We start from the raw sequence: 72,089 nt of genomic DNA, 5'->3' as shown, positions 1-72,089 counted from the left end.
CCTCTCCTTTGCTACCCTCTGCTCTGCCACACATGCTCTCCTTCTCCAGGACTCCTGACAGCGTACCCAAAGTAGCTAGGGCTAAGCCTTATCACCGTGGACTCTAAGGAGCATTGTGGCTCTACTGCTTCCAAGACTTATGGCTTTATCCTTTAAGCAGTCCTTAGTATTCCCATCTTCATTCTCTAACGCCACAAGTCAAATGCATCAATTCTTCTTCCATTTTCCTTATCCAGTGTCCAACTTTTGCATGCATTTGCAGCAATGGGGAATAATATGGCATGGGTCTTCTCCATACGAAAGCGGTCTTCTGCAATTTTACCGAATGCACCACATCTTTTGATCACTCGACTTCTGATTCCATGAGCATTGATGATGGATCCATGCAAGGCAAAATCCTGGACACGTTCAATGTTTTCTCTGTCTATGATGATGTTGCCTCCTGGTCTAGTTGTGAGAGTTTTGATCTTTTGGACATTGAGTTGTAATTCGTACTGAAGGCTGCAACCCTTGATCTTCATTAGCAAGCCAAGTCCTTCTTCCTTTCAGCAAGCAAGGTTATGCCATATGCATATGGAGGGCTATAGTTACTAAACCTTCCTCTGATCCTGATGCCACATTATTCTTCTTAGAATACAGTTTCTCTGATGATTTTCTCAGCACACAGATTTAACCAAGACTGTGAGATGATACAACCCTGTTGCGCACCTTTCCTTATTTAAAACCATGCAGGAATCCCTTGTTCTGTGTGCACAACTGAGACAGTGAAGAGAATATACCAGGTCGGAATGAAACATATTCCAGATATGCAAGATTGGTTTAATATTTACAAAGCATGACCAGCAGACTAACTAAAAAATATTAGATCAAAATGTAAAGCCCATGGATAATTAAAAAGAAGAAGCAAAACTAAACAAAATTCAGAACAAGTTATGAATTGAGGGTACATTTTTCAATTTGATAAAAGAAAATGTACTGAAATTCCTTAGTTAACATCATACTTAATGGTAAGAAAACGAATGTCTTCCTCCAAAGGTGTTGAAGTAAACAAGAATGGCCTCTGTCACCATTCCTAGCCAACATCACATTGGAAGTCATAGCTAATTAAATTGAAAAAGAAAAACATTAAATGATAATAGGTTGGGAAATGAAAAAACAACAACATTATATTTGTTTGCATATGTTTATCTATAAAACCTCAAAGAATCAGCAAAAAAATCCATAGACTAGGTAGTGATTATAGCAAGATTGTATAATACAAGGTTAATATATCACTGTCAATTGGTTTTCCTATATACTAACACTAAACTCGGATTAAACTAGAAATTAACATTATAACACCATTTAAATTAGCAAATGTGAAATATATATAAAATATTTACATTTACACCGGTATATGTATGCACACTCATTTGAGATAACTGACAAAACTCATACAAGATCTATATCAGGAATATCAGAGAACTCCGAAGATTGGAGTAGAATGAGGTCTAAGTCAATTGATACATAGTCTATGTTCATGGACAAGAAGGCTCAATACTATTAGATGTCAGTTCTTCCCAAGGTGATCTACAGATTCAATACAATTTAATCAAATTCCAGAAAGTTATTTTGTGTGTATCAAAAAGCCTATTATAAAGTCTATTCAGAATGATAGAAGAGGCAGAAGAAACCAACACAATAAAAGAGAAGAACAGATTTAGAAAACTTACACTATGTGGTTTCCAACAGTATTGATCAAGGCAGTGATCAATACAACGTGTTATTGATGAAGGAACTGAAAAATAGAGCAGAACAGAGCTCAGAAAGAGGGTCTCTCAATTTTAACCAGGTGATCTCTGACAAAGGAGTCACTGTAATACAGTGGAGAAAAAATAGTCCTTTCAAAAATGGGGGCAACATATTTGTACATATATTCCATCATTCTTTTCTAGACATTTACTTTCCATTGAGTCCTTGGGATCAGCTCCTCTTTTTTCCCCTCCCTCTTCCTACCCCCACCCTCCCGCAACCCTCATGGCCCCCTGATAGATTATAGATTGTTAATTATTTTCAAATCTCACTTTGACTGCTGTCTCCCTTCCCCTCTGGTTTCTGTTGCTCTTCCCCCTGACTGGAGGTGTGTGGTTATGTGCCATTCATTGTGATCAGTGTCCCCCTCCCTCCCCATTTCCCTCTACACTTTTGGTATCTCTATTCCCACTCTTGTTCCTGGGTTCCATGTGTTGTGAGTTTTATCTCTTGCCTATTCCTATGTACATGCTTCTGTCTACTTTTTATTTACAAGAGAAAAGAATCTGGACCCAGAGATACAGAATACACAGAAATTAGTCCTCAGTGGACCCATGGCTAAAGTAGAAGATGCACAGCTAGACAACTTGTAGAAGATGGCACAGAAGAAAATACAGACCGCTTTGCTTCTGATGAAGACTTTTAGATGGAATGCCCACCACTTGATCTGTAAAAGAAGAGGAAAAATGAGTGCAACTTCATTAAACTGGGGAAAGGTCCCCTCTGCAAAAAACACAGGGAATGAAAAGTCACTGGCTGAGAGAAAAGATTTGCAAAACACATATCTAATAAAGGGCTTGCATCCAAAAGTGTCAGTCCTTATGGTTACCTTGGTTTCAATTTACTGAATTCTACAGTAGGTGAGACGATAATGAGACGAAGTTATGTTTATGCTGAAAGAAAGAAATGGCTTTCAAAATTGCGAGTGTGTTTTTATAATGAAGGAAATTCAATGAAATGCAGTAAAGTCACAATCTGAAAACTGCAAAATTCATTTTAAATTGTGAAACCAATGCATCTTTTAAAATTTTCACCTTGGCAAATGAAGTTCGGAGAATGGCAAATTGTGCCTGTGGACAGAGAGGGACAGGAGTTGGGGCCAGGAGGAGGGGGCGGGGTGAATGAAACCAGGAAAATTTAAAATGTGATTCTTCTTAATACTGGTGGGGGTAATTCCTAGTCTGCATATTGTGATACACACCTTAGTCTGCATATTGTTTACAAAACAACAGAGTTGAATTAAAGTAGCACAGCAAAAAGAAAGACAAAGTGTAGTTATGGTGTTTGTTTGCTTTTTAAAGAGATGGGGAACTCTGAAAGTTTCACAGACCTACATAGAATTTCTAAAGAGTTCTTGAATTTTTAAAGCTGTTTACAAAGCAGAGCTAAAAGGTCTAAAGCCCATATCCTCTTAGTATTCCTCTGAGGCTGGGAGTGCATTAAATAATGAGCTAGAAGTTTGCAGAAACCACTTTGTGGCAATTGCAAAGCATAAAGCATATTTAATTAAATGAAGTAATCTCTATTTAGATGAACATAAATCATTTTGGTGCAGACCGTTTTTAATGACTCAGACTGTCATTCAAAAAGAGTATGGGAAGCTGATCAAGTACTTAAAACTCCACTTATGGGGCTTTTATGCTGAGGTACTAATGGAATTTCTCTTGCCAAAGAAATACCATATATTGTTTTTAAAATTTCTGGAACACTCACAATAATTAATAATGCTTATCACAAAATGTGCCAATATCAAAGAAGAAAGAACATTTCAGAGGTGCAAGCATTTTTGAAGTGTACACACACTTTAGAACATTTAAGAAAAGGGGTGCTATCTAACCCCACCTAGGTAAACTTCCATAAGGACATCTATAAGAAGCAAAAGAATCTTTACTAAAACATCTCTTCCCAGGTTCATATAAATAGCACTCTCTTTAGGCATCAAAAAAATGGAAGAACACAGTTGACACTCCAAGATTTCTTTCAGACAATGTTGTGATTTCAGATAACAGGCTGCCCAACTCTAATGGAGCCATTGTGGGTTATGATATCGGCTGCTAACTACAAGGTCAGCAGTTCAAAACCACCAGCAGCTCTTTGGGAGGAAGATGACTGCAAAAAAGTTACAGTCTTGGAGAGCCAGAGGGCCAGGGTCACTGTGAGTCAGAGTCTACTTGACGGCAGTGAGTTTGTTGTTCTAGCTTTTGGTTCACCTCTAAGGAGACATTCTACGCTGCAGCCATGAGGTAGCCAAGCTGGTAGTCGATCAGTCCATAGGTAGCACCAAGAGGCTATACCAACCAGCTGAAGGAAGCTCAAGTAGAGCCTGCTTTTATCAGAGGAGATGGTGTTGCAGGGGCATTTCCATGACTTGCACCCTTTTGGAAGTTGTTCGCCATGTGTCGTCCACAGCATCCGAGCGTGGATCCAAACCTCCAATCTTTCTATGAGAAGCCAAGTGTCTTGTCTGCTTTCCACACTCATTATCTGGGAATCTAACATTACAGCCGGTAATGCATTCAGTTTTGCTGTAGAATTGACAACAGAGTCATTTTAGGAAATACTATTTAATAATTTCAATTTGCTGTGATTTTTCAGCTCTACTTGTGCATACTTGGAAATTCCTGGTATTTCATGTTTCTAATAACCCAACAGTCTTTGTAGGTAATATGGATTTTTATTAATATAATAAATTACCTATTAATTAAGATGCTAAAACATTATGCTTGGCAGAAAGTTAATGTTTATGTTGTGGTTATGTTTTCATTTCTCATTTTATCAGCCTTAATTCCTTATTGTTCGAGTACAAACATTTCTACTGGCTTCTAAAAAGTGTATAGGTTGGAGATGTCTGTCAATATCAGCTTTAGAACATCCCTTTCTTAATTTGTAAAGTTCCTAAAGAGAGGAAAAATGAAAGCTAAAACTCGGGCAAACTTAGGCCTAGAATGCCCGGCTTGGTAAGGATTCCAAAAACCAAACCAAACTCGGTGTCCTCAAGGAGGCTGGAGTGCTTTAGAAGAGTAAAACCTTCCTTTCACCCTTGGGAACAGCTGGTGGTTTTGAACAGTTGACATTAAGGTTGAGCAATGCTTTATCTCACAGGGGGTCCTTATGAGTCCAATCTTATTCAAGAGCACCTAAAAACAATAATTAAAAACATGGAAGTGAATGTTTGCATCATCTGTGGAGTAAGACAGAGTCCAAGGGGTTTCTTGCTCTCCTCAAATCCAGTATCTCCTTCCTTCTCTTTAAAACAAAACAAAAAATGCACAGCTTTGGATCAATTTTGACTTAGCATCCTGGAGGACAGTGCAGAACTCTGAGGCTGAAAATCTTAACTAGCACAGAGATACATCGTCCTCCTTCCAAGTCATCAGCAGGCTTGAATGCCGATCTCACAGTTAAGCCGTCCAGGGCTTAGCTCACAGCCCCACCAGGGACAACTGGGGAGAACATGGCACCAGGGCGCATCTAATACAGTGCTTGAGAGTTGCGGGAGCCAAACTATTGTTGACCCTTGCGTTGTTGTCTTTCTTCCACTTTAACGATCCTCGGTATAGGAAGAGTACATTGTGATTTTAGTTTGCATCTTCCTAATCATTAGGCTCAGTACTTTTTAAAAATCTGTTCATTGGGTATTTACCTATCTTTTTTCTTTTGACCCTTTCTCTGATGTGCTGACTATGTTTTACATAGGGATCTATTGGACTATGTTTTATATAGGGATCTATCTGACTATGTTTTACATAGGGATCTATTTGACTGTGTTTTACATAGGGATCTATTGGACTATGTTTTACATAGGGATCTAGCTGACTATGTTTTACATAGGGATCTAGCTGAGCTTTTTCTCATCTCAGTTTTCAGTCTCTGTCATGTATTTCTCTGGCAAATATCCTCCACCTGTAATGTCATTTTCCATCTTATTAGGTGCCTTCGAGTCAGTGTTGCCTCAAGACCGCGTTTATAAAAAGTAAAAATAAAATAAAGACTGCATCTTCAGTGTACAATATACTTCAACAAGAAGCACTCAACACAGCTCTCAACTGGTTCACGTATCGTCCTCAGAGCCCACTGGGGAAGCCACTGCTGATCCTTTACTTGATCAAGCAAACATCCTTCTCCATGGCTGGCCTCCCCTGATAACACACCCCAAGTGTATGTAGTAAAATCCTCCATTCCTGCTTATAGAATATATTCTGGCTGTATTTCCTCCAAGACACAATTGCGTGTCCCTCCTCCAGTTTAGAGTAGAGTTCATGTTCTTTGCAAATACACTTCACATGGGCCAACTCCTCTTTGGTCATTCTTTCTCACTGTACAGATTTCACATGAATGGGAGCTGATTGAAAATACTGTTGCTTGGATTAGGGACACCGTAATTCTCAAATGACATCTCTGCCTTTGCAATGGATTTGAAAACTACACTATGGTCCTTGACAACTTGAATTACACGGGCATTGATTCCGGAAACAAAAAATGAAATCCTTGAAAATGTCCGTCTTTTCTCAGTTTATTATGTTGGTTTGAATTGGTCCAGTGTTGAGGGGGTTCATTTTCTTTTGGTTGAAGTATATTGTACACTGAAGATGTCGTTTTATTTTATTTTTACTTTTTATTGTGAATTGAGTCAAAGCTTACAGAGAACATCATCACTTTTACATTCAACAACCCATACACATTTCGTTTCATCTCATTCATGGCAATTCCTTCAATGTAATAGCACTCACACAACTCCCTATCTCTTGCCATTCCTCTTTCTTTGCTAACCCTTGTAAATATTTCCATTTTTATCTCAAATGGTCGCTTATTCTAAGCTGTAAGGGCCTCCCTAATGTTATCCCTCTCCTCATAAATCGATTGCTCTTCTGAAATTTAATCACACAGATGAGTTCAGTTCTAGACATGCAGGGCGACCAACAGCCAGAGTCTCAGGGTTCCCACCAGCCTCTATCTAACCAGTAAGTCAAGTCTCTTGAATTATAGTTTTTTTTTAACCACCATTTTCACCTACTCTACTGTGTTAGGATTCTCTAGAGAAACAAAACCAGGACACTTATGATTTTATAGATAGAGATATAGGGAGATAGATATATATAGATAGATACAACATAAGAAATAAACAGCTAATTAGTCCACAGAGCAGTACAAATGGCTCAGTTCAACTCACTGCCTTGAGACAGTTAATACACCGGCAGTCCTTCAACTCACGAGGGCTGCTGGGTGCAAGTCCAGGAAGCAGACAGCTGAGTCTTCTGTGGAGCCATACAGGCAGTCCAGCCACAGACAGCATAACACGCAGGGCGGGTCACCAACAGTCAGCCAGATGACAGGGTCTGACAGTCCCCAGCTCGTGATATATACACCAGCAGTGTGGCAAGGCAGGTCTTGAAGGAGCCTCAAAATATAGTGACACAGTCCACAGATTGTGTGTCCCACAGGCAGTGTAGCTCGCAAGTTGAGGCAGAGAACTAGTTAAGGTAACCACACACTGGTCTGATCATCAGAGAGTAAGAGACAGAAAGGCGAGGCTCCCTGTGTCCTTTCTCTCTTTGCTCTTCAATTAAACTGCAACCTTATTAATCCCTCATGTGCTTATTGATCAGGTTAGCACAAGAATCCTACCTATCACCTCTACTCAGGAATTTCCAATGGGATCCCCTTCTGAGGAGTTGGTACTGGCTAACTTAGACTTTCATCAGTGGTACGTGAGGCCCTCTTTGCTTTCAGCAAGCAAGATTACATTATTTTCATATCACAGGTTATTAATGAGTCTTTCTCCAATCCTAAAACGGTGTTCTTTTACATATTGTTCAGCTTTGTGGATTATTTGTTCAGCTTATAGATTGAAGAAGTCTGATTAAAGGATCCGAACCTAAGGTACATTTTTCCTGATATTAAACCATAAAGTATTGCCTTTTCTGTTCCAAAGACCCCTCTTGGGCTGTATACAGAGTCACAGGAACACAACAAAGAATTCCCGTTTTTTACAATGTTATTGATAATGAATTATTGTCCTCACAGGTTTTCATAATCAATTTTTAAGGTCTTTCATATTCAATAAAACACAGGTAAACGTTTTCTGGTCTTCTCTTCTTTCCATTATGGTCTGTCTCACATCTGCAATCATATCTTCATTCCAAGCCCGCTTCTAACAGGGCTTGAATTTTGGGTATTTGCTTCTCATTGTGCTACTCAAGCGGTTTTATAAATAACATGTAACACAGTTTTATTAACATATGATATTAATTACATTGCTCAATGGAAAATCTACTGGATATCACAGGATATAATTTTACAAGGCCAATGCGTCATCACAAACATTTTTTCAACAATATAACCAGTGACCACACAGGTGAACCTCCTGGATCACACCGGAAATAATTAGAGCAAATGAACTACATTTGTGGAAGAACATGGTGGAGACGCTCGACAGCATCAATTATGGCTTGTTTGAAAACAAGCAGCCATCTAATAAGCATCAACTTAGTCCACGTGGAAGAAGCGCACCAACTGCATGATGTAGAGATTGTAAATAATTAAATGAGAATCTGAAGGAGGGAATGGTATCAGCACTTACATTCTGAGCACCTGGTTTTCGGGAGGCTATGGACAGCATTGCTGCTGCTGCTGCTGCTGCTGCTGCTGCTGCTGCTGCTGCTGCTGCTGCTGCTGCTGCTGCTGCTGCTGCTGCTGCTGCTGCTGGGTGCCCTCCAGTTGGTTCTGAGCCCTCGAGGCCTCATGCAGAGCAGAAGGAAACACTGCTATGGCGCCATCCTCACAACTGTTTTCACGCCAGCTGTCGCCGCCATGGTCTCAGACCAGCTCCTTGAGGAATGTCCTTCCTCTCCTCGGAAGCCCCACATCCCTTTGTAGGGGCTACACCTGGGTTAAATCACAGGTGACCCCTCCCTGACCATCATTTAGGGACGTGAGTAGCTTTGTTTTCAGAAAGAGAGCACAACGTTGTGTACGGAAGACCTGATTGGGTTAAAATGTAGTATTTTATCATTTGATCCCCTTTGACCCATTTAAAAGTTTCGTTGTTTTGTTTTTTTAAGTGAAAGGGCAACACATGTGGATCAAGCCTCAGGGGAAGCCCCTGTGGTCATAGAGCAGGGATGGAAATACCCTTGGTATCATGCAGAATGCATGGGAAAGTAAATGATTACAGATGCAACCAGGTTAAAATGCAATACCTTATCACTGATCTCCCTTTGGCCCATTTTAAATTTGTTCTAATTCTTAATGTTTTCTGTTTTCTATTGAGACTTCTCTCTGTTTTACTTTGTTCTTGTTAGTTTTCATTTTCATTAAAATAATGTTTTTCTCTATATGAAATACAAAACAGGTAACTATGCAGACAGCAACTGGATTAATGGCTTCTTGGGGACACAGCAGGTGAGGTTGCAGGGAGGAATGGGGAGCTGATAAGGATGAGTTTAAGAATGAAGAAAATGTTCTAAAATGGATGTGATAATGATTGTACAACTCTTATGAGTATAATTTGGCTACTGAATTGTATGACGAGTGAACTGTGTGACAAGGGAATTGAATGCCAATAAAAAATGTTTGAAATCCATATCATCAATTTAAACAAGGTCCATATCTGATTGTGGAGCATATCACCAATTTGTTCACATGCAAGTTCAATTTGAAGCTGAAGAAATTTTAAACAATATTCTGAAAGCTAAAATATGACCTTGAGTATATTTCCCCTGACTTTAGAAACAATCCCAAGAACAGATTTTACATCCTGAACCCTCCAGTCAATGAAAGTCCCAAAGCTTTATTCCATCCACATCATGCAGCATGAGACTGCTTCTGGGGGACAGGTCTTCTTAAGTCATATTTTGAATGTTTTCCAGTCTGTGGTACTTCATCAGAAGACCACAGCCCCCTTCCCCGTGTCTTCGTCTGAGAGCTCTGATGAAATCTGTCCATCATGGGTGACCCTGCTGGTACTTGAAACACTGCTGACATTGGTCTCCATCACTCATTGGTCAGTGCACCATCATATATATATATATATATATATATATATATATATATATATATATATTTGGTATACTTTTAGAATTATATGAGTAGTATAGAATATCCTGCTTTAGCTCCTATTTGTAAGATAGATAGAAGATAGATAGATCAATTATAGAATATGGATGATCAATAGATATCTGCATATAAAGATAAAATGTAAAGGGGTATTTTTTGGAGAGAAAGACAATAGGAATTTTCCCCAATATGTTCTTAGTAACATTCCTTAGTTTCAGGAATTATAATAAATTCAGAACAAACAATGCAGAGCAGAAGGCATCCACTTTACTTCAGAAGATCAGAAAGCAGAAGGACCATCTTGGGGCCGAAACATAAGACAGGGAAACTGGTTTGGTGCTGCAGTCTTCAAAGGCTGCATGGGCCAATTTACATCCCGTTCCTCAAGGCATATGCCTATTTAGAAGCTTTATTTGTCAAAATGAAGGAGGTGAATATACTTTCAAATGAGCAACAAACAAAGAGCTAATAAACAGAGCTACTTTAAATAAATTTAAAGTTATATTTTGGCAAAATGAAGATTATCTTAAGGGAAAGCCCTTACATGTATAAACAAGATCATAAAACATGTGCATTCTGCAAATAAACTTTGACTTTAGGATGTATTTATTGCTAATAATGTACTCCCTAGAGAGTTTTCACATGATCTGAAATAACTGGAACCACATGAAAGCATGGAATATGTCACCAACCTCAGTGTGTTTGAAGTTCTGGGTGTTTGAGAAAGGGAAGTACCTTTAGATTTTCATGAGTCTGCTGTTAAAATACTTGCTGTTACTGCAAGGCCCCATCCATTCAGTTCCCACTCATTAGGCCCATGCTGCTGTTCATTGGTCCAGTCCTGAGCATCTTTGTTTTCTTTCTTCTCTCCATGGAGTTGTAATCCAAACTGAAGACTGCAGTCTTTGATTCTCACCAGGAAGTGGCTCAAGCATTCCTTACATTCACCAATCAATGGTGGGTCCTCTGCATACCAAAGCTTGTTAATAAGTCCTCATCCAATCCAGGTGCTGTATTCTCCATATGGTACAGCTTCTTGGATAAAGATGAAGCTTAATCAATGAATCACCATCTCAATGAATAATAAAATAACAAACACTTACGTAGTTCTTGCCCTGGCTGTGTAGTGGGTTGACCCTTGACCTGCTAACCAAAAGGTCAGTGGTTTGAAACTACCAGCCACTCCATGGGAGAGAGATGCGCTTTCTATCCCTCAAAGATGTGCAGCCTCAGAAATCCACATGTGCACTTCTGCTCTGTCCCACAAAGTGACCATCATCAGAACTTTATGATTGCTTTTTGGTCTCTTCCTTCACCCAAACCCTTCCAAGTTTTTAAAAGAGCTTATTTTGACTACTAAACAGTTTCTTAATAATTCTATTTTTAAAAAGCAAAACCGCTACCATCAAGTCACTTTGGACTCTTCTGACACAACAACCCCACAGGGCAGAATAGAACGTCCCCTTCTGGTTTCTGAGACTTTAAACCTTTATAGGAACAGACAGCCGCGTCCATTTCCAATGGAGTAAAAGTTGGTTTCAAGATGCTGACCTTGCAATTTTCATCTCGGAGTGTAACCCAATTTGCTCCCAGAGCTCCAGCCTGTCTATTGTTGCTGTGGTTACGTGCTGCCAAGTCTGTCCTGACTCGTAGCAACCCTAAGCACAAAAGAGTGGGACACTTCCCAGGTTTGCTGCTTCCTCACGATTGTTCTTATGTTTGAGCCCATTGTTGCAGCCACTGCGCCCATCCATCTCATCAAGGGCCTTCCTCTTCCTCACTGCCCCTCTACTTTACCAAGTATGATGTCCCTTCCCAGGGACTGCTCTCTCTTGAAGCAATGTCCAAAGCCCAGGCTTCTGAGGGACCTTCTAACAGTTCTATTAGAAAGGCACTCTGATTCTGATTTTAGAGCTATGGAAATTGATGGCGATAGAAAAAATAACTTGTTTCATCTTATGCAATCAGTTAAGTGATAGAGCTGACACTTAATGTAAGAAAGCTCATATATTTCTGCACTTTTATGTGTATAGAATGATCCAGGAAAAATATATGAGACAGAGGTAACAAATATTGGAGGTTAACTGAGTAATAAGGAAATTAGGAGGAGACTACTTTTCCTTAAAGATGATTTCATTGTTCTTGATTTTATTCCAAGTACATCTGTGATTCATGGAAATGCAATAATGAGCAAATAAAACCTTATAATTTTCCAGTGACAAACTAGATCCCAGTACAAGACAGATAAATTAGATCATCTTAGTTTCCCATGGGAAGTTTTCTGGAAATAACATGATATTGCATGATATTACCACTATATCACTTATATGATATTACCACTATATCACTTATAAAAATGATGAGACTTAGAATCCTCCTTATGAAATAAGAAAATGTCTCAGACAATTGCTAATGTAGATATGCTGGTATTTAAATTCAGTTTAATAGCTGACTAATGCTTACCAAAAAGTCTGGGGTCTTAAAGGCTTGAAGGTAAACAAGTGGCCATTTAGCTCAGAAGCAACAAAGCCCACATGGAAGAAGCACACTAGCCTGTGCAATCACGAGGCATTGAAGGGATCGGGTATCAGGCATCAAAGAACAAAAAATCATATCATTGTGAATGAGGGAGAGTGTGGAGTGGGGACCCAAACCCCATCTGTAGGCAACTGGACATCCTCTTATGGAAGGGTCACAGGGATGGGGCAAGCCAGTCAGGGTGCAGTGTAGCAATGATGAAACATACAAATTTCCTATAGTTCCTAAATGCTTCCTCCCCACCCACTATCATGATCCCAATCTGACCTTACAAATCTGGCTGGACCGGAGGATGCACACTGGTACAGATAGGAACTGGAAACATGGAATCCAGGACAGATGATCCCTACAGGACCGGTGGTGAGAGTGGAGACACTGGGAAGGTGGAGTGAGGGTGGGGTAGATAGGTGAAACCTATTATAAGGATCTACATATAACCTCCTTTCTGGAGGCCGGATAACAGAAAACTGGGTGAAGGGAGACAGATTTGCTTCCTCTTCTGTAAATGCATAATGGAGTCAATTTTCCTTGCCAACACTGTAACTCAAGAAGTCCTTCCAGACCGCCTCGTTCTACAGTCTTCTCATACGTTGAACATAACATTGCCTGGGTCAATAGAACCTTACTCCTCAAAGAGTCATACTTATTTTTTAACATTTTGAAGAAGCCTTTTGCTGATTCTTCAGTGGGATGCATTGTTTTATTTCTAGATTGCTGCTTCCACAATCACTGATTATAGATCCAAGTAAAATGAAATTCCGAACAACTCCAACCTTCTTTCCCTTATCATGGGGAGGACGATCCAGCCAGGTTTAGTGATTGTGCTGTCGTGGTTGTTATGCGATACGCATTGAAGGCTGTAGCTCTGGTCTTCAGAAATCAGTGCATCCAGTCATCCTTGCTATTTAAAATTACTACATTATCTGAAGAAGGTGATAAATATAATATTTCCATAAGTTCAGGTATAATTTAATATTAACTCAGAAGATATAAAAATTAACTTGCCTTGATTATTCATCATATCCTTAAATAAGGTTGCTTCATTATATTTTATTTTCAGTAACTCAGACTTTTTATTAATAACTTTGTATCACTCCTCAGTTTAGGGCAAATATATTGAGGAATAATTTTTAGAGTTCATATTTCACAGAGAGACCCACAACAGTGTTTTTATCAATAATTTTTCTATTAAAAACTGAGTGTTTTGGTTTCATTTTTTACTTTACAACTTTTGCATACAATGAAATTCACTGAAGAGATAAACGATGAAAATATCCCAACTGTACATGGAAGAATGTACACTTCAAAGACAATAGTGAGAACAAATGACATACATGCCTGTCTATGAGCAGGACTATATTGTGTGGTATGATTTAGAGGGTAACCTCATTGGATATTACAAGTCCATTTGTTGGGTCGAAAAAGGGAAATGGTTTAGTGTCTTTGACATTCCAGTAGCTTGAGAAACATGGGTATAACCATCCCATTCCCTGGAAACCTCATAATCATCTGTGGGTTACAATGAAAGTGGGCTTCAGGTCAAAGCCTGGCTAACATAGAAAAACACATTATAAAATAAGTTAGAGGGAATAGCAGGCCAACCTACACTTACTGAGCTCCTGTAAGGACCACTGTGCCAGGCAGGATCTCTCGGGGCCTGTAAGGAGACACTGACTGCTGGTGCACACGAGCTTAATGCGTCAGAGGACAGAGAGCGGCATAAACAGCAGAGGTGCACGCTCCAGAATAACAGCCCATAGACCAAGGCTTCTATATGATTGTCCATGTGTGGACTCTGTTTATTAGTCATGGACGCCCAACCACCTTGAATGTTCTTATATCTCCAACTGATATTTAACATTCCTTGTGGTCGTTCAAGTCATTTTTTTTTGCATGAGACTATAAATCTAAATATTGCATCTGATGAGGCTGGTTCTGATTAGAGACTAGGTGGGTTAAGATTCAGGGATGGGGAGGAAAAGGGAAACTGTGCTGAGCCATCCTGTAGTTTCTTCCCCAAAGGGTAAAGTCCTCATCAAGCACTAGCTTCTGAACTGACTAGCAACTGGTGATGGGAACAAAGCCTTTATTAAGCTCACAGTGGAGCAGGTTCAGTTTGAGGAAACATGTCATACTGAGATGCTGGGGTTGAGGATGGGTGAGCATGATAGACAAGGAGCAGAGAGGAGAAGGCACCAGAAACAAAGCCCATGGTGTTGCCCAGGGCAGCCCTCAAGTGATGGACTGACATGCTTGCTGTCACTGCTGCCAGTTACTCAATACGGTCAGCAGTCCTATTGGCATAATGTTGCAGATTGGCCACAGGAATGCTATTGTCATTCAGCAAGGTGTCATCACAAGCAACGACATGTCATCAGCAGTCTCATCGACCCCCTGGCTGTCTCTGGTGTCCATTAAGTCTGTCTGACCTAATTTATTCGACTGTCCAGGCAGCAAATTGACAGCCATGGCTATGTTGAGTGTGGGTCTTAGTTAGATGATTGGATTCTCTTGTGGAAACAAAGGTTATGCTTTGGGGACATGCTAATTGCTGTATCAGTTGATCCCATTATGATTTTGCTGCAGTAAGACAGAGTAGAACTGCCCACAGGGTTTCCAAGTCTGTCTCTTTAAGGAAGCAGACTACCAAGCAGCTCTTCCTCAGAATTGCTAGAGGATTTAAACCATGAATCTATTAGTTTGTAGTTGACCTCTTAACCACTGAGCTCCATTGATTTGAATGTAGGTGCTCCGTTAAAATGCATCACTTGTAACATAGCACCTATCAGAACAAAAGGAGTTCTTCTAAAATTGAAGCAAGAACACGCACCAATCTTATGCTGAAGCTTGGGTACAATCATTGGTCTCATTAAAAAATCCAGATGCAACAATGTTCTAAAGGAACCAGCAGTTCACAAATGGATTTCAAAGAGACAAGACAAGGTTGAAGATGAAGTCTATAGCTGCACACCTTCCGTGTCAATTTTTGAGAGAGCCGTTCAACTTGTTTAACCCTCTTTAGAAGGATTGCTGATCAATAGTAGAAATAAGAGCCCAATCCAATGTTGTCAGGTGCCATCAAGTTGCTTCCTACCCCCAATAGCTCAATACACAACAGAACAAACCACTGTCAAATCCCGTGCCATTTTCACAATTGTTCTTGTGCTTGAGATGAGTGTCGCAGTCACTGGGTCAATCCATCTTGTCCAGGGGCTTCCTCTTTTTTGCTGCCCTTCTTCATTGCCAAACATGATATTCTTCTCCAGGGATTGGTCTATCCTGAAAACATGTCCAAATGTTTACGACAAAGACTCTCCATCCTTGCCTCTGAGAAGCACTCTGGCCAGACTTCTTCGAATACAGTTTTGTTTGTAGTTTTGGCAGTGCATGTATGGTAGTTACATAATCTCCTGTCACCTTGAGTGAACGGGTGGAGTTTACCTGTCAATCAGGTCACAGCTTGATGACTTCATATGGAGGCATAATGGAGATAAATAGCTCATGGGAGGCCAGACACAGTCTCTCTGCTTTCCCTTTCCTGCTGTTCAGATACTCAGAGATCTGGGGGAGACATGTGGATACCTGTGCCAGTGTTGAGATGCTTCCACTGCCACTGGATCCACAAGACCTCTATCTACTGGCCTGTGATTGCCCTGCATTCAGTGTTATTGCATATGCTGCATTAGTCTAAAGAGACATTTATGGACGAGTTTTGGACACATGGGCTAAGATTGGACTTATGGACTTGATCTAGCATGGCTGGGAGGTTTTCTCTACATGCAATTGCTCTTTTATATAAAGTCTTTCTAATACACACATGCGTGTCTCTGGATTTATTTCTCTAGTCGACCTGGACTAACGCAGCATGCTACTTTGAAAACTCTTCACCAGTACCACAATTCAAATGAATCAGTTCTTTGCTTTTTCTTATTCAGTGTACAACTTTCACATGCGTATGAGGGGATTGAAAATACTACGGCTTGGGTCAGGTGCACCTTAGTCCTCACTGTAACCTCCTTGCTTTTCGGTATTCTAAGAGGTCTTGTTCAGAGGGCTAATACTACACATAGTATGAGCTCTTGACTGCTGCTTCCATGAGCACTGCTTGAGGAGAAATTTCCAGGAAAAAATCCATTCATGATGTTTCCCTCAGAGTAATAAAAAACCACACAACTTAAAACAAGTTCTGCATGAACAAAATGAAGTGTTCTGGAATGCCCATTCTTCTCTAGGCTAACTATAATGTGTTAGGATCCAAGCAGGCGAGTACCTTGGCATGAAAGTCTTTCTGGTATTCTCTGCTTTGACCGAGATCCATCTGACACCAACAGTGACATCCCTTGTTCCATGGCCTCTCCTGAATCCCGCTGGAACCTCTGGCAGCTCCCTGATAAGGCGCTGCTGGAACCATTTCTGGGTGATTTTCAGCAACATTTTACTTTCAGGTGATATTACTGATACTGCTCTATAATTTGAGCATTTTGTCAGATTCAATTTCTTTGAAATGGTAAGAGATATGGATCTCTTCCACTAAGTTGCTCAGGTAGTATTAGGGTTGAATCCTCTCGCCATAGTTGTGCAACCTGTACGCTGAGCAAATAATATGAGAAGCTGGACTACATGAAAAAGAACGTTGCATCGGGATTGGAGGAAGACTTATTAGCAGCCTGCACAATAGGGATGACACAAGTTTGCTTGCTGAAAGTGAGGATAAATTGATGCACTTGCTGATGAAGATCAAGGATTACAGCCTTTAATTGGATTAAAATTCACTGTAAAGAGGACCAAAATCTTCACAACTGGACCAATTGGAAGCCTTATGATAAATGGGGTGAAAATACGGCTATCAAGAGTTTTATCTTTCATGGATCCATAATCCATGCTCATGGAAGCAGCTGCCAAAAGCTCAGACAGTCATTGCATTGGCTAAATCTGTCATGCAAGACGTCTTTTAAGTCTTGAAAAGCAAGGATATTTCTTTGAGGATTAAAGGACACTTGCCCCAAGCTATTTTCAATGGCTTCATAGGCATGTGAAAGTGTGACATGGAGTGGGGAAAACAGAAAGGGAATCGTTGCATTTGATGTATGGTGCTCGGCATGTTTTAAAAGAAGGTTAGTCCCTGTAAGCATGCTTTATGCCTGGTGAAGCAGAGGGCAATGAGAAAGAGCAAGGCCCTTGATGAGCCGAATGTGCACCCTGGCTGCAACAATAGGCTGAAAAGTCATGAGCTTGGGGATATTGCAGACCAGGCACTGGTTTGGTCTGCTGTTCATGGGGATGCTATGAGTCAGAACTGACTCTACAACAACTAAGAACAACACAATCAGGGGAGTTATCAAGCTGTCACGAGTCACAGTCAATAAAGAGTATGGATACAGGAATCTATCCCATAGTCTCCATGTCGCAGTCTCTGGTACATCTGACCATGGGTGGAGGCCTCCACCCCTTCGGACAGAGCTCTCCAAGGTGCTTTTCTTCCGATTTAGTGCCCAAGCCCTTTTCTAGGAAACATGTTCCCTCTGACAATCACATGTTCCTTACTACAGATGTGCCTCTCCCATTGCATCTGGCCTGTCTGAAAACAGAGATGTGCCCACCCGTCTCCATACTTTCTCTTCCACACACATCTAGCGTTCTTCTGAGAAGAAACTGTCCACATTCATTTTACTAAAAAGAAACCACCATCTATATCTTGAAAGGGACTTTCCCCAGGACACGGCTATTTTAACACCTAATCAAGGGGCAATTAAATTTGGGAAATAATTTGATGCTGAGAATGCATTGCCAACAGTGGGAGGAAGAATTATTTGGGGATAAAGTTTCTTGGTTCCCTTACACCCACACCTGGAAACACCCGCTCCTGCTGCTGCTGTTTAAGTCTGAGTCACAGTTTTGAAAGTCTTGGGTTTAGAAAGTCCTCCCCTGATAATTCTAATTGCATCCATTTGGTGCTTTTTTCCCCTGAAGTGGAATCTGGTGGAAATCTTTGATAATCACGTTAACACAAGCATGTGTTCAATTTATTTTAGGGCAGACGTCGCCGTGTGGGAAATTATGATTATCTGAGTAAAGCTAATCCCTCCCTTATTTCCATTTGATAACACATGGCCTCAATTATAGGTACTCATGGGTCCCCATTCTAAATCACACATGTTTCTGCATGAAAACTAATGGTCCATTGAGTCAGGAGCTCTGCCCGTGACAGTAGCTGGTGCCAGATGTTCTAAAGGAAAGCAGAGAGCCCCCATGGGTGGAATTGGCCATAAATGAGAAAAGCGCAGGGAGAAATCTGACTTGACCCCAAGTGCAGATCAATCACAGGTCTGGAGACAAGAGGATCATCACAGTTGGCTGAAGTTCATATAGGAAAGTGTCGTGACGCACACTATGCTTCCTCACACATTCAGTGAGCTGCATTAGCAACACCTAACAGTTGGCAACACCTCACAGTTAGCAGACTTTTCGACAGTCTTTAGCAGTTTCCTCAACTCTCATCATGTTAATACATGTGATAATCACCGCACTAAACAAGGTAGATCGTGATATTTCTTAGTTTGTAAATGTGGATGGAGAAGAGGAAATGTTGGGGATTGTAGATGGAAGAGCACGCTTTCGAAGGCAGTGTTCTGAGAGAGCACAGACTGGAGAAGTCTAGGCGGCTCAGGGAATATGTTTAATAATATATTTGGAATATGGCAAAATGCATTTGCAGAATATATCTGTGCTGCCCACTGTGTCACTTCAGAATATTTATAAAGAAAGAAAAGTGTAATCTGCTAAAGAGCATCCATTGACATGGTTGACCTCTCTGCAGCCATTTTCATTTGTTTTATGAAATACAGTTTTTGAAAAGCTTAAAAAAATCTGTGCAACAAGATATAGTGTATTTAATCAGTGATTTATACATTATACATGTGAGAAATCTACACATTCATACACAGAGTATGTTAGAAGACATGCATTGTAATATTAACAAATAGTCTCTTAAAATAGAACTACTCTATGGCAAGGAATGTAGAATGTGCCCGGCTATCAGATAAAATAGCATCTTGGGTCTTAAAGGCTTGTCTCCAACAAGCAGTCATCTAAGTGAGATGTCAACTAAGCCCACATGGAAGAAGCACTGAAGGACTCGAATCTACACTATCTGAAGTCGAAGGAAGGATCAGTATCAGAGCCTAAATTCTGAGATTCTGGTGTGCAGAAGGCGATGAAACAGTGGGAACCCAAGATCCAACAGTGGAACTAAGTGGGAAAGAAGCCCCTGGATCAGACCCCTATCTAAATGTGAGGGCGGTCACTACACAGAGTGCTTGGGACAGAGGGGTGTATAAGGTCAAAGGCATAAATCTCACCCCAAATGTTAAAACTGGCAGTAAATCCCACCCATGATGTAGGCTGCACCTGACCTTGTTTCCAAATTTTTCTATATTTTTGGTTTGCATTGCTTTGTTCGCCTGTGTGTCCATATTAGAGTGTATAACAGAGGTGTTATGCCAATGGAGTTCACCCTCTTGAAGCTGTGTCATACGCTTTCCCGTTTTCCAGTCAATGAAGCCCCCAACTGATGAATCTCTAGGGGCAGAAGAGAATAAGCGGTCAGGGGGCTGGGGGCACAGTGGTGGAGGGGAGGATAAAAGGAGGAGGATGCCAAAGAGTTCATGTAGAACACGATTGTTTGGAAACCATTTGTGGTAGCAATTGCATGATACTGCTTAATGTGATTGAACTATAGAATGATGTGATATATGTACTAAATCCCAACAAATAAAAAGTAGAACTATATATTACATTTCTCTTATTTTATATACAGCAAATATATGAGGTAAGCCAGAGGGTACACCTACCAAATCATAGATACCTTTATTAAACAAAAACATCAAAATGTATAGCTATGGTTTCTCGACATCCTCTCCATGTAGGCCTAGCCTTTCCCTGAAGAATTCTGCAGGCTTCAGTTCTCACCACATCAAAGGGCACAGGCGGTGCTCTTTCAATGTTCTTTGAGTGTGAAGGACCAAATGAAGTCTGCAGAGACAAGATCAGGAAGAGAGTGTGAATGGATATAGTTCCCCAATGAAATCTCCCTGGGTTGGATCTTGTCAGTGTTAAAAAAAATGAGTAGTGGCATTTTTGTGATAAAAAACAGAAGAAAAAATCAGTTCAAGTTCCGTGACCTTTTTGCCAAATAGACAGGTTAAACTTCTATTTAAACTTCTGGAAACTTCATAAACCCACCATCCCCATCCCCATCCAGTGATCATCCTGATCCCTTTCTGAGAAATCTATCATCATGATTAACTCTTTGCAATCTGCAAAACACAGTGACCACACCTGGTTGAGGGCCTTTCGTGGGTAAACATGTGCTAACATGAACTGCAGAACACAGTGGTCACGACCGTGCAAGCTGACATCTCTGCCTTCAATTTTCCTGGCCCGGCAGGTGCTGCCAGAAGCCATGGTTTTCATTGGATCCTTTTCTTTTACTTTTTGAGGACACCCAAGGGTCTCAAGTTACTGAAATAACCTACTTGCAGCTATCAGCGATACCACCAAAAACATACAAACTCACTCACTGGCATGGAGCCTCTGCTGACTCAGATTGACCCACTGTGGGTTCTGAGATTCTAGCTCCGTGGTTCTCAACCTTCCTAATGGCACAACCCTTTCATGCAGTTCCTCATGTTATGGTGACCCCCCAACCATAACATTAGTTTCATTGCTACTTCAGAAATGTCATTTTTGCCACTGTTATGTATCGGGCAACCTTTGTGAAAGGTCGTTCAACCTGCAAAGGGGTTGGGAATGGCTGTAAACAGTCTGTCTAGCAGAGTGGAAAGACCTGTCTTTCTCTCCCAGAATCATTAGTCGTTTAAACTGCCCGCCGTGTGGACCGCAGCCCATCGTGTACCCTGTACAACCAGGGCCCTTCCTGATAGGACAGGCAGGTCTAAAAGTGCGCTTTCCTGAATAGACATGTGCTTACGGGAACTGGGGTCATTGGTGACACTTGTTGACTTGACTTGCCCTTCTGTATTGCATGGTAGTCAGGAGAAACAATTTATTAAAAAAATAATTAGTTATACCATGGAAAGAAAATATAAAAGTGGATATTGGAAGAGACTCTGAAATGCTTACTGAAACCTTTTGGCCATTAATAAATCACGACTTATTTATATTTTTGGATATTAAACTTTTATCAGCTATGCTAATCTCTATATCCTTCCACACAGTACCTAGATGTTGAAGAAATAGAAATGGTATGAAAAAACACTAAATTTGGCAGTAAAGGGGAGATTTCCCTCTTTCTTCAAAGCATATGGAGAAGACACCACTTGCCATTTAGCTTAGCAATTATACAAATCCAACACTGATGTCCAGTGAGAGAATGGAGCCATGTATTTGCAGCTGTGGGTCACTTGTAATTCAAGCAGCAGGTCACTTCTTCAGCGACCGGGGCATTCATTACAGCAGAAGACAAAGCTGCAGGTTCCTTGCCTTTTACCACTTCCATCTCCACTCAGCTCCAGGTATTTCCTCTCTCATGTGCAGGGGAAGGTGAGAGTGTAGAGGAGCTAGTGGAAGAAATAAGGAAGATCAAAGAAACACCAAGGCATTAGAATTATGGTGTGGGCCAAGAATATTGAATGTACCATGGACTTCCAAAAGAACAACAAATCTGTCTGGGAAGAAGTACAAGCACAGTGCTCCTTAGAGGCAAGGATGGTAGGACTTGCTCTCATGTACTTTGTACTTTGGACAGGTCATCAGGAGGGACCAATTCCTGGGGGAGGGCCTCATGCTTAGTAAAGAAGCATTGAAAAAGAGGAAAACTCTAAGACAAGATGGGTTGACCCAATGGCTGAAATGACTGGCTCAAACAGAAGAACAATTTTGAGGATGACTTTGGGCCTTGGCGATGTTCCATTCTGCTGTTCACAGGGTTGCTATGAACAGTAACACACTTGATGGAACCTAACAACAACAACAGTGAAGGAGAAAGCACAATGCAGTGACTAGTCCAGGAGGCTCCTTCATAAGACATGTGCTGGGAACCCTCATTTCCCTGCGCTACACCAGGAGCATAGGAGGGCTGCTTTGCAAACTGGATCCAGGATGAGAGACCTGTGATTTGACAGGAGGTTGCAGGTACCTATAGCTGACTGCAAAGACCAGCCAGCACTCTCTGAGAGATAAACAAGTGATTGGCCCAAGTGGGGAAGTTGCTTGAATTACTGAGTTAAGTAGGCAGCGATGCCAGAACACTACAAGTGCAGGAGGCTATGGGTCATTGAAGGAAGAAATTCGGGACTGATCATTTATTCATGAGTGAAGGCCAATCAGGAGGACAGGCTAAATACATGCTCAAAAGGGTACACTCATTTTCACCAAAGAAAGTGTGCAAAAGATAGGACACAGTTTTTACCCTTGAAGAATTTACTACATCCCCAGAAAAATTATATAGTTCATGGGTACAAGAAAAAACCCATAGACTCTGCAGTTCTTGGAAAGAGAATGAGGTCAATCGTGCCATAGTTAGGTGGTTGGGGAAGTGTTTACGGCAACATTTCTGATCCATCCTTTGGCTACATTTTATTGTATTTGGGAGTCCTAGCATTTTGAAGCTGAAATGGATCGAGGGGATTATCTAGTGGTTTACAGGGTGGGTCATAAGAAGTGGGTGTTGGCAATCTTTGCCTTCCACCTCTGCACTGACTCTCCAGTTCCCCAGGTCTGTCATTTCTTCCCTCTACTCTGCCTCTTTGCATGCTTATGCCACCTGCCCTGTAGAACCTGCATGCTCCCTTCACAGCCCTGGCTCATCATCGTGGTGCTGGTGGTTCAGCTGACTGGTGTCTCTGCTGAACTCTATCGGCCAGTAAGAACTAGGGTGTCCTGAGTTCTTGGGAATAGTCTGCCCTTTCTTTGTATCCATGATGGCTCTTTGAAGTTAGCACCTTCTTTTACATGGCTTCTGCTTTCCGACGAGCATCAGAGCCTGAATCTGGTGGATTTAACAGCCCTCATTTAAACAGAAAATAAATGCTTTAGTGCCTTGACTAGTTACTGGATCAACAGAAAGACGATGGTTCAGGACTGGAAGGCTGATAACGTAGGGGAGAGCAGAGAGTGATAGGCTCTTAGCTAAGTGGTCCTATGAGCACACCCCTCCACTGCACTGCCATTGAATTGATCCCAACTCAGAGCCTCCGATGAGGGCAGAATTGCCTGTTACTGAGAGCAGGGATGGCAGCTGTCACTACTCACCAGCCTGCACTTAAGTCCCTTCAACCACAGCTATCTGCACCATTGCAAAATACTTCTACTCCCACAGCACAAGCCCCTTCCCTCCAGACTTGGCATCCTGACCCTCATAGCTGGTGCATCCTTACACCCTGAGACTGTGTCTGCTGGGTAAGCTGCCCACCCACACTCATGCAAACCGGATCCACTGCACGCATGCGCACACACACACACACACACATCCCTATAGTCATTAATTCCTACTCACAGGGACCCATCAAGGCAGAGAACTGTCCCATTGGGTTTCCAAAGCCAAGATTTATTTGGAAGCAGGGGCTTCATTTTTTATTTCTGACAAATAAGTTTTGGGTTCCCACTCCTGAACTTTCAACCATCAGTTGAGTGTTTACCAACTATCCCACTGAGTGCTCCTATGGGACACAGACTGGAATTGGTCACGGCCAGTGGAAGAGAATGGTGTCAGATCTTGCAGGCTTTCTCGACAATGGACTTTCTTTCTCTAGGTACAATCAGTCTCTGTGTCCCTCACTAGACTCAACTATGGAGTACTTGTATCAGAATTCCACATAAAGTTGTATTCAAAATTTTGTTTTTTGAAAACCAAGGGTTCTATACAGTGTGCTGAGCCTTCCAATTGCAATCCTGGGACCCAGAAGAAACCTGGAGCTCAAGAGAGACCATGTGGGGTCTTACTGTGAGTTGGGAAGCTCAGTACAAGCTCCCCACTCTTAGCAGATCCCAGGGCCCTGGCTGTTGCATTTGCTGGAGGGTGAAGCACAAGAATATGCATGTTCATAGTAGGCTGAAGTCATCCTAAGAGCCACAATCAGGAAAACCCTATAAAAAGTTAGTCCTGGTTTTCAGGGACCAATATAAATGCATAGCACCTGAGACTCACAGAGGAACCATTCATCATGTTGCTGTTATTTCCACATGCCTTTGAGTGGGTCCGGACTCACAGTGATCATATGCATAACAGAAGAAAACACCTGGTCCTGCACCATCCTCCCAATTGTTAAGTCTGAGTTCATTGATGCTGCAGTGACTGTATCAGTTCATCTCATTGGAGGTCTTCCTGTTTTGTATTGCTCCTTTCCTATACCAAGCATGATGGCCTTCTCCAGGGGCCAGTCTCCAGGGACAGCATGTCCAAAGCATGTGATGTGAAGTCTCCCTATCCTTGTTTCTAAGGAGCCGTAGCCTTAGGGAAAATTTGTTTAAGGAGCATTTGTCTTCAGTAGCATCTTACAGTGACTTCTAGAAATCTAGATTTGATTTCAGCTTCCTCCATGAACAATAAGGTCGGAATATTGGAGAGGATCTGATAGCCTTTTACCTGACTTTAATACTTTCAGGTTCACTGTGCCCAGTTCAGTAAATCAGGGAGACAGAAAGACAGGGATTTCTACTCCTGTGATGAGTTACAGTCTCAGAACCCCACAGAGGCAGTTCTGCCCTGTCCTATAGAGTCACTGTGAGTCAGCGTCGACTGGATGGCAGTGAGGTTGGTTTGGTTTGAGTAAATGAACCCCACAGTGAGCACACAATGAAATAATCTGGTTCAAAATCTCTGGAAGCAAACGGGTTATCTCCAGGGGGGCTGGTAAAGCTGGGGTGAGAAGGACAGGTGTGAGCATAGCCCAGACTGCATCATTCTTCACCACCCAAACACAGCCTTCGGGAGTCCATCAACTTCTTTGAGGTCTTATCTCCAGTCCTTGGAGGATGGATCGTCCTCCTGGGCCAGATGGCTCTACTGCTAAAGTCTGTTGGACATTTACACGAGAATCACCACAGACCCTCACAGGCTTCAGAAAACAGAAGCAGATGGAAACCTTCTCTGCTAAGGCCAGTGTTCCTAGCGAGAGAATGGTCTTGCTCTACACCTCCTACCCAGGTCAAAATAGAGATGTTGGACTCAGAATAGTCCCTGAAAAGGAGGCTGGGGTTGGTCATCTTTTCTCTCCTAGACCCTTCTCTTCATCAGAGTCTTCTCGGTCTCTGGCATATGTGTGGGCGCCACAGGGCACCTAGTCAAGTAAACTTAGGTGATCTAATCCCAGTCAGGAGGAGGTGGGGTCTCTCATGCTCAGGCACAAAGGGAATGACTATAAAACATCTGCCGGCATTGCCCAGATCCATATCTGGTGAGCCTGTGGGTTAATGAGGGAATGGTGACCGCTGATAAGCTGATGTTGCTCAATCTCATTTTTATGTGAATAAAGCACTACTCAAATACTGTGTATAGGGGTGGAGTGGGTGTGTTATTTTGCTGATGATTATAAACTCTACCTTTAGAGTCACCGCAGACCAAAACTTGAGAAAGACAATGTAAGGAAATAAAATGACAGCTCTCCATCCCATCAACAAGTCAGCAGCACAAGTTCCTAGACAACACTATCAAACACAATCCAGGAACATATAATGCATAATCTACCACAGGTGTAAGTAACACTCATCTAAGGAATGCAAAGTTGGTTTCGTGAACAAAAGTCAGCTAGTGTTATACATACAATTCGTAGATGCAATAAGAACAATTGACCCATTCCAACCATTTCTATTTATAAGCACAATCAGAAAAGTAGAATTAAAAGAGAGCATCCTTGAAATAAATAAACAAATATTTCATAACATATCAACAGCTAAACCAGTTGTCAAAATAAAATAAAGAATAGCCGCAGAAAACGCAAACAATGAAAGTTGCACTCTATGCAAAGTGCATTGGAAAGGGTATTCAGGCAGTTAGAGTCAGGTTGAAACTTACCTCTTCATCGTGTGATCTCCCCTTTAACCTATTTAATAATCAGTCTAGTTTTTAATAGTTTCTGCTTTCTTTTTGATTGAGGGTTTTCTCTATTTCATTTTATTATTATTGGTAGGGTTTTTTGTGTAGATGAAACTCAAGATAGGTAAATCTGTAAAGATAGTAACTAACAGTGGTTTTTGACATTGTGAGTGAGGATGAGGGAAAATAACAGTGAGAACAAGAAAAAAGAAAATGGTCAATAATTGATTGTGGTAATGATTTTACAGCTCTTCTTGATAAGATTGAACCATTGAACTGTGTGATATGTAGATTATGTGACAACAAAACTTTTTAAAAAAGGAAGTTTACCACTAAGATCAGGAACAAAAGGATATTGTCCACTCAGGCCATTTCTACTCAACGTTGTACTGGAGGGACTCTCTGAGGCAATAAGGCTGAAAAAGGAAGAAAAATAAATTGAGTGTTACCACAGATGATGGGTAGTGTGTAGGACATTGCACATACAAAAGCCTGAAGAATCCACCCAAAGATCATTACAACTAATGGAAGAGATCACCAAAGATACATGATAAAGCAAAATACAAAAATTAATAGACTGTATTTCCTGCACTCACAACATCAAATTCTAAATGATTATAAGAAGTATTTTGTTTTAGCAATAGGAATATAAGGTTAAAACACTTTGGGGGCAATTTAGGCAAAGAAGTACAAGGTTTATACAATAAAAACCACAAAGCACTATTGAAACTAATAAATGGAAATACTAAATAAATGGAAAAACACTGTGTTCATGAATAGAAAAACAATATTGTTAAGATAAAATTCCATACATGGTTCCTCAGCTCTCTTGTTTCAGAAAAATCCCTATCAAAATTGACAGCCTAATTTTAAAATGTTTATGGAAATTCAAGAGACCTAGAATAACCAACAGGATTTTGGGAAAGAGTAATAAAGTTGGAAGAAAATCACTTTAACTTTTCAAGACTTACTACAAATTATTGTAATTAAGAATGTGTGCTAGTAGTATAAAGAGAGACAGTCAACCAGTGAGACCAGCCTTCCTACCATGGCATCATTTTTGAATCCTACCAACCATCTAGAACAGAATAAACTACCCCATTGCATTTCAGAGGCAATACATTTTTTAATGAAGAAGATTGCCTGCTTCTTCTTTCCCCCATAAGCATCTGGTGGGTTCAAACCACTGACCTTTGGGTTAGAAACCCAATGTTCAATCCACTAAGCCACCAATGTTCCTGCTTCAACAAGAATATTGTTAGTTAAATGTTGTTGTTACGTGCCGTACTTATTCAATAGGTATGCTGAACAGATGATACAGAGACTAGATGATATGAAGGAGTGAACATGGCATTAAGACTGGAGAAAAGTTTATTAAAAACCTTTCATATGCAGAAGATACAACTTGCCTGCTGAAAGGCAGGAAGACATGAAGCTCTGGATGATGAAAAGCAAAGATTGCAGCCTTCAGCATGGATTGCCATCAAGGTAAAGGAAACCCAAATCCTCACAACAGGAACAATGGAAAACATCACGGTAAATGGAGCAAAGATTGAAGGGGTCTAAGATCTCAACTTACCTGTACTCCATCATCATGGAAGCAGCAGTCAAGAAATCAAATGACACATTGTACTCAGCAAAGCTCCCATACAAGACCTCCTGAAAGTGGTACAGGACACCGAAGTCACTTTGAAGTGGAAGACGAAGCCATGGCATTTTCCATGGCCTCATATGCAGGGGAGTGTTGGGCAATGAATAAGGTAGATGTCGAAGAAGTGACACATTTGAATTCTAGTGTGATCGAGCAAAGTTGAAAGTATCATGTATTGCCCCCAGAACAAACTAATCAACCCTGGAAAAAGTGCAAGCAGAACGTTCCTTAGAAAGTAAGATGGAGTGACATCATCTCCTGTACTTCAGAAATGTGATCAGGAGAGGCTCGTCTCGGGGAAAAGACAACAGGCTTGGTAAAGAAGGGTGTCGGCGAAGAAGAGGCAGGCCCTCCATGAGATGAATTGACACACTGGTCGTAATAATGGGCTCAAACGTAGCCACCCTCATGAGGATGGCGGTGCACTGGGCAGTGGCTCTTTCTGTCTGGCATGTGGTCCCTGTGAGTTCGCTCATCTAACGATGATAAAAAGAACAAGTCAACAGCAGCAAGTTGTGTCTTACGTTCATGTATAAACTTATAGCAGGCTTTATTTCAAAGAAATGGGCATTATGAAGTCCAGCAAGTCCCAATAATTGCTCCTCCCCAGGCCCAACCTTTAATGAGTCCTTATTAAACGATGTCTTTTTTTTAGAAAAAAAACAAAACAGGTAGGAACTAAAATAAAGTATAAGCTACCAGCTTATTTAAGTTTAAAAAAATAAAAATCATAAGATTCTTGAGGGAGAGAACATTTTTAAAAACATTAACATTTTTATTGACATATAATTCACCTATCAAACTTACCTGGCAGGGGAGATACCATGATCATGAAGGTGGTCTTCCCAGGGTGCGGCTTATCCATTGCCCTCTGGATGTACTGACCTCTGTGATTTCCCCATGTGGGAAACTTGACTGCATAATTTGTGGCAGTGGGAAACTGAGTTTGCGGTCTCCCCTAAGGGGGGGGGGGGAAGAAAGAGAAAAAAATCACCTACCATAGAGCTCAATGATTTAAACATCTTTTAAAAAGGTGTGCAAGCATTACGACAATTTCAGAAGAGCCTGAGAGAAGTTGACAAATTTGCGTTAGCTCCCTTAGACAATGAATTTGCGGTCAAAGGCACGGGTGCTGATTGAGTTTTACTACCATGAAGTTAGGGACATGAGGAGTGGGGCCCCGCAGTGTGGGCTGTTGGTACAGGGGATAATATCCCATCCCATCGAGCAGCCTTGCCATTGCTTGCTGACCACTCTGTCCCATGTGTCATAGTTGACATGCCTATCTTGCTGGTTTTGGGTGCCACCAAGTCGTTTCTGACCCGTAGTGATCTTGTGCAGACAGAACACGACACTGTCCAGTCCTGCTCTATCCTCACAAGTTTCCCCCATGTTTGAGCTCAGTATTGCAACCACTGTGTCAATCCACTTCCCTGAGGACCTTCCTCTTTTTTGCTGCCCCTCCATTTTAGCAAGCACGATGTCCTTCTCCAGAGATTGGTGTCTCCTTACTACATGTCTAAAGTGTGTAAGAAGTAGTCTTGCCATCCTTGCCTCTAGGGACCACTCTGGCCATACTTCTTCTAAGACAGAACCGCTTGTATTTTCAATATTCCTTTCCAGCACCACAATTCAAATTTATCAATTTGTAACTTGAAGGCCATAGATACCTCAATTGAAACTAACACATTTATACCTATGACCTCGCTCTTCCTAGATTTTGAAACTCACTCAGTTACCAAGCCACACGGGCAATCCCTGCATGAAGCTCTGAGGGTCTTTGTCCATTCTATTTGCTCAAGGCCTGGTCGACTCCCATTTAATGGGAATACCAATCTTTGCTATACATAACCTGTAATCTTCACAGGCGTGTGGCTACTGAGAACAGCATTTGCTGCCCCCCACCTAACATCTGCCCAAGGACTAATTATCAGTATGATATGCAGTGTTTCCTGAGTGATTTAAATGTATCCTAAAAATAATAAGCATTGTCTTCATTTGTAGTCAAACATTTCCAACGCAGTAGAACTACTGAGCAATATTCTGTGAAGTCCACTAAAGGCGATCAACGGATCCAACATGGGAACACTGAGTTTCACAGGGAACACCCCCATGATCCTTTCTAAGAACAGTGAGAGGAGAACACAAGTGGGCAAAAAATGTAGGGCGTCAAAAACTGTGTGTGTGTGCGCTACAAAGAAAGCATGCCATGAAAGGGATAAAGAGAGTGTTCTACTTGACCACCCCCCTGTGGCCCCAGCAAAACCCTTTTCTCATTCCAGCTGTGGCTTAGCTGTCAGATGAACTGTGCGGTCAAAGCCCCTGTTGTTGAGATGCTTCATACACCGCAGGCAGAGGAGATAAGATGATCACAGAGGAACAGGCAATTACATGGGATGAAGGAAAGTAATGGATCCCTTATAAGGCAGTGATACAATTTCTTCTTTTCTTTCCATTTCTTTCCTTTTATTGTATTTTTAAACAAGACTATTTGCACACTGTAGAAAACCTAAAAAGATTGATAACGCCCAAACTACAAAAATCACACTTAAATTTTATTATTCATGGCTAGCCTTTAGTTGATTTCCTTCTTAAATAAACCCACTGGTGTTGAGTCCACTGCAGCTCATTCACAAACCCCTCTAGGGTTTTTGAGATTTCGCAATCTTTATAGGACTAGAGACATATTTTTTCCCACCAAGAAGAGGTCAGTGGGCTTGAACTGACCATCTTGTGCTTGGCAGCCCAAATCTTAATCCACAAGGACATGGATTTATCTCATTGCTGTTGTTTAGAGGCCATTAATTCTGACAAAAAGCAGCAGCATATGGAAGAGTGGAATAGTTACATAGGGTTCTCTTGTGTGTAACCTTTACTGGGACAGACTAACAGTTTTTCTCAGGAAAACTGCTAGGTGGGTTCTTACTGTCAGCTTTGAAGGTACCAGACAAGGAGAGTGTTGGGCCAGCCAGACTCCATAGATGTAGTTATCGCTCTCTACTAATATATAACATTGTTGCATTATATAGAATGCTGGAGTAATATCCTTAATCAAAGTCTTTGTGACTATCCCTGAAATATTCCTTGTTAAATCTCTTTTAAGAGGAAGAATAAGAGTCGTCTAAATTGTTATTCACTAAGTGAACAAATTTTAAAAAGGATATGAGAACTCATTTTATTCCAACAATAACAAAAGGATCATTTGAGAAATCTTACAAATCAATTAAGCAAGGGAAAATTATATTTTGCCTTAATTCTCTCTTATCAATTACTAAGTTGGACAATTTAATATTTTAGCAGTTATCTGTGATTTTTAATCTGTAATAGTCATGTCTTAGTTATTTTCTTATTAAACTATGATTTTTTAAAAATCTACTTATATGGCCTCTTCTACAAGACTTCATTACCAGTGTCAGTTATATTTGTTGTGTATGTTTCTCATCTATAATTTTATAAATTAAACTCATTGTATTTTCATATCTTTAAATTCTAATTTATGATGTCAAATTGGACTTACTTTGTCTTCAGCTGCGCTCCCCGTGGACTTGTGTCAGGACAGTGTAACTCGGATGTCAACAGTAGAGGGACTTCTGCCAACCTCTGGATTCTTTTCTGAGGGTTCCTTCAAGTGCACCCATTTAACTGATCAAATTCGCAGTGCTCCTTATGGGGTCAAACTCTATGGAAAAACTAAAACTTGCAAAAACAAGGTCAGTCATCCCCTCACAGAAGGGTCCCAAGAAAGGGTGCAGCCAGGGTGCAGGATAGCACCGACAAAACACACAGCCTTCCTCTAGTTCTGTAATGCTTCCTCACACACGCTATCACGACTCAATTCTACCTGACAAATCCAGCTAGACCAGAGTAGGTGCATTGGCACAGATAAGAGCTTTCAACACATGGAATCCAGGACATATAAACTCCCCAGGGACAGTTATGGGAGTTGCTATACCATGAGGGTCGGGGAAGGGTGGGTGCAGGGAGAAAGGGAGAGAAAGGCAAAACTGGTCACAAGGTCAGATACACACACACACACACACACACACACACCAGGGAGTTGAATAATAGAAATGTGGGTGAAGGGAGGCAAGGATGGTTTAAGATATGAAATAGCAATAATAATATTTAATTTATCAAGGATTCATATGGGTAGGAAAGCTGGGGAGGGAGGGACAAAAAGTTGAACTGATACCAAGGGCTCAAGTGGAAAGAAATGTTTTGGAAATGGTGATGACAACCTATATACAAGTGTTCCTGAGACAACTGAATTATGGATTGTTAGAAAATCTTCAAGAGTCCGAAAATAAAATGATGACTACAGAATAGAAAGGACGAAACAAGGTCAGAGCTAGAGACAGTGGGATTTTGTGATCACGGGAGTTACTCCAGTCCAGGACAGACATGCAGGAAAGCAGGCTTCAATTGACCCTGAAATGACTCCCTATTAGGTGAAGACAGAATGGAAACCTGCAGAAGTAATGAGCAAGTAAAAAGATGAAGCCCACTGCTGCCGCTTAGCCAGACGGCTTAAAACTTAGTGGCCTTTGTATGAGACTCAGCAGCTCTGCTGAGTCCCTTTCAGGACTGATAGCTAGAGCAAGTTCATCCAAGAGGCTACTTTTCTGACAGGAAGAATCCTCAAAGGAGTTCCCTGGCTTACTCTCTGGTGCCTGGGACCTGATTGTTTTACTCCTGTCTTTTCAGACAATGGCACCCAGAGACAGCAAACCCAGACCCAGAATCACACGAGGCTTCCGATCCAGGAAAAGTGATTTCCCCTAAAGACTCATCACCAGACCTTGAGAGCTCATTGTCTCTTCGACCCTGTCTCAAGCCTGGAAAAGTGCCCTGTTTCTGATGGGTGTATTCCGTGGACTGCGGGGTAGAGAGCGAATCCTGCACGTTAGGAATTCTCGGATAGAAATATGTCCTGGGATGGGCACGCTGGGAGCTATTGGCCTGCGCGCTGAACTCGTGCCCGGCTCCCTGGAGGACACGTTCACAGCCCTGTGGATTAGTCTGCTGAGCTCCAAGCGCTCTTGAGGATTTACATTAGTGAGACAAATGGCTAATTCACAACAGCCAAATGTTGCGCATTTCATGATTAAATACAAGCCTCCCCTGGCTGGGCGTCATTTATTTCCCCTGCAGTGAAATATGTGTGGATTTATATTTTTTCATTACTACATAAATACAAGCAGTTTATAAAATGCTGGAGGAATTACCCGAGCTCAATTTCCCATTCCAAGATGAAGAAAAGGAATTTTACTGTTGCTGCTTTCTTCACAAAAAGCCAAATCACACATAGCCACCTCCCGTCCCCCATGACTTCATGAAAAAATATACTTAATTATATTGTTTAAAAAGCGTAATAAATCGAATTGTGTACACTCACTCATTAATCTAGTTGGAGTTAAACCCTTAGCTTCTGCAAATTAAGGACTGCTGCAGAAACTGGTGTGAAGCATCAGCCAAAGATACTGGAATGAGTACGTTTCCATCGCTTATCAATAGATCACATTTATCAGAATATAACAAAAAATGTTCGGGTCATGGTGCACATACGAACCCATGGTATATTGTAAGTCACCCAGTTTTCACAGCATCCACTTATTTGATCCAGCATCCCAGGCATCTTTACTAAGGATTGTGCTGGGGACAGTGGCCACCCTGTGCTAGAACTCTCCACTCCCACGCAGAGACTCAGGTTCCATATGTGTACAAGGCATCTTTCACACTCAGCCACTACCCACATGCCAATGGATGCTTATGTGTTGTTTTGATGCCAAACAGGTAACAATGGTGGTGCCAGATTAAGATCAATTAGAAAGAAAAGCCTGGTTATCTCTTTCCAAAACCCAGCCAATGAGGACTCTGTGGGTTCTCATTGCTCAATTTACAACCTTTCATAGGAGTGGCACAGAACTGGATATCATTTGATTCCACTGGTATGTTATCAATCATACTAGTGGTATGTTATGAATCAGAGTCGACTCAAAGATACCTAAGAACAGCAAGCCACCTACTACGTAGGAGCCACCGTGACGGAATGGGGAATGTAAGCAAGTGGGGACAAAATATGAATCCCTGTGAGGCTTATCTGATAAGAAGCCTTTAAGACAGCCTTTACAGATTGTCAGGAGGGACAGCTCCTGGATAGGGACATTGTTTGATATACAAGAAGGCCAGTGAGAAAGAGGAAGAAATGATGGATCAACACAGTGGCTGCAGCAGTGGACTCAAACATGGCCACATTGTGAGACTTGTGCAGGGTCAGGCGGTGTGAATGCCAATTAGTCATTTTCAAAAGCTCAAATTTGCCCCACAGCCTCCTCATGCTCTACATAATATGATTGAACTATTGAAGTATATGATATGTGGATGAAGTGCCAATAAAACTGTTTTTTAAAAAGAAAACAAAATCCTCACAACTGGACCAATAAACAACATCATGATAAATGGAGGAAATATTAAAATTGCCAATGTTTTCATTTTTCTTAGATTGACAATCAAATCATGGACCAGAGCTCAAAAAATCCAATAATATAGTTCATCGAGTAGTGCTACTGCCAAAGACCTCTTTAATGTGTCAAAAAGCAAAGATGCCACTTTAAGGACTCAGGTAAATCTGACATAAGCACAGTATTTTTTATCACATCACCTGCATGCAACAACAGAACAACTACTAAAGTAGATCGAAAAATAATTTATACATGTGAATTACAATCTTGGTGATGAATATTGAATATATTGTGGAATGTCAGAACAATATACCAATTTGTTTTGCAAGATGTGCAGGCAGAATGCTCCTTAGAAGAGAGTTTGCGAGACTGTGTCCCATGTGCTTTGGACATGTTTTAAGTTATCAGTAAGGATGAAAACCTGGAAGGAAACACCTTATTTAGGAATGTTTGGGTCAGCAATTTGAATTGTGGTGCTGGAGAAGAATATTGAAAAGGACATGGATTGCTAAGGGACAAACAGATATATCTTGGAAGAAATACAAGAGAGTACCCTCCTAAACAGAATTCATTCCCAAAGCTATATATTTAATTTTTTTACAAGACAACCTTTTCACCTTCCAAGTACCCTCTAATATACTTAATACATTTGTCAAATCTGCAATTCCATTCTTGGAACTATTTTTCAAACTCATCTGTTCGGATGGTTGAAAACACCTTCTTCGTTTTCTTTCTTCGCCTCATCTACATCACCAAATCGCTGTCCTTTCACATCCCTCTGAATTCACAGAAACAAAAAGAAGTCGCATGGACGAGGTTGGGTAAATAAGATGCGTGTTGCAAGAGGCACGCTATTTTTCGCAAAAAAAAAAAAAAAACCTGGCACACTGAGATGGCTGTGTGAGCAGGTGCATGAAATCGGCCCTCACAAAACATGAGTTCAAGCCAAACTGCTTCTATGGAAAAGTTCACTGTGAACAAAGAGAACGTTCGCAGACAGTGCCACTGGGTGTGCCAACTAAGAGGTGGGTGTTCCACGCTCACCTACCAGGGAAAATGTATACTATAAAAACTCCTCCCAGCAGAGCTTTTTTTCCACCCAGGGGTGGGGGAGTACCCTGGTCTGGCTGGAATACTAATTAGAAGCAAGGTTATTGAGACTTCATCTCACATACTTTGGACATGATGTTAGAAGAGACCACTTCCTGGAAAAGGACATTATGCTTGGTCAAGTGGAGGGGCAGCGAAAGGAGGAAGGCCCTTTACAAGATGGATTGACACCATGGCTGCCACTATGGTTAAAACATGGGGACCATTGTGAGGATTGCTCAGGACTGGGCAGGGTTTTTTTTTTTGGGGGGGGGGTTGTGCATTAGGTTGCTTTGGATTAGAGCCAATTGGCTGGCACTTAGCAACAACAGGGTCAGTGAGAAAAGGAAAACCCTCCAGGAGATGTAATGTAATGGTGTCTGGACAATAGGACCAAACATAGGTGAGGATGGCAGTGGACTGGCAGTGTTTTGTTCTTTTGTGCACAAGGGCTCTATGACAGACCAAAATAACAAGGACTCCTCACTGTGAGCCTTTCTACTTTCTTTTGTCATGCTGATGAATTTCATCGCTCTGTTCCAGCTCTTGTTAATTTTAACTTTTGTATATATATACCAGTCTTTTGAATATTCTTGTACTTTATTCAGTACACTGCTCAGTTGGGTATCATCTTGATCTTTTGGCGTCTTTATTGTATGATGGTGCCGCACAGTGACGTCAGTAGTCGTCTAATAGGAATTAGTGCCCACTATGGAGATCAGATTCTTCCCTGCTCCCTGCGGCATGCTCCGTGAATCGCAAGGCTTTCCAATCTGATGAGAATGAAGTGTTCTTCTGAAGGCTGCTTCCTCGGGTCCTTTCAAGTGGCTCATCCATGACCTCAGTTGGTCTCCTTGCATGGGTGTGGCATTCCATGGGATACTCCGTGAGATTCTTGAGGAATGCTTTCTGAGCTTCTTCTCCATGTTCTTCTCCAGTTTCTTCCATAGCTCATGGTTTTTAATCACTGTCTTCTCAACTCAGGGCATCCACTGAGCCTCTCTCCCCTTCCCTGTTCTGTCACCTCTCAAAGGAAGTACCATGGAACTGTCACTTAATTTGGTCCCCAAATCACATCACGCAGGCTCCTTCCATGTCTGATGCCCAGTGCTATCCTGAGCTTTATATCCTAAATCTCAACTGCTTATGCTTGTTTCAGCAGTTTAAGTGGTCCCTGTTCCTAAATCTTTGTCAGAAGTGCAAGTATGGTATTTATTTATTTTAAGTTTAACTCATTACTTAAATAGCATCTCAGACTCATAATTAGTTGTTAACATATTGAGCCATGTTCAAATGCACTAAAAGAATGTAAGTCAATATCTGTAGTATTTTAATAGGATAATTTTATTTATTATACTTTGTTACGAATTTTTTTGCACTACTATTCATGAGTCTTTCTTGTTGGCACTAGCTTTGAGTAGTTAAGTTATCAGGGTACTTTGAGCTTTATACATAAACTCTGCAGAGTTCCTACCTATTTCAGTTTCTGGAAAAGGTGATATGCATAAGCTGGTAGATCCTATTTAAACATTTGATTTATTTTGCAAGTGAAAACATCCGTGGTTGTGAATATTCTCTGAGTTTTTATTAATAAGTGCTATTCAAATTACAGGAGCCCTGCTGGTATAGTGGTTAAAAGTTGAGTTGTGATCCCAATGGTCAGCAGTTTGAAACCACCACCACTATGTGCATGCTCTGGTCTAGTATGATTTGCAAAATAGAATTGAGGTCATGATTGTGGTGGAAGGAAGCACCAAAGAACTAGAGGAAAGTTGTGCGTTTCATCCATGCTATACTGCACCCTGACTGGCTCATCGCTTCTCTGTGACCCCTCTGTGAGGGGATGTCCAAGTGTCTACAGATGGGCATTGGGTCTCCACTCCATGTCCACTCCCCATTCACATTGCTTATGATTTTGTTCTGGGTCTTTTATGCCTGATACCTGATCCCATTGACACCTCATGATCACACAGGCTGGTGTGCTTCTTCCATGTGGGCTTTTTTAAGGGTTATTTTGCCCTTCTTTTTTTCCCGTGGAGTCTTGAGTTAGGAGCACATTACTGAGTTTAGAATTTATCTTTCTTGCAATATGGATCCCTGGTGGTACAATGGTGAAGCACTCAGATGGACTGAAACATCAGCAGCTCGGCAGCCTGAACTCACCAGTGACTCGCCAGGAGACAAGACATCAGAAGTCTGCTCCAGTGAATATTTGCAGCATGGAAAATTTGATAAAGCAGTTTTACTCTGTCATAATAAATACATTCCTTGTGATGCATTTACCTCAACTACTTTATCTGTTTCAAAATTATTTTTATTTTTCATTGCCATTCACCTTAATGTGTTTCTTAAAGCTGTATCTTGAGGAAAAGGGGTCGTCTTTTCAGTGAATGATGATGGAAAAATTGCGTTTCCACCTACAGAACAATGAAACATGACTGATGCCCCATACCATCTACAGAAACAAACTCAACATGGGTTAAAGACCTCAGATCTATATGATCATCAATGAAAAACTGGGACAAACATAAGGGCCTTGATACCCGGCATAAACATACTACCAAACAAAAAGAAAAATATGATTTTTGTGTACCTCCAAAGGCTTCATCAAGAAAGTAAGGAGAGAGCCTACATACAGGGAAATTATTTTGGCAATGCTAAATCAGATAAAGGGTTAATTAAAAATATCCATAGAGAACTGCAACACCTCTATAAGAAAAACATATAATCCAATTAAAATGGGCAGAAAACACGAAGTCACTAAAGATAACATCCAAATGCCCAACAATCATATGAAGAAATGCCTGTGAGAAACACAAAAAAGAGCAAATGATGAGATTCCATCTTAAATTGACACTGATAGTAAAACTAGGAAAAAAGAAACAAACAAAATAGCAAATGCTGAACAGGATGTGGTAAGATCAGAACCCTAATACACTTATTGTACTCCTGAATTATATATCCATTATGGAAAACAGTATAGAACATCCTTAAATAAATGTGAATATAAATACCATATGTCCCTACTCAATATATACTGCATAGAAATAAAGAACAAGAGATAGATATATGCACACCCCTGCTCATTTCAGCACTATCTATAATAGCACAAAGTTGGAAACAGTCAAAAGCTTTTTTTTTGTGGAGAAATGACTCTATGAACTTAAGAAACGTACATATAATGGAATATTATACATCTCTAAAAATAATGAAATCGTCAAGCACGTCAGACCATGGACAAATTTGGAAGACATTATGCTCAACAAAATGAGTCAGTCTCATAAAGATACAAGCTACAGCACATCAAAATTATAAAAACAAAATTAGAACTAAGAAAATGGTTTGCACATGTAAGGAAGCAGCCGCTGAAGCCAATTATGGAGTTGGAGGAGGGGGGAGGACCGGGAGGGAATTAATCAGGGTAGGAAAGGGTACAAAGAAAAGATAGGGTGACATGTATGGGATAGAGGGCTCACTGGGATGCCATCTGTGTTCAGATGAGTTGGATTGTGCAACTATGTGGTGTATGCTTTTCCCAGTATGTGTTATTGTTATGTGATATCAAGTTGGTTCCGACCCATTGTGATGCTATGTACAACAGAATGAAAAACGGCCTGGTCCTGCACCATCCTCACAATTGTTCCTATGCCTGAGCCCATTGACAGAGCCACTGTGTCCATCCATCTCATTGATGGCCTCCTATTTGTCATCACCCCTCCACTTTACTAAATATGATGTCCTACTCCAGGCACTTGTCACTCTACACAATATGCCCCAAGTATGTAAGGTGACGTCTTGCCATCCTTGCCTCTGAGGAGCACTCTGGCTACACTTCTAAATCCGGTGTGTTAGTCCAGGTTGACTAGAGAAACAAATTCATAGACTCTCATATGTGTATAAGAAAGAGCTTTATATAAAAGAGCAATTGTATATTGAGAAAACATCCCAGCCCAGTCCAGATCAAGTCTCTAAGTCTGATATTAACCCATATGGCCAATGCCAAACTATACATTCCTCTTCAGTCTCATGAAACACAAGCAATGACACTGGGTGCAGGAAATCACGGGCCAGTGGGTGGAAAGTCTTGTGGATCCAGTGGTGGTGGAAGCATCTCAGCACTGACATGGGTCTCTACATGTCTTCTCCAGCTCCAGGACTCTGGATCCACCAGCATAGCTCCATGTGGCTCATCAATGGGAAGGTCTGGCAGAGAGTGTGTGTACCCCCTCCAACTAGGAAGACAGGAGTTCTCCAAATCCTCAGGAGAAGGCCATGGCCACACAGAGGCCTCATTGTCTATGACTTGATTGACAGACTAGACTCCACCTTTTCTCAAATTGACAGATTATGTAACTGTCACAATGGGTCAGTTTGTCCTTTTTTTTTTTTAAAAAAAATTTATTGGGGCTGATACAATTCTTTTCACAGTTCATACATATACATACATCAATTGTATAAAGCACATCCATACAGTCTTTGCCCTAATCATTTTTTTCTCTTTTCTTCTTTTACATTTTATTAGGGACTCAAACAACTCTTACCACAATCCATACATATACATACATCAATTGTATAAAGCACATCCATACAATCCCTGCCCCAATCATTCTCAAGGCATTTGCTCTCCACTTAAGCCCCTTGCATCAGGTCCTCTTTTTTTCCCCCCCTCCCTCCCCATTCCCCTCTCCCTCATATGCCCTTGGTAATTTATACATCGTTATTTTGTCATATCTTGCCCTATCTGGAGTTTCCCTTCCCCCCTTCTCTGCTGTCCCTCTCCCAGGGAAGAGGTCACATGTGGATCCTTGTAATCAGTTCCCCCTTTCCAACCCACTCACCCTCCACTCTCCCAGCATCGTCCCTCACACCCTTGGTCCTGAAGGTATCATCCACCCTGGATTCCCTGTACCTCCAACCCTCATATGTACCAGTGTACAGCCTCTGTCCTATCCAGCCCTGCAAGGTAGAATTCTGATCATGGTAGTTGGGGGGAGGAAGCATCCAAGATCTGGGGGAAAGCTGTGTTCTTCATCGGTACTACCTCACACCCTAATTAACCCATCTCCTCTCCTAAACCCCTCTATGAGGGGATCTCCATTGGCCGACACTTGGGCCTTGGGTCTCCACTCTGCACTTCTCCCTTCATTTAATATGATATATATATACATATATACACATACATATATATATGCACATATATACACAGTCCTTTTAAAAGACCATGGTACTTTCAATATTTTAATCCAGCCACATAATTCAAATGCATCATTCTTAGGTCTTCCTTATTCAATGACCAACTTGCCAATACATTGTAATGCAATGGAGATTACTGTGGCTTGCATCAGGTGAGCTGTAGTCTTCAAAGTAACATCCTTGTTCCTCAATATTCTAAAGAGGTCTTATTCAGCAGATTTACCTAATGCAATATGTCTTTTTAATCTCTTGACTGCTACTTCCATGAACATTGCTCGTGGATCCCAGTAAGACAAAATCCTAGACAACATCAAACATTTCTCCATTTATCACTTTACCTATTGGTCCAGTTGTGAGGATTTTGGTCTGCCTTAAATTGAGTTTTAATCCATACTGAAGGCTACAATCCTCGATCTTCATCAGGAAGTACTTCAATCCCTGCTCATTTACAGCAAGCAAGGTTATGTCTTTTGTATTCCACAGGTTGTTAATAAGCCTTCCTCCAATCCCGAAGCCATACTCTTCTTCATATAATCCAGATTTTCTGATGATTTGCTCAGCACAAAGATAGAACAAGTACGGTAAGAGGATGAAACCCTGATAGATACCTTTCCTAAATTTAAACCAGCAGTGTTTCCTTGTTCTGTTCGCACAACTGCCTTTTAATCTCTGTACAAAATCTGAATGAACACAATGAAGTGTTCTGGATTCCCATTCTTCTCAAGGTGATCCATGGTTTATTATGGTCCACACAGCCAAATGCCCCTGAATAACCAATGAAGCACAAGTAAACATCGTTGTGTTATTCTCTGCTTTGAGCCAAGAGCCATCTGGTGTCAGCAATGAGCTCCCTTTTTCCACGTCCTCTTCTGAATCCAGCCTGAACTTCTGCCAGTTCCTTGTTTCTGTACTTCTGCTTTCTATGTGTGCACTATGAGCTAAATAAATATAAAATAAATCAATAATTAGATGTATCTTGGGGCTTTCTTTCTGACTCATTTACTTTACATAAGTATGGGTATTTACTTTCCAAGTTTTTTTTTTTTCGTGATTGGATTGAGGTTTGATTACATTGAGATTAGAAAATACTCTCTGATATCAGATCTTTAAATGTATTGAGCTTTGTTTTATGGAGCAGGTTATGAGCTATCTTGGAATGTAGTCCATGGGTTCTTGATAATTTTCTATTGCTGGGTACAGTGATTTTTAAATACCCATCAGTTCCTGTTGCTTAAATATATTGTTGAATTCTTTTATACCTTGCTTGTATTTCTGACCAGTTGTTATATCAATTTTGGAGAGAATGGCATGGAATTCCCGACCTTTGATTGCACATATGCATATTTTTACTTTTAGTTAGATCTATTTTTACTTTGCATATTTTATAGCTCTGTTTCTGGTGCACATATGTTTCTGGTGCTATGCTGCCTGATAGCTGTACTTTTTCAATGTGATACCCTAGTCAGTCTCTAGTGACTTTCTGCTTCTGAAGTCTTTTTATCTGCTGCTTCAGCTATATGTAGCCTCTGAGACTTTCCAAATGCCCTGGTTGAGGTTTATACCATTTTTCCTCTTGTGATGCTTGTCTGAATTAGAACAGTTATCTTAACCTTTATGTGTACTTGCCTTACTGTCCCTGGAGGGACTGTTTTTGGGGAAAAGATATGGTGGGCCTGATAAAGTTGAAGGTCCAGGAAGTAGAGGAAGAGCCAACATGATGGACTGACACCATGGTTGCAATAATGAGCTAACAAAGGCAATGTTTCAGAGGATGATACAGGATTGAGCAGTGTTTCCTTCTGTTGAACATCGAGTTGTTTTCAGTCAGAACTGACTCAGTGGTACCCAACAACAAGAGACTGCCCCATTCCTGGTCCTCAAATTAGAGAAGGGAACAGGCTTTTCTGGAGTCTATTTACTAATAAGAAGAACAAGGGTCAATACCACATGTTACACAAAGAACTCACAAGTTATATATTTTTGTCAGTGGTGAAACCCATTCGTGTATTATTTTCATAGATCAGCATGTGCGTTACATGTGATGACTACATAGATGTACTATTTGTAGGAAAACACAGTATGCCTACTTCCTTCTCCTTTAAACAAAAGTTCAAGAAATGTTTTTACAGGATAACTGTCACGTAAGTACAAAAAATGTATTATGTATCTGTTACCCAGAAGACAAATTGCGAGGCTATTTGTAATCCTCTTGGGCAGGGACGATGAAAGCTTACAGTCTGCTGGGATCAATGACTGGGGTGTAGACAGAGTCATGAGATGAAATCATGTTACAAAGATAAGCTGACAAACCTGTTTGATTTCAAAAACAAAAATGCTTGAGCTTGAAATATTTCGGTGTGAGGTATTTTTGAAAACTCTCTAAAATTTAAAGACTAAATTCCAGATACAATTGTGACCAATTAGTCAATCAATTCAACAATCACATCCGCCATTGTTTTGTAAGTTGCCTATTATCTGAATATATTAAATCAATCCATTTAATTGAGGGTCCCCTCTTCCCTGGAAACAGGATAACTGTGGGAGAAAAATAAAATAATAGAAGACCTTTTCTTGCCTTCTTGTTCTTTTAGATTTATAATCTCCATGTCTGCATTATGTCCAGGACAGGAGAACCTTCAGTGTTTGGGATGGGCAATATGCCTCTGGACTGGTGCTTCCCCCAACCGCCACCCCCATTTTTAGAATGAGCGGTTTCCTGGTCTTGCTGAGGACAGAGAAGGCAGGAAAGAGTACTAAGTGCATGCAGGATAAAGCATCTCCTTGTCTCTGTCTTCAAATAGGATTTTTTTCCCTGAGAAATCCCAGGGACTCAAAGGCCTTCCTGATCCTCTTGGCCAGTGCGAAGCTTCACTGTGGCAACTGGGGTTCCCAGACACTGCTGGGGAGTGGCAGGGGAGCTGCTAGAAAGAGCCAGCTACATGGATTTATTTTCTGCTTGCTTTTTCAACTTAAATCAATCAGGGATAAAAAAGAAAGAAAGAAAGAAAACTTGGTAAAATTTAGCATGCTACGCAGAAAAGGGAAAAAATACCAGACTCAGATTATTGGCTCATAAAACGAGCCATCCGGCGATTCAGCATTGTGATGTAGAGTGGATTAGTTGTAGTCCATTAGTAGCCAGAGGTGTGTACATACAGAGTTTGCTATTACAGTAAAGAATACTTTTTTGGAAAGCCCATTCCCCTGCCCCATGTGTTTTCATAATTGCCATCTACCTGCTGTCTTCATGGATAATGCATAAAGAGAGTATAGCAGTAATCCATCCCTTGGTGTTTTCTGTTTGTGTTCTTTATTTTCATCATCACCCTTGGCCATAGAGAAGTAAAGTTAAATTCAAGCTATTCTCTGTGTATGCAGATTCATCACAGAGTTGGGTCATATGTCGTATTGGTAGCTTCATATATAAGTTAAACCTGTTATGTGTTGGTCAAGAAATCAGCGCAGGAAGAGGCAAAGAGGATTCTAGGGGATATTGTGAATTTAGAAGGGATTTAAACCTGTTGCCATTCAGTTGACTTGTGCTCATGGAAATCTCCTCATGACTGTTGTTTTTCATTCTTTCTTCTTAGGCCCTGCTGGGTGGACTTCAGCCTCCAAGTTGTTGCCTAGCAACTGAGCACATGCAACATTTGCATTAGCCAGGAGTGAATGGACGAGCTCACAAAATCTAGATGCTCCAGTGAGTTGAAGACAAATTTCAAAATTCGAAAGACCCATTTTCTGGGTTAACATTTTGCTACACAAAATTTAGCTAAGAGCATGGGACCACCCCTCAACTCATTTAACAGATCTATATTGACTACTTACAAGGGTCCAAGAACTGTTTTGGTGTTCGGCTTCACCTTCAGGAGTAAACACGGAATCCCATGTCCATGCGGATGCTTGGCTGGGGAACACCTGGAAGATGAGAAAGTACAAGGCTTGAGAACCACCTCTCATGGGCACATTTGATTTCCTGACCTTTTTTTTTTTTTTTGTAGAAAGTTCTTTTGGGTTTGTTTTTTAATAACTTTATTGGGGGACTCCTGAAAATCTTACAACAATTAATTATTAAATTGTATTAAGCACACTTGTACATATGTTGCCATCAACATTTTCAAAACATTTTCTGTCTACTTGATCCTTTGGTATCAATTCCTCTTTTTTTCCCCTCCTGCCATTTTTTGGATTGCAAAAGCTGTTCTGATATATCTTAATTCATTGGAATAGTGTTGAAGAGTCTGATATCTGAAGCCCTTGGTAGGTGTAAGGAGAACTTCCTGAAATCCATCTTACATTCTTGATATTAGTCTGGAGACTATTCTGAATCTAAAACTTCCCTTTCCCCAACGCATTTTTTCTCTCTGTACTTCGTCCCTCTTACAAATAGACCCTACATCAAGAGAAACATTGTCCTGTCCCCCCTGGGAGGCTCCTTGGGTGCAAAAACTATGAGTAACCTTTAAGTGTATGACTGTTAGCAGGTTCCAGCAACTTGCTGTCACCTGCTGCAGACAGAAATATTCTTTTCTCTCAGCATTTGTGCCATCTTGATTGTGAGTGTTTGTTAATTATGAATCATGAAAACATCTTGAGCCTGAAACCCTTGTGTCCAAAATAGCTCCTGCATTTGAACTTTTGGAAAAGTTCTCCTTTGGCATGCAAATACAAACCTGCAAGCAGAGAACTGTTGGAGGTCTGTTCTCCTATGAGTATCTCACCCTTTTCCTCAGGGCTCAATCTCGTGTCTTGAGCAGTTTTTCCATGCATCTCAGGGAGCTCCCAGCTGGTTGGAGTGCAAAGAGAGATAGTTTTCTCTGTGGTGAAGCCAGTCAAAGAGGTTGACAGTCGGTTTCTGGAGGTTCTTGATGCACAATATTGTTCAAAAATCTTCTTTACAATAGCTACCAAGGGAACAACATACTTGAGAAAACAATTTTAATATGATCTCAGTAAAAAGAAATCCTTCAACGGTCTGTGACCCTCCGTATACATCCCTAACGACATGGAACTCTAAGACTTGTCTCCAGCTACACAAGTACATGATCTTTCTCATCCCCAAAAGACTGAGAAACCCCCATCTGAGAAAACCAATCTCTAACTTCCCTGAGACCCTGTAGTCTCTAGTGCGTCTAACAACAATAAAAAATGGCTGTGTTGTTAGACTTTTAGTTCAAGCACACAAATACAAACTTAAGCAAAACCAATGCTGTGGTAATTGAACAAAATAAACTGGACTCTTCTTGGAATAAAAGCAGACTATATTTCTGCATTTGGGAAATGTTGAGACAAGGGTTTGGTAAAGGCAATCAAAGATAGTGTTGTCTGAGGCTGATCAAGGGTTATGGAGTACAGAGGGTCCGCAGAATGACTAAGAGAGACCAGACCTCTAGCTGAAGAATAAATGCATTCATCTTCAGAAAGGCAGCCAGAATGTAAGAGTTATCTATTGATGGACAGATATTCACCCCATAAAATGGAGCATTGCTTCAGGATAAAGAAAAATGAAGTTCTTACACATGCTTCAACATGGATGGACCTGGAAAACATACTAAATGGAATAAGTCCATTGCAAACTCAAAAGTATCATATTGTACGGCACCGCTCTTAGAGTTATCTAAATAAACTAACATGCAAGAGTCAGAGTTTATTAGTGATTATAAAGGAGAGCTGGGATAGAAGGGAGATGAGCCTCACAGTTTGGGTAACACTGAGCTTCTGCTAGGTGTGAAAGGAAAGTCTGACAACAGAAAATGATCATGGCTGAAGCACATAACCCATGGCACGGAACTTTACATACTCTGAAATCAAAAGCAGCTACATCGTTGAAGACTAAACCACTACAGACGAAAAGCTATTGAATTCTACACTTTCTGTGGGTAAGTTTTAGGGTATCCAATACTATATCAACACAGTATTTAAAAATACTATCTGTGAGTACCTGGTGAGTGGACTTCATGTTATGAGACTGAACTGACATGTGTCTGTCTCTGACCTCTGTATGAGCGCACTCTTGAACATCACGTTTGAAACACGCTGACAGAGACCCCACCTGATCAAGATAAGTTAGAACAGCTGAGAATCCCCAGATGTCAGAGGAGGGTTGATAACTGAGCTCCTCTGAGTGTGAGCTCTGAGCCTGAGGCGTGGAATTAATTCAGTTGTTTCAAGGACCCAACATGCTATTCAGTGCTCACTGGAATTAAAGAAGTTAAGCAAATTGCCAGCACTTTTAACAGTATGTGCCAATCGCTGGTAGGTTCTGGCCCCCTGTCAGTTTAAGTAGTCAGGGATCTGGCAGTCAGTTTTGGCTTGGTGGGCTACATCATAAAAGGTGCTATAAATGTAGATTTATAAATGCACATATAAAACAAGATTATTGAGAACTGTCAAAAGAACACAAAAGAAGACCAAAATGGAAAAGAATCACCAGGAAATATGAGCAATGGCTCTCACACAGTGGTGGACCGGGTGATCTTTGTTGAAGCAACCTCAGAATTACTGGTTTTATTCGTCATTTGAAATGTGCTCTGCCTTTGACTTTTTAGTCTTCTGTTAGTTGTATCAATTTTTAATGTTTTAATAAAATTCAGTTTTATGTATCATTCGGTCCAGAAAATTATTAATGAGACACCATAGCAACTAAACAATAGCTGATACCCTTTGGAAAGTTTTACATAATTTCTGGATCATTTCTTGATTGCTGCTATAGCCCAAATATATGTTTTGTGAAAAATACATATTATATTATTGTCATGGCAAAGAACTGAGATAAATTATGGGTAATTTCCATTTTTATAGTACTGTATCTGTGTTATATAAGCCATTTATAGTACTTCAGAGCTTGTTACCATGGTTATTTCAGGTAATACCATGTTATTAATGTTTTTAAAAATTAAAGTGATTTTTTTTAGTGGCGGTTATTGAGGAAATGTGTTCAAGTTGACTAGAATGAAATATGCCTTTTCCCGTTAAAAGGAAATACTTTACCTAATGCACATGATCAGAGGGATTCAGTGAAGTAGGAAAAAAGTTAGCTCACATTCAGTCCTTTCTGGCACCCCGTTCTTGTGTCTTAGATCAGGGGGACTGCATATATATCATTTCTCTGCAGTCTGATTTTGGAGAACAATGCACAGAAGCAGCCAAAACAGATGGAGGAGAAGCACTACATGCTAACATCCCCTCAGCTTTTTGAGATAAAAAGAGTGACAGTGGAATTAATGACTGCTAGCACAGACACAGCAAGGGTAGGGCGGATGCTGGTTTGGACAGATGTCTCTTTTGCTGCTGATATTGTAGTTTCTTTATCTTTTTTGTTCTTTCTCCTCATTTATCTCTCTGACGGACACACAGGCTGACATAAACGAAAGGGTGGATGAGTATTTGCGACTAGATACCTGCAGTGATTTTATCTAAGTGCAGATAGTAGGCAGGGCAGATACCATCATCTACACAGAGTCTATCAGGGTAGGGGGAGCAGACACTATGAAAAAGCATCCCTGTCCTAAGTAGAAGTGCTGAATGGCTGTCCTTCAGAGCAGAAGGCAAAAATGGGACTTCAAGGTCCACATCGATCACTTTGCATGTTGTTGTTGTTAGGTACCTCCCAGTGTGGTCTTACCCTGACCCCTAGCATCCCTATGCACAATTGAGCGAACGCAACCCTATCCTGTGCCATGCCCACAGTTGTTCATTTAAGACCACTATTGCAGGCACTGTGTCTGTGGTAGTTACATCATCTGGTGTCAATTTGGGAATTGAGAGGGTTAAGACTGAAGGGATAGAGTCTAGTCTGTCAATCAGATCATAGCCAATGAGGCCTCTATGTGGCCATGGTTTTCTCCTGAAAATTCTGGGGAATCTGGATTTCCTCCTTGGAGATAGGAGAGACTCTTTCTCTAGATTCCTTGAGAGACACCCCTTAGATCCTAAGGCTTTGGAGAAGACACATGGAAGATGCTCTATTGACAAGACACATGGCATTATGCTGATAGACCCGGGGCTCTTCCAAGAGTGATGATTTGTATATGACATCCAATTTTCTTTGCATAGGGTATCTAAGTGCCTTTTACAATATGTGCAAGGCATGCTTATGTGATTGAATTGTTCCTGATTACCTAGTTAATGTTTGCCTCATGGTTCCCAATGATTATTTATCTGGTCTTCATTTTATTGATCATAGTCTCTAAATTGAAAACTTTCTGACTCTCCTCTAGAGGGACCCAAGATGTGTCTCTGTATAAACAGAAAAAACATGGGAAAGAAAATGTTCTAACATTGATTGTGGTAAAGACTGTACAACTCTTCTTGTTATGTTTTAATTATTTAATTGTATGATACATGAATTAAGTACCCATAAAACTGTCTAAATAAAAAAAAAGGAAACAGAAAGCTGATCCAAATGTTTAAAAACATACAATTCTGTGTGTATTTATGTTGGTTTCACTAATGTCATAGTTCCTTTGTCCTATGCTTTATAATAAGTTCTTTACAACAACTTTTTAATGTTCATTTGGTGATGATTTATGGACCAGATCAATGTATATTCAAATATATATATATATATATATTTGAATATGCACTGATGTATATATATATATATATATATATTCATCACCTTCATTGCAATCTCCTTAATGCACGAGCATTTATCCCACTCCCTGAGCTACCTGTGTCCACTCCTCAGTTTTCTTAACCCTGTGCAAATTTTTTCTTGGGTAAATGCTGCCCTTACAAACTTAAATGGTTGGTTCTAGTAAGGTGTGCATACCTTCTTATGGTGTTGTTGTTAGGCGCTATCAAGTTGGTTCCATCTCCTCCTGACCCTCTGGAGAGCAGAGTGAAACACAGCCTAGTCCTGCACCATCCTTATACTTGCTGCCATGTTTGGGCCCATTTTTGCAGCCAACGTGTCAGTTTGCCTTGGCAAGTACCTTCTTCTTTTAGCTGCCCTTTCCCTTGAATAAACATGATATCTTCCCCCAGGAACTGGCCTCTTTGAGAAAATGCTCAAAATAAGTGAAATGAAGTCTAGCCGTCCTTGCTTCCAAGGAACATTCTTGCTATACTTCTTTCAAGACAGATTTGTTTTTCCTTTGACCGGTACATTGTACTTTCAATATTCTTTGCTAGAACCATAATTCAAATGCATCTGTTCTTATTCACTCTTCTTGATTCACTACCCTTTCCTTAGGAGCACCGTGAGTTGGCATCAGTACAATAGTAATATGAGAAGTTGGGTGCAACAAATGTACCCAATGTGATACATCATTTGATCTCTTGACTGCTGCTTATATGAACATTAATTGTAGAGCCAAGCAAGATAAAATCATTACCAACTTCAAATTTTCTTTGCTTATCACAATGCTATCTATTGGTCCAGTTGTGAACATTTTTGCTTTCTTTACACTGAGCTGCAATTATTACTAAAGGCTATAGTACTTGATCTTCATCAGCAATTACCATACATACTCGAGTATAAGCTGACCCAAATATCAGCCGACCTAATTTGACCACAAAAACTGCATTAAAATGTGCTGAGAATCTCAGCGTATACACGAATATATATGGTACTTCAAATTCTGACTTTTAGCAAGCAAGGCTGTGTCATCTGCATATCACAGGTTGTTAGCCTACCTCCCATCCTGATGCCACATTCTTCTTCATACAGTCCAGATTCTCTGATTTTCTGCTCACATCCAGCTTGAATAAGTATTGCAATAAGATACAACCCTGAGCCCCACATTTCATCATTTTAAGGCAAGCAATATCCCTCTTGTTTGGTTCTAACAGCTGCATATTGATCCATGTACACGTTCTTCAGGAGCACATTGAAGTATTCTGGAATTCCCATTTTCATCAATGCTTTTACGTTTCCACCACTTGTATGTCAGTTTGTCACACATTGGTGAATTGTGTGTTGCTGTGATGCTGGAAACTATGTCACTGGTTTTTCAAATGCCAGCAGGACAACCAAAAGTGAGCAGGTGCCGGTGAAGCTTCCACACAAAGCGCCGATGAGGTAGAACATAGCTGTGAAGCATCTTTCCAATCGTGAGAGCTTAAACAAAGGACACATCTCAAGGACAGATGTGATGCCTTCCTCCCGAATGACAGAAGACCATCATTCTTGAAGAAATGAAAGGTCTGTAAACAGACAGGAAAGGAAGAACAGCCCAGCGTGGACGCCAGAAGAGACTCTGGAACTTGCACTTGATTGTGGAAGAGCTAAAGCAAATGGAAGAAAGGATGAAGTCAAGAGCTCAATAGAAAAGTTCATAGGAGACCTCCTCGAGAAGGCAAAGCCAAATATAAAGAAATGTGCAAGGTCGTAGAATTAGAAAAGCAAAAGGGAAAAATACCCTCAGCATAACTGAAACTGAGAGAACTCAAGAAAAAAAATAAAGCAATTTAAAAAGATTCTAGAGGCAACATGTTGAATGATGCAAGAAGTCTCAAGAGACTGTGGAAGGACTACACAGAGTCACTATACCAGAAAGAACTAGTTGACAGTCCACAATTTCAAGAGGCAACCTATGACCAAGAACCAATGATGTTGAAGGAAAAAATACAAGCTGCACTAAATGCACCAGGCAAACCTAAGATCCAGAAATTGATGGAGCACGCACTGAAACAGTTCAGCAAGCTGAAGAAGCACTGGAAACGCTCACTGGTCTATGTCAGCAAATTTGGAAGACAGCCAACTGACTCAAAGAGATCCATATTTGTACCCATTCCAAAGCAAGGTGACCCAACAGAATGCTCAAACTATAGAACAATATCATTGATATTGTACACAGTGTAATTGTATTTAAGATCATCCAGCAATAGTGACAGCAGCACACACATTGGTAGTGAACTAACTGCCAGATGTTCAGGCTGGATTGAGAAGTGAACATGAAACAAGGGATAGCATTACTGATGTCATCTGGCTCTTGGCTCAAAGCAGAGAATACTAAAAAGATGTTTACTTTTGTTTCGTTGACTGTGTGTGAATCAAAATAAACTGTGGATAACCTTGACAAGAATGAGACTTTCAGGAATGTTCACTGTGCTCATCTGGAACTTATACATGGATCAAGGGAATACTGCATGGTGTAAAATCAGGAAATGTGTTCTTTAGTTTTATCCTCTCAGCATACTTGTTCAATCTATATGTTGAGCAAATCATCAGAGAAGAAGAGCGTAATTCATTATGTGAAGAGGCGTGCAGCATCAAGATTGGAGGAAGGCTTATTAATAACCTGCAATATGCAAATAACACAACCTTGCTTGCTGAAAATGAGGAGGAATTTTAGCACTTGCTGATGAAGACCAAGGATTGGAGAACTTTCAATGTGAGAAAGTCCCAAATCCTCTCAACTGGACCAATAGGTAACAAGATAATAAATGGAGAAAAAGTGGAAGTTGTCAATGATTTTATCTCACTTTGATCCACAATTGATGCTCATGGAAACGGAAGTCAAAAGAGCAAAAGATAAATTGCATTAGGTAAATCTGCTGCAAAAGACCTCTGTATTGGTCTCAGTACTTTAGAGAAACAAATCCACAGAAATTCATGTGTGAGAGAGAGGTTTATATAAACGGTAAGTGCACATCCAGAAAACATCCCAACCCAGTGCTGCTCAAGTCCACAAGTCCAACCTTAACACATTAACCCATATGTCCAATCCACAAAGTCCTCCATCTCACAAAACACACACTATGACACCAACTACAGGAGGAAAGCTGACTCAGTGAACATGTAAGCATCTCAGCGCTGGCAGGGGTCTTCACATGGGTGCTCCAGCACCCGGGGCTACATCAGGGCAGGTCCATGTGGCTTCTCCTTAGGAATGTCTTGCAGGAAGTAAGCCTTGCCAGATGAAGCAGAGAACTGGGTAAGGAAGCTGCATCCTAGTCCGGCCATCACAAATCAAGAGATCTGAGAACTAGAAAGGCAAGGCTCACCGAGCCATTTATCTCTCTGTTCTTCAATTAACTCCACATGTGTTTATCGTCCAGGTTGGTACAATAAACTAACTACCTCAACCTCTTTAGACTAAGGATGCTGAAGAATAAGGATGTTTCCTTGAGGACTAAGTTGTTCCTGCCTGATCCAAGCCATGGTATTCTCCATTACATTATAAACATGTGAAAGTTGAACATTGAATAAGGAAGACCTAGAAGAATAAATACATTTGAATTGTGGTGCTGGAGATGAGTATTGAACATGCCATGGACTGCTAAATAGACAAGCCAACCTGTACTGGAACAAGTAAGATCAGAGTGCTTCTTAGATGCAAGTTTTGCAAGGATGGCAAAACTTCATCTTACATTCTTTGGCCATGTTGTCAGGAGAGACCAGTCCCTGGAGCAAGATACATGTTTTGTAAAGTGAAGGGGAAGCAAAAGAGAAGAAGGCCCTCCGTGAGATGGATTGACACACTGACTTCATCAATGGGCTCAGGCACAGGAACAGTTGTGAGGACAGCACAGGACTGTGCAGTGTTTTGTTCTGTTGTGCATGGGGTCGCTGTGGGCTGGAGCTGACTCGGTGGCACCTAACAACAACAACAACATTCATAGTTTTATGTACCCACAATTGAGTGCATTTGCATAGTCAGGATTCTATTCTAGACCTGGTGCTCCTGACTCAATGTGAATCACCTGGGGGAGTTCAGTTCCAGTCCAGAAAGGTGAGAGAAAGCCATTCTTTTGGGAATTCCAAGTATCCCTAACCAATAAGAAAGCCTGGCCTCCTTTGTGATTTTTAATGTTGGTCCACATTTTTATTCCATTCTACTGAGGACATTCTAGTGTCATCCCTTTCAGAGCGTTTAGCAGTGGTATCCAGGCACTATCAAGTTCCTTTGGTCTCAGCATTGTTAATATTTTTTCTTGATAATAATTCTGTAACATGTTTTATAATATATTTTATAGAATATTGATGTAGTACATGCATTATAGATTTCTGTGCATAATAATAAAATCATTACTAAAAAGAGAGGGGCATAGATTATTAAACAATTGAAATCATAATATACCATTGTAAGGATGCACAAAATACTACCAGTGCATGTCTGTATGCAGATGCACGCAATTACACCCTATTGCTTACACTAGACATCTCTATCTATATGTTGTTTGTTGTTGTTGTTGTTAGGTGTCATCTAGTCCATTCTGACTCTACATACAATAAAACAAAACACTGCCCCATCCTAAGCCATCCTCACAATGGTTCATATGTTTGAGCCCATTGTTGCTGCCACTGTGTCCATCCATCTTGTCAAGGCCTCTCTCTTTTTCACTGCCCCTACATCACCAAGAGTAAGCTCCATTTTGCAGGGATTCATCCCTCCTAACAACTTGCCCAGCGTCTGTGAGATGAAGTCTCCCATTCTCCAACATTCAGTTTGTATGTTCTCTTGGCAGTACGTGGAAAGATCAATATGCTTCTCCAGCACCATAACTCAGATGCATCAGCTCTTCTTCGGTCTTCCTTATTCAGCTTCTGACTTTCACATGCATATGAGGTGATTAGAAATGCCCAGGCTAGGGTCAGGCACACCTTTCTTTTATTTTTCCCTTCCCCAGGCACACCTAATTGCTCAAAGTACCCTCCTTGCGTCTTAACACTTTCAAAAGGTTTTTGTTTTGTTTTGCACAGATTTAGCTAATGTAAACCGCCCATTGCTCTCTCAACTGCAACTTCCATGAACATTGATTGTGGATCCAATCGGGACAAAGGTCTTCAATCTTTTCTCTATTCATCATATTGTCATCTATTGGCCCACCTGTGAGGATTTTTATTTTCTTTACATTGAATTGTAATGCATAGTGAGGGTTGCAACCCTTCATCTTTATCAGTAAGTGATTTAAGTTTACCTCCTTTCACAAGCAAGGTTGTGTCATCCTCAAATCACAGGTTGTTAATAAGCCTTCCTCTAATGCTGATGCTTCATTCTTCTTCATGTAAGCCAGCTTCTCTAATTGTTTACTAAGCACACAGATTGAACAAGCACGGTGAGTGGATACACCCGGCTGCGTAACTTTTCCTGATTTGAAACCATGCACTTCTCCCTTGTTCTGCTTGCACCGGCTGCCTCTTGATTCACGTACAGGTTCAGTTTGACCTCAAATGCCATTGAGTCAATTCCAAAACATAGAACTTTTATAGCACAGAGTGGAGCTATCTGTTTAGTGTCCAGGACTTTCCATTTTTTTTTCAGCATCAGAGGCACTTATAAGTTCAAAATGCCTGTGGTTCACAGTTTCATGAGAAACTCATTCGGCCAGTAGGGTCCTTCAACTAAATGTAAGTCCCAAGGCTTCCAAGTGAAAATTTTCCATTTCATACACAAAATGTGTCAACCTTGGTGCCTAGCATTCGGTGTTTGCATATTTGGCTAAATACACAGATAAGTGGATGCAAAACTACAGTAAATGTATGCTACTGAATTTCCAAGTAAGTTTATGGAAAACATCATCTATATTGCATTTTTCCACCTTACAGAGAATTTAAAGAAATTTTAATACAATATTTAGAAATGATGTTAAAAGTGAGAAATGGGTTCAATTTAACAATGTAGTAATATTAGACTGATTTAAGTAAATTCTGTGCTCCAGCGTTTCTTCACGTTCAAGTTGTTCCTGCCCAAAGGCCCTCGGAGGGTTGCTGTGCAGTTCACAACCAGACCGTGGTTTGCAATCACCTCTGTGTGGTGTGGAAATGTGAGAAAGCTAATGATTAATCAAAATGATCGTCCAAACGAATAAATTGGCTTATCAAGTCAATGCCAACTCCTAGTGAGGCTGTAGGACAGAGCAGAACGGTCTCTGTGGGTTTCAGAGACTGTAACTCTTTATGGGATAGAAAGTCCAGTCGTTCTCCCAAGGAGTGGCTACTGGTTTCTAATTGAAGATCTTTCCAATTGCAGCCTAACGGGTAAGTGAATAGCACCAGTTCTTTCCAAAGCTCATAGTTTTCATTAAATAAACACCCACACACAATTCATATTTCACAAAACACTGGGGTAGGAGGTTTTACAATTATTTGTGGGATTTCTTTTCCATGGCAGATTCATATGTTCTCTCTCTTTCCCCCTCCCACCTGGCTTCTTTCTATCCTTTTCCGCTCTGTCTTTTTCCATCTCAGTTTCTGCCTCTTGCTATTCCTGTTCATCTCTCTATCTCTCCCAATTTTTGGCATAAATAATTTTCTTTCCTATATCTGTCAGTTTTCCATGATACTTACTTGACAAACTCTGCCTTGGCCAGTACTATTTAGTCATCCTGTCCCAAAGAACATTACACAGAGCATATCAAAGCAAACACAATTCCAGCTCAGCTTTAATAATGTTTTTGCTTTATTCTAATTAGAAAGTATGTCAAATGGCAGTTTCAAAATTAAATGGAAAATGCTACATGACATCTTAGCACCCCTTAGCTAATTGAAAAGGAATGCTGGCTGAGTGGATTAGCTTATGAAAGCTATGATGTCAAAAGAGTTTTGGTTGAAAACTATGAAATCTACCCTCAGTTTATGGAACAGAGTGCAGAAAAACCATAGCCCTGAAAAGAACTGAACTAAAGGGATCACTAGGAACAGCCCTTTAGAATAGTAGCACTAGGGATTTCGTTTTTAATTTTGTTTTCAATGAGGAACGAACATCTCTTACTTGAACCTGAAAGGAGTATTCTGCCATCCAATCAGATTGTTAAAGACCAAAGAAAAATTCTTTTCTAATCAAGATATTTTAAATAATAGGATCCCTGGTGTCCTGTAGGATAAGAATTGGGCTGATAATGGCAAGTTTGTTTGTTCAAACACAGCAAACTCTCAAGAGAAAGATGAAGCAGCCTGATCCCATAAAAGTTAACATCCACAGAATTAATATATAGAGTCACCATGAGTGGAGATTGATGAGTTGGCAGTGGAATTTGGGGGGAGTCAACGTCAAACATGTCATCCAATTAAATTGTTGTTACTTTCATCGACATTGCTCCAAGAATTGAACACACTTACATAATTTGAATTTAGTTGAAAGTCTATTTCTCCCAAAATGAGTATAGCCAGTTGACTATGATAGACATAAGTAATGTAACATTGCAATTCCTGGAAGGTCCAAGCATTTAACATGCTAGGTTCATAATAGAAAATTTGGAGGATCAATGAACTTTTGGATGTAGGAAATACCTGGAGATCTACTTTTGAAAAATCACATTTACTATCGAAACCCCTCTAGGACCCAGTTTTCTTCTGACACACATGCTTCCATCATGAGTCAAAATTGACTCAACAGCAACTTGTGGAAATTAGGTCCTAGAGATTAATTGTAGTCCCTTGATGTGGATCTCTGGTTAAAGAAAAGTTGTGTTGCATTTCCACAGGGAAGGAGCTCCCTAGGATATGCCAAGAAATTTAGAATACAACTACCTCTCTAATGAAATGGAATAGATTCATATTCATGTACATGCCTGTTTCCAAAAAAGGTACTCTAATATAAAGTGGGAAAATACCATACACAAGTAACATTAGGTGGAAACAATTTTTAAATGATTTCAGCACTACTTTGACAGTGATCCACTAAAAGGACAAACAGATTCAGAAGAGGAAGTGGAATGAAAGATATTGCTGAAGTCAGACAGAACTTGGCTGAAAGCAGAGAATGTCAGAAAGATGTCTACTTGTGTTTTATTGGCTATGGGAAGGGTATGCAAAACCATGTGGATAATAACAGATTATAGATAACATTTCAATTCTAGAAAACTGTGTTAGTTGCATAATCTCATGCCAACTTGAGAGCATTAAGAGTGAAGGAATGGTGCTTAGCCTGTCAATCAGGAGTCAGCTTGACTGGAGGGCCATAAAAATAAATGGCTCTCTGGAGGATGGCCTCCATCTTTCTCTGCTTTCACCCTCCAGTTGGCAAGTCACATGGAGCCATACTGAGACCTGCGTGAGAGCCCTGGAGATGCTTGCACTTCCACTGGATCCATATGATTTTTCCCCCATTGGCCTGTGATCTTCCTGCATTTTACATCATAGCATGTGTTGCATGAGTCTTAAGAAGGATTTATGGACTATTATCAGACTTTTAGGATAATATACGACTTGTTCTGGACTTACTGACTTGTTCTGGATTGGGTTGGGATGATTTCTTAATATACAATTACTCTTTGATATAAAGCTCTTTCCCATACATATATGTGTGTCTCTAAACTCTTTCTCTAGTCAACCTTGTCTAACACAAACACTCATTGTGTTCAACCAGAACTTGTAAATAAGCAAAGGGGCAGTGTTTCTAACAGAATGAGTATGCACATGGCTTGAGATCAAGAAAGATGAGCTTCAAAGGTGTTTATTTTCAACATTCTTATTCAATCTGCATGGTGAGGAAATGATCTGAGAAGCTGGACCATCTGGCATAAGGCCTAGAGAAAGACTCATTATCAAATTATGACATACACCTGACACAATTTTACTTACTGAGGAAAGTAGGGTTTAAAGTGCTTGTTGATAAAGACCAAAGACTAGACTTCATTGTTGATCTGAACATCAAGAAAACAAAAATCCTCATAACTAATTCAATAAGAAATGCATGGTAAATGAAGGCAAATTAAAGTCCTCAAGGGTTTTTATTTTACTCAAATTGACAATCAATGTCCATGGAAGCAGACAAGCTTTAAAATGATGCATATCTTGCAATGATAAAATCTGTTGGTAAATATATGTCTGTTATAAAATTGTTTAAAAGAGTAAATAATGAATAACAAGACAAATCGTTGCACTTGAACTGTGGTGCTAGAGAAGAATATTAAAATTCCCATAGATGGCCAAAAGGGCAAAATGATCTCTCTGCAAAGAAGTACAGCCAGAGTGCTTCTCAGAGGCCAGGGTGCTTTGGTTTACATACTTTGAATATTATTTCAAGAGGGCCCAGTCCCGGAAGAAGAACACCATGTTTGATAAAGTCCATGGGGCAGAAAAATAGAAGAAGGGCCTCAAGGAGATAGACTGACGCTGTGACTGAAACAATGGGCTCAAACATGGGTGAAACTGTGAGGGTGGCACAGGACAGGGACGTGTCTCATTCTGCTGGATGCAGGTTTGATACCGGTTGGAACTGACTTGATTGCACTTATCAAAAATCACTTCAAATCATTCTTGTCCCCAATTGTCCCATAAGTGTGCAAAACTTAGACAATGTATAAGGAAGAACAAAGATGAGTTGGTGTCCTTGAACTGTGTACTAGCAAAGAATATTAATATGTCATACACTGCCAAATTTATGTTGGAAGAAGTACTTACAGGGGCTCCCTTGAAGGAGCATGAGAAGATGTTGCCTCACTTGCTGAGGACATAACAGGAGGAATCGGCACCCCCGAATGACATAGTGGCCAGGAAACAAAAGACCAGGGAAAAAAGAGAAAGGTTTTCAGTGAAATGATTAGTCAGAGTGACGGTAACAATAGGCTCAAACACAGCAATGGTTGTGAGGATGGCATAGAGATGGCAGCATAAATTGTGTTGTTTATTTTATGTAGATTTTTATTTTTAAATTTTACTGGATCTTTTTTATTACTTCCTTTTTTTAACTGAGGTCAGACCAGGTATTGTATTTAATTGGTATGGTTGAACAATTAACATTTAGTGTGTGTTTTTAATGTTTGCACTAAATCAACTTGAAGCACTTGCTGGTGAAGATCAAAGATTTCAGCCTTCAATATAGAATGTAATTCTATGTAAGTAAAATCATATGCTCACTGAGTCCAATAGGTAACATCATGACAAACTGAGAATATTTGAAGTTGCCAAGGGATTCATCTTGCTTACATCCACAGTCAATGCTCATGAAGATAAGAGTCAAAGGATCAGACCGCACATTGCATTGGGTAAATCTGCTGCGCAAGAGTTCTTTAAAATGTTGAAGATAAATGATGTCACTGTGATGGCTAACATGTGCCTCATTTAAGCCATGGTAATTTCAATTGACGTATGTGCACGTGCAAGTTGGACACGGAATTAGAAAAAGAACAATGAAGAATTGATGCATATCAGTTAGGGTGCTGGTGAAGTTGTGTGGAGGCAGTAGGCTATGTTGTCAGAGATGCTGCATGATTTTACATGAATAAACCTACAAGATATGACTCATCACTGGTTTAATCTCTGGTTTATAATAGATATTATATTTTTCAGGAGCTCTGGTGGTGTAGTGGATTCTGCATGCAATCACTAACCGCAAGGTGAGAAGTTCCCATTTGAAACCACTGGTCTCTCCTTAGGGGAAAGATAAGGCTCTCTGCTTCCATTAAGATTCACAGGCACACTCCACCCAGCAGGGAGAGCTCCACCCTCTGCAGCATAACATGCCACTGGGGAAAGCACTCCCACCTGCCCCTGTGAGAAATCCTGCCTGCCTGCTTACCTCCAGGGGAAATTCTGCCCATCTTCCCCTGGGGGACATCCTGCCATCATAGCTAAGGGTGCTCCTGCCCATCCTCTGTGGTCATACTTAACTGAGGGAACTTCCTCTTGTCTGCTGTAGTGCCTCACGTGGCCTAAGTCAGCTCAGTCAACACTCTCCAGTGCTCCACATTGCTGAGGGAGCCTCTGTCCAACCTCCGAGGTTATCTAGCTAACTAGGGCAATTCCACCCACCCTCTGTGGTGATCTAGACCAAAGCAGACACACCCACCTGCTCTCTGCAATTAACCCAAGAATACTCTATGCAACCAAATTATCTATCAAGATAGATGGAGAAGTAAGAGCCTTCCCAGACAAGGAAAAACTCAAAGAATACATGAAAAGAAACCCAAGCTTACAAAAGATCCTTTTTGACTCAGTAAGTGCAGAAGAACAGCACTCACCAAGCACAAATAAGATACCACCACATAGAACAAATGCACCCAGAGGGAAACAAGGAGGAAACAGCCTCCAAGATAGCATTGGATTAAGGGTGGAAAGAAGTTAAGAATGAATCACACAGGGACACACACACAACACAATTATAAGAAAGGGAGGTAGGAAAACACACAAGACAAAAGATATAAGACAACATCACAGAAACCACAGAAGGATGTAATAACCCTGAATATCAATAAATTGAACTCAGGTATTGAAAGACTGAGGCTAGCAGGCTGGCTTAGAAAACTGCTCATCAATACAGGAGCTACATCTCAAGATTACAGACAAAAATAGGTGAGAATCTAAAAGCTGGGGAAAAAATATACCAAGCACATGGCAATTCCAAAAAGGCAGGGGTTTCAATCCTATTCCTGGACAAAATTGATCACAGAGTGCAAGTTATAAGAAGAGATAAAGGGGTGTACTATCTAATGCTCAAGGGAACAGTTCACCAAGAATCAGTGAGCATAATAGATATATATGCACCCTAAAAGCGACCTGCAAAATTCATCGATCAAACACTACAAAAGATGAAAAAGAAATTACAAGCCCAACAATTATAGTAGGTGACTTTAATATACCACTCTTCAAGAAAGATAGATCACAGGGGAAGAAACTTAACAAGGATGCTACAGATCTAAACACTACAATTAGATGACTTGCCCTGGTAGACATTTTCAGAACTGTCCACCCAAAACGCAAAAATAAAATTAAAAAATCACATATTCTCAAGCCCACATGGCACATACTCAAAGACAGACCACATGCTAGGACACAAGTCATATCTCTGTAAATTCAAGCACATAGAGATCATGCAGAAGTCTCTCTCTGATCGCTGTGCCATAAGGCTGGAAGTGATTAAGAGAATGAGAGTACACAATCGGAGGATGGATAACTCTCTACTGCAAAAGGAGTGAGCACTGGCCTAGAAGAGAGATGACATCAGGAAGTTTCTATGAAAAACCAACAGCCAACATGGTAGTCAATAGAAAAAAGACACAAACAACCCCATTGAAAAAAAGGGGACCAGACAATGTTGCCCCCTGTCCCCACTCCTATTTAACATCGTACTGGAGGTCCTATCTAACATCATAAGGCAAAGAAAAGACATCAACGGCATTTACCTCAGGGAAAAAAAGAGGTGAAATTAGTATTATTCACAGATGATATGATTTTTTTATATGAAAAATTCCAAAAGCTCCACAAGGGGGGTGCTGGAAGCAATAGAGGAGTATGGCAGAGTGGCAGCATACAAGACCAACAAACAGAAGTCTATTGGACTGCTCTGCACATCAGGCAAGACCACAGAAGAGGGGATCATCAACAACGTAGTATGCTTCATAATAGCCAGGCACAAATTGAACTATCTACGGATATTCCTGACTAAAAGAACAAAAGATTTATATGAGGCAAACTACAGAACACTCTTACAAGAAACCAAGAGTGACCTCAACAAATGGAAGAATATTCCAACCTCATGTATCAGAAGACTCAGTATAGTAAAGATGTCAGTTCTGCTATGCTATGCCTATACAAATACCACCATCTTTCTTCAAAGAATTGGAAAAATAGATTACCAACTCCATATGGACAGGGAAGAAGCCCAGAATTAACAGAGGACTCCTAAAAAAGAACAGAGTGGGAGCGCTTGCTTAACCTGACTCTAGCATATGCTATACAGCCACAGTGGTCAAACCCTCATGGTATTGGTACAATGACAGATATCCAGACCAATGGAAAAGAACAGAAAACCCCAAAATAAAATCATCATCATACAAACAAATGAGCCTTGATAAGGGCCCCCAAAATATCAAATAGAAAGCAGATGCTCTCTTCAACAAGTGGGGTGCTGGGAAAAGTGGATATCAACCTGCAGAAAATTGAACCCAAGCCCTTTTATCACTCCAAGCACAACAATAAACTCACTGTGGATCACAGACCCCAAACTATTAGGGCCATCATTGAGGGAATTGGTACAGACCAGAGAACTTTGGCGAGGGAACACATAGGCTATTGGAAATAGGGAAGGACACAAATACAGATGAGTCACAAATTGACAAGTGGGATATACTGAAGATAAAACACTTGTTTACATCAAAAGAATTCACCCAGAGAGTAATAAGAGAGCCCACAGACTGGGAAAACATCTTTAGCAATGACACATAAGATAAAGGTCTTAGTACTAAAATCTACAATACTCTGATAGCTTCCTAAAAGAAAGAAAAACCTAATTGCCCACGGAGGCGTTGGGCAAAGTACCTGAACAGAAGTTTCACAAGGGCAGAAATCCAAATGTTCCAATAAACTTATGAGAAAACGTTCACAATCATTAGCCATAAGAGAAATTCAAACTAAAACAACTATGAGATACCACCTAACACCCTCAAAGATATCCCAATTCAAAATTCTATAAACAACAAATGTTGGAGGGGCTTTGGTGAGGTAGGAAATCTCCTACACTGCTGGTGGACCTGTAGGTGTGCACAGCCATTACAGAAATTAATTTAGTGATATTTACAACAGATAGAAATTGAGCTACCATATGACCCAGCAATCCCCATACTGGGCATATCCCCAGAAGAGGTAAGAGAAACTATGCCCAAGCATCTGTGCTCCAATATTCATCATGGCACAGTTCACAATTTCAAGGAGTTTGAAACAACCCACATTTCCATCAACAGATGAATAGATTTTAAAACTTTGGTTTATACATACAATGGAGCATTACCTATACCTTATAAGCAGAGATGAACTCATGAAGTACATTTCCAAATAGGAAGAACTGGAGGAAAATATGTTAAAGTAAAGTAAGCCAAGCACAAAAGGACAGTACAACATGAGTCGCTGAGGTAAGCTTAAAAATACAAAATGGGCTTAGGGAAAAAGCTACAGAATACATACATTCCTGAGGTGAGGTCCAGGTAGTATGGCAAGGGTCAGACTAAATCGAGAGGTACATATAGTGGCCAACTAAAATGGAAGAGAAATAAAAAGAGAGATGCAGGGTAACAGGGCAGAAACCCACACAAGGGGAGGGTGCTTTAGATATCTCCACAGGGAAAGAGGGACAAGACTTCAACCTGGTGTACCAAGATGTGAATTCAACATAATGGCATGAAGCAGGGAACCAACAGAGAGATCTGAGGGACCAGCCTCAATCCCTACTACTTGGACAGCTCCCATCCCCCACCCACCCAAATAATTTGCTTCAAAGGACAGCACAGAAACTACAGCTCAGGGCGATGGACATTTCTGATCAGAGCACACAGGAGCAAATGAAGGGAAATGGAGAGAGAGTGGAGCACATCCTGGCCCACTAAGCCTGGAGGACAATATTCCTGCTCAGAACAGCCAATGCACAGAGAGGACCATAGGGATAGCCCCATCATGAGACACAATGTCCCTCACTGATTCATAGCCCTACGGGGGACAATACTGGAGACAAAGTGCAGGAATTATGCCTGATCTGACCCCACCCCACGGAGATAAAACACTAAGGACATGCAACAGAACAGCAAGGGAAGCAGAGCAATGAAGTCCCCAGGGAATACCAAAAACAGACTGTGGGGTCAGGGTGTGACACCCCATCAGACTTAACCAGCAGATACTACTAAAGGTCAACAAACAGACCTTGACTTCTTCATAAGCTTTTCTTTTCTTGTCGTTTTTTTTCTTTTGTTGCTTTGTTTGGCTCTGTCTTGTATCTGTGCACATTATTGTCACTGCATGTCTACCTAGGTAAGGTAAGCAGGATAAACAATCCGGAGAAGAAAATAACAGGATCAATGGTTCCAGGGAGACACAGGAGAAGGGGAGGTAGGGGAAAGGAAGTGGGTGTTAACAAACCCAGGAACAGGGGAATAACAAGTGATCTAAAATTGATAGCAAGGAGAGTGTAGAAGGCCTGTAGAGCTTGATCAAGGGCACTGTAACCAAGAGGAATTATTGAAACCCAAGTGAAGGGTGAGCATGACAGTGGGGCCAGAGGAAAATAAAAGGAAATAGAGGAAAGAACTAGGAGGCAAAGGACATTTATAGAGATCTAAATACAAGTATTTACAAATGTAAATATATTTATATGATGATGGAAAATAGATCAATGTACATATATTTATAGGTTTAGTATTAAGGGAGCAGAAGGACTGTGGGCCTCTACTCAAATACTCCCTCAATGCAAGAACACTTTGTTCTATTAACCTGGCATTTCATGATGCTGACCTTCCCGACAGGATGACTGAAGACAAAGTGAGTACATAAGCAAATGTGGTAAAGAAAGCTGATGGTGCCCGGCTATAAAAAGATATAGTGTCTGGGGTCTTAAAGACTTGAAGATAAACAAGTGGCCATCTAGCTGAAAAGCAACAAAGTCCACATGGAAGACGCACACCAGCCTGTATGGTCACAAGGTGTCAATAAGATCAGGTATCAAGCATGAAAGACCCAGAACAAACAATCATATCATTGTGAATTAGGGGGAGGGGGGGTGCAGAGTGGAGACCCAAAGCCCATCTGTAGGCAAGTGGACATCCCCTTACAGAAGGGCCGCGGGGAGAAGACAAGCCAGTCAGAGTGCAGTATAGCACCAATGAAACATAGAACTTTCCATTAGTTCTTTAATGCTTCCCTCCCCCCACCCCCGCCACTATCATGACTCCAGATCTACTTTACAGATCTGGCTAGACCAGGGCATGTACATGTGTACAGATAAGAGCTGGAAACACAGGGAATCCAGAACAGATAAACTCCTCAGGACCAATATTGAGAGTAGCCATACAGGAGGGGAAGGGGAAGGTGGAGGTAGAAAGGGGGAACCAATTACAATGATCTAAATATTACCCCCCGCTAGGGGGATGGAGAACAGAAAAGTTGGTAAAGGGAGACATTTGTTTGTGTAAGACATGAAAAAATGATAATAATTTATAAATTAAGAAGGTGTCATGAGGGAGGGAGGGAGTTTGGGGGTGAGAGGGGAAAAATGAGGAGCTGATACCAAGGGCTCAAGTAGAAAGTGTTTTGAGAATGATGATGGTAACATATGTACAAATATGCTTGACACAACTGATGGATGGATGGATTGTGATCAGAGTTGTACTAGCCCCAATAAAATGATTAAGAAAAGATTCGCAGGCATTGGAAGCCCACAAGGCAGTTCTCCTCCGCCCTATAGGGTCACTATGAGTGGCAACTGACTGAATGCCAGTGACTGTGATTTTTGGTGGGTTTTTTTTCAGAGTTTGATTTATTTCCTCTACCCAGTTAAGCCTAATGAAATGTTACATGAACAGAAATAATTATACCATCTGAGAAAATAGCATGTGTGGTTGCTTAGTTCCTGACTTTGTTTATTTGTTTGTTAATATGGACTTTGGGTAGAACAACAAACTCCCCCAATCTAGAAAACCTAGATTTATCTGTGTGAAAAAAGCCCTGACCGAGCCCCAAATCTAATGGCAGGGAGGACAGGCCTCCCTGGAAGACAGCACCGAGAGCGCAGACTGTCACAGGTGACAGTTTATTCTGAGACGTAGCTGCCTTGAGGGAAATGTAGGAAACGATTCAGCGTCTGGGAGATGGGTGAATGAAGATGATGGTAAGACATTTTACTGAGTTGGGAATTGCAATTTTGTTTTGGCTCCTCTTTAAAAACATTTATAACACATTTAAACAGTTATTTAATCTTTTTATGATCGATAGGGGTGATTTTCTGTGATGATACCGGTTCGCAGGAGCCCTGGGGGCAGAGAACATACTCATTGGGCTGCAAGGTTAGCGGTTCAACACCACCAGGCGCTCCATGGGATGCGAATGAGGCTTTTTATTCCTGTAAAGAGTTACAGTTTTGAACCCCACAGGGGGCAGTTCTCCCCTGTCCTACAGGGTCACTGTGAGTTGGCATTGACTCGATGGCAGTAGTTTTTTGGGTAGTTGTCGTTTTGAGACAGATGACCTGGGTAGCTCTCTCCTCTCTCCTTGTCTTCATTTTGGTGACTTCCCCCGTTTTATATTTAGAACGAGGGAGGGACTCTTTCAGGAATATTTTCTTTCCAAACATTTCTAAACACGATGGAATCTTCCACCATCTGGGTTTTCTTAATACCACACCGCACTCACAACAATCACAGCTCGAAGTCCCCTGCAAGCATTGTCCATTAGTTTTCTCCTTACAGGTCTAAAAAGCCAAATTGATTGGGAAGCAGGGAATTTGATACGTGTTTGCTCTTAGCTTCTAACACAGCACAAAGCTCACCGGATCCTGGCTGTATTTGGCAAGTTTTGCCCTCACAGATCACCAGGACTTGTAACACTCACCTTTGACCTTCTCTTTGCCACGTAGAACACGAAAACCAAACGATTCTCCCAAGATGCAACTGTTTTACACCAGGAGTTACAAATCCTACCAGAGTGGTTTTTAAGATCTGTCAGTTCTCAATTAAGCACATTACTAATATTAAGTGGATAATGCTTGCAAATAGCCGTGCTATTTATGTGACCTTTCCTGCCCTATGTTAATTTCCATGCAAAGGACAAACAAGTATTTCATCATAAACCAATCTCAGAAAATACCCACTATTAGAAATGTGCTAAGAATTAAGCAATAACTCAGAGATTTTACTTAAGTGCACTGTGAGGAAGCGATAAAGCGAATGTTGTCTATGGTTTCAGGAGAAAACCAATTAAGGCATTGCTTACATAATGAGCTGTGATGGTCTTTCACAGCTGCCCGTGAAACCAATCAACTTAATCTATTACAGAGTGGTGTGCTTCTGCTCACCAGTATTCTATGTGGGTGACGTACAACAATGAAGCATGTGTACCTCATAGACACTGCGGGGAGAGTCTATGTGGCAACAATCCCAAGTGCCAAGGGTCTTTTTTTGCCAAGGGTCTTTTTGACAACCAACTTAATTGTAGATCCCTCAGATCTTGGATCAAAGCAACAAAGACAAACAGCTTCACCACCCTGTATGGCTAGCAGCATGTTCAGGCCATTCTTATCCTCTTGCTGTGTCCTCAACAGTAATTTTTACTCAAGTTGAGGAACGAGCATAAAGTTTTCAATGCAAAAAATTAAACTCTATTGATATGAATACCCATATTTTTAAATTAGTCTCCAAAAAATATGAATGAAAATATCAATGAGTAGCCCACTGTTTTATGCAATGGGTTACTTATAATATCCATCTAATCGTGGAGATACATTTACTTGAATACTTAAAATTACCTCTGGAAGAAATTGTCACCTCTGAGTGATTTTTTTTGTCACTTTGGAGGGAGGTCTGAGAACTGTATCAATATCCCAAATCATAATTCACAAGGAAGACTCATTATTCTATCTATAGCAGTGAAAAAATAACATCTAAAACAGAAATATTTATAGTCAGGGTTTTAGCTCCCTTAGGCCAGATAGAGAAATGAGACGCATAATGCTCACTCTTAAAGAATTCTACCTTTTAATACCTCTGCTCCTCGGGGCTCCCCAGAATCTGTAGCAAATTAATAGATTTCCAACAACCCCAATAAGGCAAATAGGAGCAAACTAAAATTTCCATTCATTTATTCAGATTTTTAACAAATCTTTATTGAGTATTCAGTATTCTCAGCAAAAGGCTAAAACAACAAACTAGCAGTATGCTAGAGAAGTTTCCACATCAACTCTGAAACCTGCTGTGTAATTTCAGTTTAGTTCTCTAGTCTCGAGCTTAGCTACAGAAACAAATATCACTAAGCTTATAGAGATGTTTTACAATATTTGTGTTTGTTAAACATGGAGTCCAAAAATAGTATGTCTGTGAATATATTATTGGTTTCTTCCCGTAGTAAATTGTCAAGCATGTAAAAGTATATGTGCATTCTGACATGATACTATTATACCTAATCACCTGTGATAGGTAGGTTTTTCGTGCCAACATGGCCATTGAACACATGTGAGATTGGTTGAAGGGCGGAGAGATAAATAACTCGGTGAGCCTCGTCTCTCTCTCTCTCGCTCTTTGATCATCAGACCAGTGTGCGGCTGCCTTGCTTGTTCTGTGCCTCCATTTGCAAGCTACACTACCTGTGGGACACCTAACCCGTGGACTGTGTCACTGTAACTTGAGGTTCCTTCAAGACCTGCTTCTCCACATTACTGGAAGGTACATCTCTTGAGCTGAGGACTATCAGACCCTGTCATCTGGCTGACTGTTGGTGACCTGCTTACTGTTTGCTGCCTGTGGCTGGATAGCCTCTATTGCTCCACAGAGGACTACCTGGTGGTCCTCAAGACTTGAAGGACTGCCGGTGTACCAGCTGTCTCACGGAAGTGAGTTGTACTGAGCCATTTGTACTGCTTCATATATTAATTAACTGTTTATTTCTTATGTTATCTATGTATATAAATATATACAAAATTATTAGTATTCTAGTTTTGTTTCTCTATAGAACCCTAACGCATCACCTAATATATTACATCAAATAAGATTTAAACCAATTGTTATTTATTTATAAATTTTACACTCATATAATACAGAAATACTACATTTAAAATATATGACTATCCAATGTTTATTATAATAGTACAGATAACACATTTTAAATATCAGAAAATCTTATTAGATTATTCTTTCTTAAGATAGTTAATTTACATATATTTCTTCCCTTTGTTTGTTAGAAAATAGTTTATACAAAATCTTTAAAGAGTCAGAAAGTCCTAGGTCCATCAGTAGAGTTATTTTATTTATTTTCTATGCACCCTCATTAGGTGATCACTGAGGATATGGGTGCTATTGCAAATATGGTGAAGGAATCAGAGGATGCCTGGCTATTAGAAAAAAATATATATCACCTAGGCTCTTAAAGGCTTGTCGTTGAACAAGCAGCTATCAAAGTGAAGAGCCATCTAAGGACACTCAACAGAAGCACTCCACCTGGGCGACCCAGAGATAGCAAATAATAAAATCCTTGTGGAAGGAATGGTACCAGGACCTAAATGATAAACACCAATTTGTGGAACATTACAGATTAGAGTGAAAAATAGCCTTAACATCCTGTCAGCTCTCTCTGTTGACCCACTTTGGATTTATTATTTTTTATTTTTAAATAGTTGCTGCTTTCTTTCCAATTGAGGTTTTTCTCTGTTTTACATAGTCACTGTTGGTGGGTCCATTTGTGGTCTTTGCTTTTATTTTGTATGATGTCTTTTTCTGCATCGAGGAGTCAGGGTGGGTGAATCTTTGGGGAAGGCAGCAGGCTCAATAATTACCTGGGGGCACAGATGGGGGTGGAATGAAATGGGGAGTCAACAACAACGAGAACAAGAAGAAACAAATGTTCCAAAGGTGATTGTGGTTATGAATGCACAAACCATCATGGGATTGAACCATTGAAATGCATGATACGTTAATTATATCTCAATAAAAGTAATTAGTTTATTCTTTTCATACATCATTTCTGGGGGTTCTTGGGGTGTCACGTGCCTAATCAGAGCCTTCCAAACTATTAATAACATTAAAACTAATTAATGTATTTTTAACATTTATATCTCAGTCTTCTTGATGGACATTCACGGTCTTAATGTTCAAATATATCAATCATAATATACATAAGATCAGCCTACCTGACTAATTCAAGACAACATAATTAAAGAAACAAATTAAAGTCCAAATAAAAGAACTGATCATTCTTGTGGAGCTATCTTGGGTAAATTATGGAATATACCAATAACTGTCAATAAAATTAGAAAGTGAAAACAGTGAAGGACTTGATAGCTCTAACTACACTGGGAAATACTGTAGTAGGTCATAGAACAAGAGGAAGGCCCTTAATGAGAGAGCCTGACACCCAGGCTATAGCAATTGGTCCAAACCTAACCACAGCTGTGCAGCTGGCTCGCAGCCCCACGGCGTTCCCGTTTCTCATGCATTGGGTGGCTAGAAGTTGGAACGGACTTGATGGCACCTAACAGTCAGAAGTACTCTAAATCGATGTAATTAACATTGTGATGAAGAAAAGTGCTGACTACTTACAGACAATTTGATAGTGTAAAATACATTTTCTTAAAGATAATTCCCTGCTTCCCCAAACAATAACATAATAGAAACCCAATCTTTACTAAAAAAAATTATATCAAGCTACCCGTTAAATATTACTATTAAATTGTGCTACATTGCATTGTTTAAATTGTTCTCAATAAGCACTTTACATGCTACAACGAGTTAGTTAGTGACCAAAAAAGAGTTGAGGATATCTAGAAATACTAGATGAAGCTCCAGGTCAATTATTTATTGAAGTTTTTAATTTTAAGAAGAGTTTCAGAAAGAGTGGAAATACTGTTGTTGTTTTTTCAGATCTGTGAGTGCTGTGTCTTTTACCATGCTATCGTCTTTTACAGCATTTTCAGCAGTTTTCTAGAGCTTTTGAAAAAATCTCATGCTTGGATACATAGATTATTTGTTTTTATAAAACCCTGCTCTAAGCATCCTGGTATGGGCATCTTTTTGTATGTAGTTTTGATTTTCCTGAAGAAATATTTTTGCCAAGATAAAACATTGCCTCAAGTGTATTATATATATATATATATATATATATATATATATATATATATATATATATATATATGCATTCACATGTGTGTGTATATAGAGATGATGACGTTTGAGAGGGGTAATAGAAAAAGGATATATAAGCATATATAGATGATAGATAGATAAATGTATATATATTTATACATCTATAGAGAGAAACCCACTTCTCTTTTGGGGGGAGCTAAAACAGATATATTTTCCCATAGTTCAGTCACATCCAGCAGTATTGTACAATTGCTACCACTATCAGCTTCAAAATATTCTCTTCCTTCTTGAACTCCTCACCATTAGCTCCCCTTAACACAGCCCCATCTCTACCGGTGCACCTCCCCACCCCCAGTAACCCTTATTCTCCTTATTGTATCTGTAGTTTCATCAATTATGGGCTTCATATACAAAAAGCATACTACAAAGATTCAAGAGGTTCACCCCCAATGGTTGACAGGGTTGGTTGCAAAGATCAGGATCATTGTGTAAACTGGTCTTATGTAAACATTCTGTGTTTCAGAACTTGCTTTAGCCTACCATTTCAGTGTATGTGTTAGTCTGGATTGAGTAGAGAAACAAATTCATAGGCACTCATATGTGTATAAGAAAAAGCTCTATATACAAGAGCAATTGAATATTGAGAAAACATCCCAGCACAGTCCAGGTCAAGTCCATAAGTCCGATATTAGCCCATATGCCTGATACCAATCTATAAATTCCTCTTCAGACTCATGCAACACACACAATGATGCTGAATGCAGGAAGCTCACAGGCCAGTGGGTGGAACATCTTGTGGATCCAGTGGTGGTGGAAGCAT

At 40.5% G+C, this 72,089-nt stretch overlaps 1 non-coding gene across 1 annotated transcript; it reads left to right on the top strand.

Moving 5' to 3' along the window:
* Nucleotides 1-28,887: 28,887 nt before the first annotated feature.
* LOC142453853 (U1 spliceosomal RNA) lies at nucleotides 28,888-29,047 on the top strand. Its single transcript, XR_012785436.1, has one exon. It is a non-coding gene; the product is annotated as a U1 spliceosomal RNA (small nuclear RNA).
* The last annotated feature ends 43,042 nt before the right edge of the window (nucleotides 29,048-72,089 follow it).

The sequence above is a fragment of the Tenrec ecaudatus genome, chromosome 7, assembly GCF_050624435.1.
Source record: "Tenrec ecaudatus isolate mTenEca1 chromosome 7, mTenEca1.hap1, whole genome shotgun sequence".
In the NCBI taxonomy this organism is placed as follows: domain Eukaryota; kingdom Metazoa; phylum Chordata; class Mammalia; order Afrosoricida; family Tenrecidae; genus Tenrec; species Tenrec ecaudatus.
This window is presented reverse-complemented; position numbering and strand designations above follow the sequence as displayed.